This window comes from Convolutriloba macropyga, chromosome 1 (assembly GCF_964194025.1).
Source record: "Convolutriloba macropyga chromosome 1, txConMacr16.3, whole genome shotgun sequence".
Lineage (NCBI taxonomy): Eukaryota > Metazoa > Xenacoelomorpha > Acoela > Convolutidae > Convolutriloba > Convolutriloba macropyga.
In genome coordinates, this window is record NC_134468.1 from 9080106 (window position 1) to 9152194 (window position 72089).

Genomic DNA, 72089 nt, shown 5'->3' on the forward strand with positions numbered 1-72089 from the left:
CACGGGTCTTTCAATTTATAGCCCTTTTCCCTCCCTCTCTCTCCCAGGTTAGAACGAGCACAGAACGTATAGCCTCCCCATTACTGCGAATATATAATTGGCAGCTATTTCGTAGGGAGGCGGGGGGGGGGGGCTATGATAGGAAAGACCCAATTTCTCAACTTAAGTCAATTTCTTGTTCATCTCTAGAATGAGGACAAATTACAAATATTTAAGCACCATACGAGTATGTCCAAGTACCCCGCCCACGCGTATAGTCGAGCGGTTGGCGCCTCGAACCAAGTATAAAATCGCACCACAAGTAATGAGATTTTTATGCATTGTAGCAAAATAAAACACCAAAAATAAATCAGCAAATTAATACAAGCGTTGACAAACTCACGGAGATTTCACATTTGGAAATTCAAACAAATTTGCACATTTAAATCTGTTTTCAAGCACAGGGCATGTTTGCGATAGTTCAGTTTTCAATTTCATTTTTCACACAATCAGTCATTTTCCAGCGTTCATCAGTTTTATAAATTGGAGGATAACAACAAAAATCAGGCATCTATTTTCATATTTTACATACACGTGGAGCGAATGTAATACATAAATTTATAGTGAATTCGTATCGTTTGTAATGTTTTTTTTGTAAAATTTATTTTGTTAGTAGTTTTAAACGAAACAACAATGATAGGTTAAGTTTTAATGGAGAGAATTTTGGATGCGACAAAGTTGTCTGAAACACCCGGTGTAAATAAGGTCATCTGAGTGTTTTGATAACGTTTTTTTTGCCCACATAACGCTTACTACCGCGAGCTTCTGCTGCAGCGACCCGATTCCCGCTAGGTGTCACTTTCGCCCTTGCCAGAATCGAACCTGAGCAGGAAGGCTTTATCGTTTGCTTCCGTCTGACTGTTAGCACCATACTCTGTTTCTGTTTCTTCGTCCACAGATTCGAGCCGTTTGTTGTGATAAAGTAAATCGTACGGGGGTGGCAGGTGGAAAGTTTTTGCAATGTATATGGGTTGTGGTGATACATGTGGGTCGTGGTCCACTATTTGGGGTGGCATTTGAACACTGGCATTGTCACCCGAGTTATGTCGACTGTTTCGACCACTAGAGCTGCCAGTCCCGCTTGCACTCTGGCTCGAATTGCTCAACGCCCCATTTGAGCTGCCGTTACTCTGGGCTGGAACAGACCATCATAATATATTACAATACAAAAATTTAACTTCTCTAAAATGTACCAGCATATTCGAATTATGAGATTATGTTGTTGACAAGACAAAATTACTTTCATCATTTAGGAAAGATTTTCAAGCGAAGATAAATGAAATTTAACCCAGCCTGCTTTATTGCAGACTGCATCGCCCCAAATTACTTCAGCTACTTAAAACTGTAGAATGAGGAACCGAGATTACGGAAGAACTCACAGATGAAAAAGACCATCGAAACGTCCATCGGGAGCAATTAAAAAATCAAAGATTTTCCTAGTTATTAATTTAAGCTTCTCAAATTGGTTTTCGTATATTTCGAAGAATAACAAATCCGATAACACAGGTTTTACGCAAATAAACGCATACGACCAATACTGCAAAAATTACTCCACAGCGATTAAAAATCAGAGTTTCCTTTAGATTGAGTTTTTGAGTTTATGATACTCAAATTTTTCGGGGTTTCTGATGAGCTGATCAAAATTTTCATTACAACCATCAAAAAATATTTTTTTTAAACAGAAATTCGAGAAAAATTGAGTAATTTAACGACACTTTTTCGAAATTAATATAGCGTTCACAAAACAGTTTAAATTTAACGATTATCGAATGATTTTGTTGTTTACTCATTTGCTGTTTATTCCACAAAAGAGAAGAGAACAAAAATCGAGAAAATAAAGGAAGACATGCGCTGTTGTCAACATTGACAAAACGCGCCCTCCACTAAAAGATTAAAATTTAGGAAAAACAATAAAAATTTTCTGTCTTTGCCAATGTATACAGATCAACTCATCAGACGGAGATTCCCAGGACAAAACTCGGCGGAAATTCGATTGAAGTTAGCAACAAAAAAAACGTTTTTCTCATTATTTGCTCAAAAAATAGCAACGCTAGAAAATTCAATAAATTCATACGCTGCCATAATATCATAAAAAGTGCAGCTAAGTCACATTTTCATAAATCTTTCAATTTTGAACTAATTGTTAAATAAAATTCTTTGGTTTGAAACATTCGTTTCAATCTGCAAATCCTTCTGCTTTTGTTCAAGCTTCATCCTTTTCACGGCTCACGGACAAATTCCCTTTCATTCGAGCTTTAATCTCCATTCCCGTTTTCCTTCTCTCAGCTTCATAATCATCAAGTCACAAACAAAGGCTTTCGCGTTTACAAAGCGTGCAGAAACTGTTCAACCGCGAGAAAGACTGCTTATCCTAATTCACAATTCTCTGCTAACAGTTATAAATGACCTATTCGGGTGGTGGCGATCGCTCTTTTCTGACTATGCTCAAGATCATCGGTGGAAAAATAAAGGACAAAAGAGCGCAGGCAAGAGCGTCGTGAGGGGGGGGGGGGGGTCAGTTCGGTTTGATTGCGATGAAGGAAGTAGGTGATATATCTAGGTGTGCTTGATAAAAAAAAGGAGAGAGCGAAAAAGAGGACAAGAACCGGAGACAAAAGAATACATGGGAGCTAATTCCTGCATGGATGTTTATTCCCCTTTCATGCGCAGAGAGAAATGAACACAAATAAAAGACAAAACAAATCACCCACCACCATCACTCTCGCCCCAGAGCCAACACTTCGCATCTACCCCCCCCCCCCCACCCTCCTCTCCCCTCCGCCGAATCTCGCCATTTATTCGCTTCTACCAATTCAGAGTACACACCTCCACAGCGCATGAAAATAGTAATCACATCAAAAAAGAGTTTAAACCGTACTTTGCACATTTCTAGGCCAGCTTTGAAAACTACTTTAAAACGAGGAGAGGGTATACCAAAACAAGTGGATTGGAAAAACGCATTGTCTTAAATTCCTGGATTGAGCTGAATACATGTAAATTTCACTCTCATTGACGTAAGCACATCGCGATCGAGGTCTACTAAAAACAATTTCTTTCTGCAACTGGTGAACTAGAATTTATTAGAAAACAACAACCACTCATTTTTGCACATTTTATCTACAGGTTTCAGTTTAACAAATTGATCACGCTCAACCTTGTTCAAACATAAACTCAGATCAATTGACAAGAGCGTCTATCCAAGCATGAAAATTAAAAGAAAAATACTGCACTGATCAAATAAAGAGCGGCTCAGAGGCTTACAGTTCAAGAGAGAAAATACTGAACAAATAAATTACAAGAGAGCAAAGTGTGTGCATGTTTTGTCACATAGGCGTTTTTATAGTAGAAACAACATCTCTGGTTGAGAACAGTACCAGTGATGCATACCAACATCAAACGAACGTATCCACCGCCAGGAGTAACCGAGTATATTTTATGAATATCAAATTGCCTATTTCTCCCATTTAGGGGGGGGGGGGTGGGGTGGGGTTAAGAACAGTTCAAAATCCAAAAAAAAACAGCGCCAGGTGAACTCCAAAAAATTAAACCAACCACAACATGGTGAGAACTAAAAGTAGTTTTAATTGACAACATTTTTGTGAGGCTATAATTGTGCATTGTTTTCTGTCAATACACACTAAGGCGCCAACAATACTCAGACCAAGAGATCCAACCAAGCAGAAAAGCTACAGCAGGCATCGCCGCTCACTTAAACCGGTCATCTAAACAATGAGAACAAACAAAGGCCTGGTCACATAATACGTTATAACTTATCCCCTTAAAATTGACCAAGTTTTACTCCATTCTTTTGAAAAACAAAACTTTTTGATTAGCAGCATTTAAACTGGCTCCTAAAGTCTGAAAATTTTAAAGGTTTTTGTTCAAGCTTCTGAATGGTAATTTTGAGAGAAGAACACCCCTTTAACTTTTTTTGAACTTATAACTTTTTTTTATTAAATCTAAGAATACCTCTATATCAATACAAGTCCACTCGCTTATCAAACTTCTATTATTCAAAACTTCAAATTCGGATTGATAGTTGGAAAAAACCACCAAATCAAAAACCTCAAGACTCAACTAAATCGCCTCAAAATAAGGCAACTAATCAGGACTGCTGCAATTTGTTCAGAAAAAGATGATTGACTGACGCCGGAAAAACGCTCTCAAACAACTGACGAGTCCTTACCTTAAGCTTAGAGCGCCCATTTTTTATTGAGGTGCAGGCATGAAAGTGGGTGCAGGTGAAAACGAGAGTGCAGGGTGTAATAAATGGGAGGCGTCCAAAAGTTTTGCCCTTCACACCATGAGTCTCCTCAGCAGCTTTTGATAAATTGCTTACTAAGAGACTGGACAGAATCTTAGAGAGCTGCTTAGGAGTTTACTCGTTTATACCTTACAACCTTACAATTACCTCGGTCTTAATCAGTTTTTTCAAGAGAAAAGTCACCAAAATTCAAAGTAACGAAAAAAAATTTTAAAAATCGCAGCAAAAAATGCACAAAAAACCAGCATGACAAAAAAATGCTAAAAACTTTGCATAAAAGCAATTAATTAAATTTTTGATCTGATTTGGCTTGGTGGGAATTTTTCCAGTTACTGCTGCCTCACAATTATGCAACCACCTATTAACTTGAAAAACCTTATATTATTGAATAAATTATTGCTGCTTCTTTTAGCTGCCATCAAATAATCAGTAATTAGAGTGACACACACTCATTTGACGTTATCACCCTGAATTAAAGTAAACAAAAAACATTTTGACAGCAAGAAAAGTCATTTTTGAGAGTCAGCTAAGCGTGTGACCAAAAATTAAATCTTGCAAAAAATCAAGGCAAAACGACGTCACACACACACAGTTCAGTCAAAATGCCACGAATGAAAGGATTGAACAAAAAGATTTGACATCAGATGGTCCTAACAAAAATCTTGACGACGAAAAAATGCGAGAAGATCAATAATAGCCCCAGATATTGCTTTGCGATTCTTATTTAACATAGCTGACTAACGTGAGACGAACTGCATTCAAACGACCAGCGCGCGCTCATTTCTATTGTAGCCTGCTTAAAATCGGTAAAATTGTAAATAAAACTAGATTAGGAAAAAGTCAAATTCTCAAGTGCCAAAATTCAAATCAGTTAACAAAATATTCAGCAAAAAAATAGAAAAAAGACTTCAATAAATTCTACAAACTTCCGGGAGCAAATAAAACTTCATTTGAACAACAATAAAAGGAAAACTCTTTGCGAGCTGCAAAGAGCGGTCTGTGCCACTGATATTAAGTTTAATTACCTTGACAGGCGAATCGCGCTTGAGTAGTTTTGGAAACCTACAGATTTTAGGCGCACTTCTGTCACATTCTTTTATTTCCTCAGTTAAGCTTCAAACAATTATTGGAGAATTCTTTGATTGAATCAAGAAACTTGTGATTTAATTTTTTTTAGTCACACTGAAAAATCAGCATAAATTAGAAGCATAATTCTAATAAGACTAATGCAATTGGAGCTTGTACAATTTTCAATTGGGACTCAAATTAGAGAGCTGCTCACGGAAATTAGGCAAACATATATCTGGACTTTTTCGGTGAGAACAGGTGCTGGTCGCCATTAGCTAGCTGCAGTTAATAAGGGGTGGAGAATTGCGGGACTATGGGTGGATTGAGCTGGATGGTGGATGAGAGGGAGCAATGACGGTGCGGGTGGGGTTAGCGGGGTTGAAGTGGTCTTTTACTGTAAAGCGCAAGGCTAAGAGAACTGCTCAGCCACTTGATGCCCTCCAGGCTTTATCTGTTTATACCCTTTTTGAAAAAAAAACAAATAGACGAAGAAAACGACCAGACAAAAAGTCTATATTACGAAAAATCGCAGACCAGAAGGACTGAAATTATTGCTATTAATGTATTCAAATAGAACATAACTTTTCAGCAAACTGAAAAAAAATTGAATTCCCTCGTACTACAATCGAGACGTCGAAAGCTCTTTATACATCACAGCATGTCATGAGCGTGTAAAGGAGCAATTGCGCGAGAAAACTAACAATAGGTGACTACATGTTGATAACATCTAAATTTGGGTCGGCTCAAACAAAACGGCGCATTCTATGACCAGTCAAATCAAGTTCCCTTATACACTCATGCTACGTGTCTTTGTACGATTATACAAAGAGAGCTTTGTACTGTTCCACGTCTATTTGTTTACTAATAATTCAACTGTTTATCTAAAACAGAAAACATTTTTTGATTGATTGAATGCTACTCAACAGAATCACATTGCATCAAATTAAACAGAAATATGAACAAAACATCAAGTGCCCCCCCCCCCCCCCCCCACAAGAAAAAAACCTAATTCAAAATAAAGCCTTACAAAAAAATTAAAATTGAGCCAAAGTCCATGGGATTTACACGAAAGGGGTCAGAAATGCTAAAAAGCTTCTGTCGTATTTTTTTTAGTTGTGAAAGTTTTATATCAGATCCCCACAAACCGCTGAGACATGGCCATGGTACGAGATTCATGACCAAATGTACCGCTAATAGAGAAGAATTCCAGGAATTCAATTTTTCACTAATACTATCCACTACCGATTCGGAAACAAAATCAGACACAAATAATGAGTACATTTCTAATTCATACTTATTAGAATGCTACTTTTCAATAATCGTTTCACTCTGTGGTCTAAACGCTCCATTCACAACAAAAGAGTTCGAAAAGAATATTTTCATGTATAATTTAGATAATGCTCCTACATTTGAGAATACCTGCCAGAAAATCCTCGATATGATCAGTCAATAAATGACAAAACCGAGAACTCAACCTTGATTTTGTGTTATAAATCAATATATTCAACAACTAACATTTATTTAATACGCTGGTTAACTATGGCACTGCTTGTATATATCATACATTTAACTAAATTCAAGTGTCTCTTCTTTTTCTTCTTAAGAAAGCTTACCTTGTGTGGTGACTGCAGTAGATTGTGAGGCAGGGTTACTAGTTGCAAGCACATTTCCATTACTATCCCGGTGTCTTCCACTGGCTCCACCCACTCTGTTTCCAGCAGAACAGGATACCCCGCTGCCTCTGCGCGAGGAGGCCTTGGCTCTGCGGGACACAAACACGAAAATGAAGAGACCGAGTAGGATGCAGAGCACAACTAGCAGAACAATCAGAGTCACAGTCAGCCCGTCCATTCCTCCCTCTCTGGGCCATGCAGGATCTGTCACTGGTTCTAAAACCAACAGGAAAATTCATTACGAGCGTTGCATTTCGGCGCCATAATAACGAACTTTCCGTTCTTGTATGATCTTTGCATGAGTATTAAAAATACGCCTCATATATTACCTAGTATGATTACACAGAATTTTCTCACAGCTAGCAAAAATTTCTGGTATCCCTGGTATTAACTGACGCATACAAATTATTTCATTTATTGGCATAAGTACAATATTCAAGCGTCGCTTTAACGCGAGGGAAATGGGGTAGTCTACACAATGCGATCTGTTGAAATTAAGATTCAGTTGATCCTGTAATACCACGATTACAGTACAGAACTTATAAAAAGATAAAAAATAGAGTATAAAAAATGGTATACAAATATACTTTCCATTGAGTATGGTATTGGTGAACACTTTCAAAACTCATTTTATGTTGTTGACACCATTTTTTTATGTTGTTTGACACCAGTTCAGCTTAATCATTTTTCTCAATATAATCATTTCTTTTACCTTTTGAAAGACTTCTAAAATTATTATTAGCATATTCGACATGAAGATTGCATTCAAGCAGTTCTGAAAATAAAATGTTTAATACTTTTACAGCGAACAAAAAAAATTCTTCAAAGAATGAACCCCAATATATAACCAAGAGACAGACTTCGGATGAATTGCTATCAACGGAAAATAACGAGATTCGAGAGAGTGCTTAAGACGAGTTGATGTAATAGTCCCTGTAGTTGGTCCCCAGACTGACTAGCATTGCAAGTTAAAAGATCATGATTCAATTACAGTACTTGTCAATTTTGACGCCAGCTGTGCCTGCTTAGACCCCCGAACATTCTTCAAATTTTAAATAATTTTTGCGCAGTTTATAATAACGTTTTTACATTATGTCAACGCATATTTTGATAATCTCCTCATTAATTGGACAAAATAAAGAATGTCTTAGCTGAATTATAGTCACTTTTGGTAGGGTAATAAGTTGCAAAACTAAACGCCTTCGAAGTTTTCAAGTTTTGCTTTCGTTTTTCATTTAGCGTTTATTGCTTAATACGGATCAAATTTTTCTAATTAATCAAAAAGTCGACCAACTGTTCGTAAAAGCTACAAAGTTAACTACCTTGACGATAGTAATCATTTGATATGATCATAGCGATGGATTAGTCCGCTGTTTCTTAATAACATTCAGCTAGGCTCTGCTTTAACAGCATTTACAGTTTAAACTTAGACCTCAGCTTAGACCTCTACATGCAAACACATGACACTTAAACGGCCAGGTGGCTGTTAATAATAATACTGTTTGCATGCTCCTCATTCTGATATGAATCTGCAACAATTTGGGTCAGAATTTGTGTGACCCAATTTTCCACCATAAAGCAATCTGAATCAAGCAGTTATCAAAAGAACTCTTACAGCCGGGTAGTAAAAATAGTTCAAATTTATTGCAAATAACCTCTGCAAAAACAGACTTTTAATTTCATCAGATTCAGCGCCTCATACAATTAAGACATAAAGCATGCTTTTAAATAGCAACAGCGCTAAAAGTAAGAGCTCGAGTTAGTAAGATTGGCTTAATTACTTGGCTGTTTTTTCAGCTGACGCTATCAATCTTTTCTTCACCTTGAGATAAAGCAAATCAAATCAATGACAAACACCACTTCTTAATCATTGAAACGCGAGACAGATGTTTGATCAAAACAAAGCTAGCACTGACATCAGCAGAATCAAATTCCTCAAAAGCCTCTATTTTGCATATTTAGATCTGAACACAGCTGAAGCTAAGTACTTTTCACCAATTAATGATATTCCAACAAAACGCCAATCTAGCATGTGAACAAAATCAAAGTACAAAACTGAGCTCTTTTTTAAACAATATATACCCCGACAATAAAATGCGGTCACGTTTTCTGTTCCAACCCCAATTTTGCTTCTATTTACAGTTAGGCTTACATGTTCCTTCTAAGGAATTTTCACGAGCATCCCGTATCTTTGATCAAAGTTCAAAGACAGGATAACAATGAACTCTGTTTTAACGACCTGATTATTTACTTAGAATGCGAAGTTCAGTCTAAACTATAGAATGCACGTAGCATAACAGATAGTTGGACCACCGTTGCTAAAATGGAGCCCGCTAAAATCATCCGATAACTTGCCCACAAATTAAAATTTATGTTTTAAAACATACCCAGAAAATATATAGTTCCGCTTTCTCTTTTCTATTTCACCCCCTCTACGCAATTATACCTTCCAAAAAATTACGCGATTATTGGAGTGGCTACAACGAGAAAGTGTCAAACTAGCTGGCAAATTGTCAGAAAATAGCCGCAATAGCTTCGTAGATCTGTAGTCTCAAAAAGATAGCAGAAGAAAAAACCCAAAAAAGTAACTTCTTTCTGGTTAAATTGCTGAGATGTTAAATTTTGAATCTGTTTGAATTATTGCTGCTTCTGTTAGCTGCCCTGCATTAACCTTCAATTAGAATGACACGCACTAAGAATAACGCGCTTTAGATTAATTGAAGGTGCAAAAGTGGATTGGGGGACTGATGTGGAGGCGATGGGTGGGCGGGGGTGTGGGATCAATTTAAGAACCGCCATTCACACCATAAGTATAAGCCTCCAAAACAGTTTCCGTTAATCGAATACTTGAAGACCAGTGAGCTGAACGGCTCTAAGAGAACTTATGCAAACTGGGCTCTACATCTTTATCCCGTTTCCGAAGACGAAAGTCAAATGGGTCAGACGAAAAATCGGCCAAGCAAGAGACAAACAGGATTATTATGTTTGCTACAAATTGCTTTTGAGAGCAATTAACAAGGATTTCCTAAAAAACGTCTTAAATCATTTATGATAAAAACATTTCTACTATGACTCATTGTTAATGAGGATCAGCGATTATGACATTACGCCACATAAAAGCAGATGAAGTGAGGCATCAACAAAGATGGGAGAGAGAGAGACAGAGTGAGAGAGGGAGATAAAACGTAAACGAAAGAGAAGGAAAGAAATCCTAACCGACAGAGAGAAATATAAATTCCTCGATGGGATTCGACTCTACAACTTCTAGGTTTTCTTACCTTGTTAGTAAATAAATCATATAGAAAAACCGAAAAGGGTAAAATTAGAAACCAAAACTTTCCAACTTTGCAGTAAAAAAATCAAACACATTTTTGCCTCGAACGTTCTGTCAGGTAACCCATCTGCAAGTTTCGTTGGCCAGTAATGGTCGTTAAACTCAGAAAAGAACAAAAATATTCAAAAATTTTGAAAACAATTGCAAATTTTAACAAAATCTTGCCAGAATTCAGGATAACAATATCCTCAGAGCATTTCCATGTCTCAAGAGACTATCCATTAACGCCATGTCAAGCCTTCAATAGTTTCACTGGCTCATTAAGAACCATAAAATTGGAACATAACAATTTTCCAGAAATTTGAAAATTAGATTTTATCAGATAAAATCTGAAATTGGAGTCATTAAAATATTGATAACCATTCCATTAACTTTAAAAACTATGCAGCAGCTTATTATCAATTCGAGGAGGAAGTTTCCCGGCCCTTGGTAAAAGAATAACAAAAAAGTACAATATTTAAAAGAAGAGTTTCCGGACTTCGCAGTGCAAAAACCGTTTAAAACCATTTTTTGTCTCTGGAGTTCTGTCAAGTAATCCATCTGCAAGACTTGATAGTTTCGTTGGACAGTAAGGGTAGTTAAACTCAGAAACGGACAAAAACTTGCAAAAAATGGAAAAAACTGCAAATTTAAAAAAAAACTTGCTAAAATTCAAAATATTATTGTATTAAGAACCATTTCATTGTCTCATAAGACAATCCAAATTCCCTTCTTCAAGCCTGAAAAAGTTTTACTGGCTTTTAAAAAGCCATACACTTGGAACAAAAATTTTCCCAAAATTTGAAAAAAGATTTCAATTCTATCCAAAAATAACGAAAAACTGGAGCCATAAAAAATATTGATCACCAATTCATTAATTCTAGAAACTATGCAGCAGCCTATTATCAAAACTTGAAGTGTTTGATAATATGTTACTGCATAGTTTATAGATGAAACGTAAAATTTTTCAAGATTTTAATGTCACAAATTTAAGAATTTTTAAAAAAAAATAGTTGCAATTTATTCATGTTTTTGAATTTTTTCAAAAACATGAAAAAATTGCAAATATTTTTTTGAAAATTCTTAAATTTGTGACATTAAAATCTTGAAAAATATTCCGTTGTATCCACAAACTATGCAGTAACAAATTATCAAACACTAGAGGAAGTTCCGTGGCTCTTGAGGCTAGAGAAGCCTAAAAAATGACAAAAAATTTTAAAAAATTGCTAAAATTGTGATATAAAAAAGTTGAAAAACAATCCATGACCAACAAAAATTTTCCAGAAACTTACTATCAAATCCTGACGGAGATTTTCTGACCCTTGAGGCTTAAAAACCTGATTAACGACTATAAATGTCAATAAAATGAAAAAAAAGCTTCAAAAAAATTGCAAAATAGCAAATAAATTTGCGTTTTTTGCAAGCGGTTGTTCGGGTTCGTCCGTAGCTAGCCACGAGGGGGGGTCACACCGGGGGCTGATAGGGGGCAACACTAGGGAGGGGCGCAACAGCGCGGTGGGGGGTGGTGGGCAAAATGGGAGGGGTCAACAGTAGGGATGTCTTCAACCTCTAAGACCCGCCCTTCACTCCATAAGAATAAGTATTAGTCTCCAAAACATTTTGAGCTAAAACAGAGCTGAAAGGCTCTAAGAGCACTTAATGCCCGCTGGGCGCTAACGGTTTATTCCGTTTTTGAGGACGAAAGGTCAAAAGCGTCAGACGAAAAATCGGTCAAGCGAAAAATCGCATAAAAAAAGACCGACAGGACTAATATAATTGCTACAAACTTCGTTTGAGAGCAATTAAACACTCTCCGCTAAGAGTTAAAAATGACGTCAAGCACTCAATTCAGTTGAAATTGATGAACGAATGAACAAGCAGGGTTTGAAGTGATTATGCCGTCATATGGTCGTAACAAAAATCTTGACGACGAAATTAATAAACCAAGAGAAGGCCAATAGTAGCCTGAGCTATCGCTTTGCGGCTATTAAAAAGAAGCAAAAATTGAAACAAACATAACAAAATAATATCGGACGAATTGATCTCAAACGACCAGTGGGAGGTGGGGATCAATTAGAGCTAATTGTATAACAGAAAATTAACAAAACCAATTTTGGCTATCTTTGCATTAGAATTTCCACTCCGAACTTCCATTAACTTTACACTCTGAACCAGAGTAAGTTAACACGAACAAACCAGAGTAAGTTAACAGAAAAGAACAAAAATATTCAAAAATTTTGAAAACAATTGCAAATTTTAACAAAATCTTGCCAGAATTCAGGATAATAATATCCTCAGAGCATTTCCTTGTCTCAAGAGACTATCCATTAACGCCATGTCAAGCCTTCAATAGTTGCACTGGCTCATTAAGAACCATAAAATTGGAACATAACAATTTTCCAGAAATTTGAAAATTAGATTTTATCAGATAAATGCTGAAATTGGAGTCATTAAAATATTGATAACCATTCCATTAACTTTAGAAACTATGCAGCAGCTTATTATCAATTCGAGGAGGAAGTTTCCCGGCCCTTGGTAAAAGAATAACAAAAAAGTACAATATTTAAAAGAAAAGTTTCCAGACTTCGCAGTGCAAAAACCGTTTAAAACCATTTTTTGTCTCTGGAGTTCTGTCAAGTAATCCATCTGCAAGACTTGATAGTTTCGTTGGACAGTAATGGTCGTTAAACTCAGAAACGGACAAAAACTTGCAAAAAATGGAAAAAACTGCAAATTTAAAAAAAAACTTGCTAAAATTTAAAATATTATTGTATTAAGAACCATTTCATTGTCTCATAAGACTATCCAAATTCCCTTCTTTAAGCCTGAAAAAGTTTTACTGGCTTTTAAAAAGCCATACACTTGGAACAAAAATTTTCCCAAAATTTGAAAAAAGATTTCAATTCTATCCAAAAATAACGAAAAACTGGAGCCATAAAAAATATTGATCACCAATTCATTAATTCTAGAAACTATGCAGCAGCCTATTATCAAAACTTGAAGTGTTTGATAATATGTTACTGCATAGTTTATAGATGAAACGTAAAATTTTTCAAGATTTTAATGTCACAAATTTAAGAATTTTTTTAAAAAAATAGTTGCAATTTATTCATGTTTTTGAATTTTTTCAAAAACATAAAAAAATTGCAAATATTTTTTTGAAAATTCTTAAATTTGTGACATTAAAATCTTGAAAAAAATTCCGTTGTATCCACAAACTATGCAGTAACAAATTATCAAACACTAGAGGAAGTTCCGTGGCTCTTGAGGCTAGAGAAGCCTAAAAAATGACAAAAAATTTTAAAAAATTGCTAAAATTGTGATATAAAAAAGTTGAAAAACAATCCATGACCAACAAAAATTTTCCAGAAACTTACTATCCAATCCTGACGGAGATTTTCTGACCCTTGAGGCTTAAAAACCTGATTAACGACTATAAATGTCAATAAAATGAAAAAAAAAGCTTCAAAAAAATTGCAAAATAGCAAATAAATTTGCGTTTTTTGCAAGCGGTTGTTCGGGTTCGTCCGTAGCTAGCCACGAGGGGGGGTCACACCGGGGGCTGATAGGGGGCAACACTAGGGAGGGGCGCAACAGCGCGGTGGGGGGTGGTGGGCAAAATGGGAGGGGTCAACAGTAGGGATGTCTTCAACCTCTAAGAACCGCCCTTCACTCCATAAGAATAAGTATTAGTCTCCAAAACATTTTGAGCTAAAACAGAGCTGAAAGGCTCTAAGAGCACTTAATGCCCGCTGGGCGCTAACGGTTTATTCCGTTTTTGAGGACGAAAAGTCAAAAGCGTCAGACGAAAAATCGGTCAAGCGAAAAATCGCATAAAAAAAGACCGACAGGACTAATATAATTGCTACAAACTTCGTTTGAGAGCAATTAAACACTCTCCGCTAAGAGTTAAAAATGACGTCAAGCACTCAATTCAGTTGAAATTGATGAACGAATGAACAAGCAGGGTTTGAAGTGATTATGCCGTCATATGGTCGTAACAAAAATCTTGACGACGAAATTAATAAACCAAGAGAAGGCCAATAGTAGCCTGAGCTATCGCTTTGCGGCTATTAAAAAGAAGCAAAAATTGAAACAAACATAACAAAATAATATCGGACGAATTGATCTCAAACGACCAGTGGGAGGTGGGGATCAATTAGAGCTAATTGTATAACAGAAAATTAACAAAACCAATTTCGGCTATCTTTGCATTAGAATTTCCACTCCGAACTTCCATTAACTTTACACTCTGAACCAGAGTAAGTTAACACGGAACACTCAAGAACTTAAGCATGAAACAAAAAATTTCGAAAAAAGGTCACACAAAAAGTTGGTATTACGAAAAATCACCTAAAAAGACCGATCGGATAAAATAATCACTACAAACTTCCTTTGAGATCAATTAATGACAAAAAATAAGTGAAACACGAAAACCACTGATATTGAATATCAGTTTTCACAATACACCAGTAACGTAGCAGTCTGTAAACGGCTGAATGTAGTGTAGATTTTAGATAGAAACAGACGTCGTTACTCTCAAGCAACTGGTTTTCTCAGTAGCTAGCTGAGGCTTCGGGGGGCTAGCTTAATTGAGGGGGTGGGTGGTGCGGGGGTGATAATTGGGGTAGGGGCCCAATCTACGGGTGGAATGATTAGGAGGAGCGTGTTCGAGGTGGGGGAGGAGTGTGTGGCGGGGGGGGGGGGTCAGTCAACTGTAAAGAAGCGCCGTTCTTGTCTCCTCAAGAGTTTCCGCGAATCGCATACTTCTGGAGTAATGAGGCGAAGGCTCAAAGAGAACTGTTCAGCAACAGTCAAAAGACAATACGAAAAGTTGGCAGTACGCCAAATTTCATCAAAAGAAGAAAAGGTTCAGGTGATTGCTATCAAATTTTAGATTTTTAGAGTTTAGATTCTTAATTTAGCAGACTAATTTTTCGTGATTTGCGACGATAAACCCTTGCACTGCATGAAATAAATTGAACCCATTGCTTGTTTTCGGACATTAATGGGGCTTTAACACAGATCAAAATAAACTCGGAACTGAGTTGTCTCTGAAGCTAGAAAGACAAACGAGAACACTTCAGTGCATAATTTTTTATGCAGCTGCTTTGGAACCTAATGGCTTAGAAAGTGACTTCAACTTCATTTAGTTCAATTCTAATCTTTTCAATTCAATTAACTTGCAGGAGTCTTGCAAATTTTCAATTCTTGCATTACAAAATTTTACCCTGATCTCTCTAGTATTTGAGTTTCTACAAACAAGGGAAAACTTTGGGAAACAGCAAGACCATGTAATAAAAATGTTAGCTTTCAAATGTTACCTTTCAAATAAATTTTATTGGTTCAAATTAAGGCCCTGGATGGCATGAATATTTCCACAGAAATAAAAGCTATCCAGTTTGTTTATTAAACAGGTAAACAGAGGGGCGGGGGTAATTGTAATACACTTCCAGTTGTCAAATTTGGACCACATTTTGATTTAGTTCATTTAGCCAGAAACAAATTTAAACCACTCATACCTTTTCCTGTATTTTTGAACCAAATTCTAGCTTATATTAAACACAAAGTAATAATATAAAAACTGGATGTTTACAGGAATCTCTTTTGACTGTTGTTCAGAGAGCATGTTTATTTTCAGGTACATGGAAACAGGGAAAGCCAGCCAGATTCCTTCCCGTCTGAACAGTTTGCACGTATGCTGCACTTTTGTAACTGTGCACAGCTTAACAACAAGGAAGGACTGAGTTATTATTTGATAAAAGTAAGTCTAGCTTCAGGACTTGAATGGTCTGGAATGCTGCCCTTGCCTCCTCTCTTTGAGTCTGAGTAATGAACTTATACGGTTGTACTTACATACATTCATACTTTGAGTACATTGAATATTGAGCATTTATTAAGCATATGCTTTTTGTCTGTCTTCATTTAAACCACGACTTCCTTTTACAGCACACGAGGGACTGGATCGACGTACGTGTGTGTTGTAAAGATAGCTAGCGGTCTAGAAAAAATTAATAAACACAGTTAAGTATTATTGCTTTTTTATTCTCATTGCAGTAGCAGTATTCATTTATTCCCAACGCACCTAAATGTGCTGTTATCTACAAGAGAACAATTTCACTATAACGCACACAAAAACGAAAAGAAACAGGGAGGGACTGTGCGCTGAATAGATTTGTCTGGGTAAAATAGAGACATGGTAGGAGGGAGTGGGTGTTTTGGGTGATGGGGGGGGGGGGGTGAGGGAGGGATAAAGGCCATCTGGGCAAGGTAGTAATGGGAAGTTAATAAAATTCAATTCACACACAGTACAATGGGGCATTGAAGGCATGAACAAATATTTTTGGGGTTGAGTCAACTCAAGGGTCCACTTGCTACCCCTCCGACCCCTCCCAGGATTCACGCCCTAATTACATCAGTGCCCTTTCCCCACTATATCGAAGTTCGTTCTTCATAGACCAACTAGCCCATAAAAGCAGTAGATAAACCGTGCAGGCATAAAGAGAGCGCAAGCCCTAATAAAACTCTTTCTGTGGTAATTCATTCTCATTCTGATTCTTTTCTAAAGAAAAAAAAATTAGACCTCACATTACTTTTTTGTGGTTACAATTCCCCACCGTCAAATTAGTTCATGTGAATCTGTGCATAAATTTTGCTTGCATTAATGCAATAACATTCAAATGATTTGACTTAAAACTTAAACTGTTCTTGAATTTTTTTTTAAAAAAAATTTGATGAGTGCTTTCTTAATTCTTTGCGCTCTACGCTGCCTAGTGCAGTGGGCATATATAATTTGTACATAGCAACGTGCTTAATAACAAGTGTGCGTGTGTGTGTGGGGGGGGGGGGGGGGGTGAAAAAACTGGCGGGGGGGGGGGGGTGGTGAGGTGGTTAGGGCCAGAAACACAATAGATTGGGTTTTAGTTACATCACTCAAATAGCTCAATTACCACATTTTATTCTATCAGATGCAAAAACTTCAAAATGTCGAATTTTGATCAAAACTGAACTCCCCCAAATTGTAAAAACGTTTCTTTAATCTGAACCGTTCAAAGAAACAGGAAAGCTGAAAAATAGGTCGCTTATTTTAGAAGCGTCTATTCTCACATTCGATTTTACAAGTTTAATTAAGATACTTTTTCAAAGCACAATGCGCAATTTTATCTATTTTTTTTCAAAAGAATTTGTTCGTTTTTCAGAAATCAAATTTGTTTTTAGTGCAAATTACTTCTCGGCGTTAACCTAACCACACTACCGTTGCCCTAATTAGAACGTTTTTTAACTAAATCCGCAAAACTTCACAAAATGGCGTACAACGAAGTTTGCAACCGTTCACTGTTTCCGCATCATAAAACTGAATCTAAGATCTTCGCAACCCAAATAAGTTCAAAATAGATCTGTCATGCCACAATGGATTTGAACACCAATAATATTGGAGAATAGAGAGGGGGGCAGAGCGAGCGGGGGGGGGGGGGGGGGGGTGGTTAAATTCAAATTTTGGAAAAGATTCAACATCAAATCTTGATATAGAGATCATCAATTCCTACAGGCCATGAATTTATTGAAAAAGAAAAAATGCCCAATAGTGTGGGGTAGACCTTAAATTCAATAAACATATCCAGGCATTCTGTTCTTTGAAATACAAATTGCCGGCTGCGACACAATTGCTGGATATAAATAGTCCTTTCTTTTTCCACCTCATAACAAACAAGAAAGAGGAAGAGAGGGAGCACTGTTTGCCTCATTTTAATAAATTTCAAGGCTGAAAAAATAGTGGCATTAGAAAACTTCACATATCCGCTTAGCGAGCAGATTAAAATATCAAGGCAACTCAGCTATACCAACCAACCAACCACTGAGTGAAAAAAGAACAAAGCAAAACGCTACATGTGTAATTAACTCTACATGTATCTACCAAAAAGTGTTCACCGCACAAAATTTGTGGGTGCAAGTGGTGGTAAAAATGCACCTATCATTAGTTTAGCACGCACAAAAATTGAAAAACAGATCCGACTAATTTCTGCAAGAGAGCATAAATTATTGACAGAATTTGTTGATTTATAGCTTTGAAAGTAAAGTTAGTTTGTTTGATAAAATCACACGCGCACGCCTTTTAGTTTTTGCTTTCTGCAGCGCTTTGCAGTTATCATTTTTGCAAAAAGTTACTGTCGAGTAGCAAGCTCCCAAAAACAGTAGACAATATAAAGCTTGCAAGAAATCCTTTTCGCTTCCCCGCAACCAAATACGCAGCTGGTTTTTTCTGCTCAAAGACAGCAAATAAATTATCAATTTATCAAGCTAGATTTATTATGTGACTTCTGATAGAAACGAAAACTGAACTAGCTCATGGTCAAAAATCAACTTAAGAGCAACAATTACTGAAAAAATTAATCACTTCATAATAATTTACAAATTTTGGACAAAAATCTGCAACACAGTTTCAACGCACGCCATTGAAAACGTGCAGCTCAAAAACCAAAGGAAATCATGGTAAAGAAATCAACACCGAAAATTGAACCATCAAAAAACTTTATGATTAACACAATCAATCAAGGTTACACCTCAATCAGTTATAACACAAAATTAAAAATCAAAATGGAATAACTATTACAACCCATCGACTTTACCAAAAACATAACTACTGCCAAATCATAAACTAAAATGATGTTTGATCTAGAATTCGAGATAGAAAACTTCTGCGCACGTAGGATAGATAAAAAAGTATTTAAGAGAAATTTTACAAAAGCCGGCAGGCTAAACTACAGATAGGGAGAATAAACTATGCAATTAAAGCATCAGCATCACCAGAAAAAATGAGTAACTAATATGAACTAAAGAATCGAACGCTTTCAAACAAAGATTATGTTACGTTACCGGGGTCGAAATGGAACAATTATGGGGCGAGTAAATTTCTTTAGATGAAGTCCTATTCCTTCTTGCAACCTTAATACATGGAGCATTTCGAGCATTCCTTAATACAGAGAGCATTTCGAACTGGATTTCCCTTACGATTCAATGGTAATAATTCCCAAAACGGCAAAACTCTCAAAATGGCATTGCTCCTATGTTTTATGCAATGCAATATGGGGATTAAAGCAATAGATGGATAGTTAATATATAGAGTAATTTGAAAAATAAGTTCTGATATCACTATATATCCCATTTGACCCGGGTAAAATAGCCGCAATAGCTTCGTAGATCTGCAGTTTCAAATAGATAGTAAAAGAAACAGGCCAAATAAAAAACTGAGATGTTATATTTTGATTTATAATCTGTTTAAATTATTGCTGCTTCTATTAGCTGCCCTCAAACACCGTCCAATTAGAGTGATACGCAAACACTTGACCTTATCTCCATGAATTTAAGTAAAGTCATTTTGGAAATGAGGAAGTCATTTTTGCGAGTGAGGTAAGTAAAATGTGACCAAAAACTTTATCACGCGAACGAAAAAAAAAACTCCCACTAACAGTGAAAAATGACGTCACGTTCGCAATTCAGTTGAAATTGCATGAAAGAATGAACAAAAACCAAATTTAAGTGTTTGTGACGTCATATGGTCGTAACAAAAAAAAAACCTGTTAACGACAATAGAAGGCCAAAAAAGCATCAGCTATCAATTTACTGCTATTAATAGCAATGATTAACAATTTAAACAAAGCCAGGTAATTGCAGGAAAAACCTATTTTTTTTCTAAGTGTCAAAAAATAATCTAATGTGGTCCACAGTTTCATACGATTCAATAACTATATCGAGTTCAGGTCCTATTTTGAAGAATAAGCTTATTACTAATACCAATTAGCAGTATAATTTAGGGAGCTTTGATTACTTTATGTACTCAGTCCTCAAACATGAAGTCTTAGTGACCTGGCTATATTGGTTTATCTGGCTATTTTTGATTTGGCCTTTTGATCTTAACGTATTCGCGTAAATTTGCAAAATCAATTCTAAATTTAAAACAGCAGGACAAGTCCTGATCTGCAATTCAAAATTTCATTGGCGACACAAATAAACTCAACCTAAAATGCACTAAAATGTGTTCGGAAAACGATTCAGAAAAACATCCAAATTAGTCAAATTGCTGCATGTGAACAAACCACAACCGAAAAAGCGAACTTTTGTTTATACATCCTTTTCTCATTCTACTTTAACAATAGAGTAACGAAAAATTCGCGCCGCAAAACCATTTGCTTTTTCGCTCCACTTCCAGTTTCGGCGTGGCCAAAACCATTAATCCCAATTGACTACGAAAATAATAAAAAAAAAATTGAGAAAAGATATTCAAAAAACATGCCCAAAAGAATTACGGAACTGCCTCGAAGTAGACAATTGGCCACCCTAACGGAAATAAAGAACCAGCTACTTATTTTTACTACTCGATTTGAAACCAAGTTTAAAAATAACAATGGAAAACAATCTGACAACAAAAACTACTAAAGCATCTGTTAAATTCTTTTATAAGTTGCGACTCCAAACAACAATTGGCAAAATAACTTCTAATGCTATTAGTCTTAATTAATTAAACAAAAACTACATAAGAGAAAACATAGCCGGCAGATTGCTGGAAAATAGCCGCGATAGACGCTTGTGGCCTTCCATGAATTGAAACAACTAAAGAAACAAGATAGGCAGCTTCAGCAAAAGTCCTTTAGTAGATCACTAGATTTTTTTGGGTTAGATGCGATCTGTCATTCTTATGATACACATACGGTCTGTAAGGAAAAATCCTAAAAGCGACTTTTCAAAACTGATTTCCGAAATCAAAAACTCAAGACTAATACTCAAGAATTAGGGCTTATAGGTTTGGCACTACTTAGATGCACATTGTTGATCTTTAACTAGTAAATGTTTATAAAGCTCCATAAGTGAGTTCAGGAGTCCTTTTTAAGTGAGTTAAGTCACGCAATCGACCTACAAGCAGAAATAACGTCACACAGACAAAATTTTAACTGCAAAAGCAGTAGAATTCACTGAAGTCATTGAAAAACTCAGGGTAAGACAAAACAAAAATCTGTTAGACGAAGTAAAAAAAAACATAGCAGGACAACTCCTGAAATACAATTCAAAGAATTGAATGAAAAACTTAGAAGTACTGTACTTGACCAGCAGATCAATTGAACTAGGCCAGCCAAAACACAAACAAAATCATTTCAAAAAATTGAGAAACTAAAAAAATCAAACAAACTAAACAAAAATATACTCATTACTAAAACTGACGCTTTTACCCCTTAGGCAAAATTTCATCCCTTTAAATATACATATTTCAAAAAAATGTTGAAGACCAATTTTTGTTCTTGAAATCGGTCCAGTATTATATTTACATGACCTGAAAAAATTCATTGGCGCTTGAAGATCGATTAAATGACCGAAAAATTTAAATGAAATCAATTGCAATTTTTTACAAAATTTTGCTGAAAATCGTGATAATAATATCTTCAGAATCATTTCTGTGTCTCTAGAGGCTATCCATTAACCCAATTCCAAGCATTAAAAAATTCATTGACTCAAAGATCGATAGGCATTAATTTATCGAAAAAATTTCAAAAAATAAAAATTCGTTCTATTAAAATGTTGAAACCCGTTCAATTGACCCCTAGCCACTATCTAATAACATAATAGCAAACCCTGGATGAGGTGAGCTGACTACTGAGTCAAGAAAAACTGAAAAAAGTCAAAAGTTTTGAAAAATTTGCAGACAATGGAATAGGTTTCCTGGCACTTGAGAATGGACAAATATCAAAAATTGACAAAACCTTTAGAAAACCTTTAAAAATTGCAGATTTTATCAAAAAAATGCTAAAATTCGAGGCATTAAAATGTTGAAAACCAATCCATTATTACTAGAAACTATACAGTTCCCTATTATCAAACCTTAAAGGAGATTCCCTGGCCCCTGAAGCAGGAAAAACTCAAAAAAATGACAAATATTTTTTAAAAAACTTGATTAAAAAATTGCAAAAATTAGTATCATTTTACGTGTTTGTGTTTGTAGTACCAAAACATATACCTCATAAACTGGTCATAACGAGTAATTTTGTCTCGCAAAAGGCCTTCATCGACCTTTAAAAACTTCAACCTAAGACTAATCAAACAAAAAACTTGAAAAAAATCACAAAAAACACGAAAAATTGCACCATTTTGAGCCCAAAAGCTACTAAAAATGACCTTTTAACCTTAAATTGAGGCCATCCCAGCAGCTGCACCACTCTAAGCACTTGAAGGACTACTAACGTCACTTTGGGCCTCTAATGAAACTTAATGCCCGCTGGGCTTAACCTGTTTATCCCGTTTTGAAAGATCAAAGTCATTGAAAAATGAGTGAACACATCTTAAAAATAACACAGCGCCCCAATACAATTCAAATTCTTTTAATTGTAAAAAAATTAGGAGCCGCCTGGAGTTGCTGGCGAGGCTATTAAAAACAACAAATATATTTCAAAGAGAAAACCGAGGAAAGAAGAAAGGGAAGGACAAAGTCAAAAAATAATATTCTATAAAATAGTCTCGAACAAAATTATCCAGAAAAGATGCTAAAATGCTATTTTCCAACCACTATATCGAAAACAAATTCTTATTACTTCTGCGGTTCAACCATTCACACACCCCATTTGAGCTCCCTAAAGGAGTAAAAAAAAAAACTAGTTAATTATAGCAAGATTCACCAAAGTGCTTCGACTACTTCTGATATCTTGCATTTTTCACGATATGGCGGATGCAAGTATTTCCTTTTCTTAAGGCAACCTGGAATTAAGCTTTCACTCAACTGCAGATTGCGAACCACTGTCAACTTTTGCGAAATTGACTTCTTAGTTGAGACTGTACAAAGAAGAAACGATGGGAAAGAAATGTTAAAACTCTACAGAAAGTAGGGAAAAACACGACATGATGTCAGTTATCTACAAATTGTACCACTTGCGCTAAACCAGCCAGAACTAGAGGTACCTCAAACTGAACTATATTCAAAATCGTACCGTTTTCAAAATTGCACCAGCTCAAAGTTTTCAACCTATCATATAATATGGTACCAAGGAGCTAAAAAAAACATTGACACAAACATTTGGAGTTAAAACCAGTCCTCTGGTAACGCTTTAAGAGTAAAAATCGTGCTTTACCTAACTTTTTGGTACCATATGGAATTACTCTTTTAAAAGTTGCAAAATGGCATTTGTGATAACAACAATAAAATTATGCATGTAAAGATGAAAAAATTTAGCACCGAATTTGTTTTCGAACCGAGGTATAATTATGTTTGGCTTTTCAATTATGCAATTAAATTCACTTCAGCAAACAAAATAGGCATTAACATCCTAGGAAGAGAGTTTTCTATTAATCTCTCATACCTTTCTCTCAATTCCTCTTTTTATGGGAAAACGAACGGTTAATTAAGAACTTGAAAGCATTCCACAAACCAATTAAAAGCGTTAAAACCTATTCACTTTCTTCTCAACATCAATTGACCGGCAAACAAACGAAATTAAAAACGACGCAAGAACTGTCGTTCTTCAAATCAGCAAAGAATAGAAATTTGAGCTTTTGAACTTGAACACAATAGCATCTGCTTTCACAAACAATTACAGTTGAGCTAAAAAGACAGCTTTGAATTATTCTCCAATCTAGGAAATCTTCGAAAGGTCGCTCAATTAGATTTCATCAAGTAATTTAACAAAAACGTTCCTAACTCAAACATTTCAAACTATAATTTGATGACGTGAACCAATTGTGAAGCAACCTATTTGAAGAAAACAAAGCAGATTGTGGGCATTAATTGGCATTAAAAGGCAATGTTAAATCACTCTAGTTAAAAATCACTTACTAAAAGCAGGGCTTGCAGGGGAAGAAGTTTCCGTTGCTGAAAAACGAAAACTCACACTTCGAACACTACAGTTTAGTCAAGTCATTTTCAACTATTTCGCACTAGAAAATCATTTGAGTCCTTTTACAGCTCAAGTTATTTTTTGCTCTTGAAATATTCTACTTCAATCACTGCATATAATTCAGGCACCGAGCGTAGATACTGATCAAATGCTTGGTTTGTTTGAAACAGTCATTGAAAAAAATGAACGTCTATTTAATTTAATTTAATTTAATTTAATTTAGAATTGATTACAGTGTTGCTTACGGCAGAGCTGTGAGTACCTTATCGTATACCACTGTTTACTTTGTTTTCTGTCTTTTCCGAGCCTGTGTATCTTAATTTTTTATTGCTTTGTAGTGTATCAAGAATCTCTGCAGAAAATCTGCGCAGCAATTTTTGGGGTCGAAAAATGATTGAGTTTTTATCGTATCACATAGCATCAGATAAATATCTTCCGACAATTCCAACACGAAAAAATATTTACTTAGGCACATTAAAACACAGTAACATACATCATCATAGAAAGAATGCTTTATAGCCTTCCGAAAAATAAATTTTCTTTCTGTCTTTCAAGTATGAAAGAAAGAGAAAGGGTTCCTTGTCTTAATGAAAACCTAGGTCAAGACAGGGTCTGGGACGAAATGGTCAGAAGTCGTTATAATTCTTTGATCCGCTGGCTTCAAACACCAATCATTGATTGAAAGCAACATTCGATACTTGAGCGAACACTCTTTACTGTTTTAGCTTTGAAGAATTTCGTAAATAGAGCGGAATTTTTTTCAAGTCCCATAAAGTTTCGACACAAGCGAATGTCCAGCAACTTCTGATTTGAAAAAAAAACATCGACGAAACCGTTTGGATGTCAGTTTTTACATAACGTTTTCATTAACAATTCTCTTTGTATTTCAACTTTGACCTTTGAACTGCACTATTTACAGTTTTGAACGGTATTTACAGTTGCAATTTATTAGGACAGACTGTACAGTCACTTACCCGTGCATTTCGACATTCCATGCATTTCCTCATCTTCGCCTCGGATGCAGTTCGGGACGTTGTCACATAACAGTTCCCGCCTGATGCAGTAATCTCCCAAATCAAACCTCACAGTATTACCCCCCACGGCTTTGTCCCCTTCCTTCACCCCACCGCACTTGAACTCTTTATAAGAATCACAACTATCAGAGTCAGACCTCAGTTCTCGAATGGCAGCGTAACCAAAACCGATAATGCCAAGTGTCGTGGTTGGGTATGATACATCAATTCTGACTGTGTTGCTTTGAGTGACGTAAAAAGCGGGTCTGTTGCCCGGCTGTATGCTGTCTGTGACAAGGTGTTCTGTTAAAACCCGCGACCGGGAGTAGATGCCGTCAAAGAGCTTCAGTCCAACTGGCTCTTTGAGAGACTTGGACCACTCTTTGCTGTTTGGTGCCGGGAGAATGTCTGTCTCCAACTCCGCCATCGTCTCTAAAACCCAAAAACACTAAGTTGATTGCGGTAGATACGTTGTATACATATTCCGTTAAATAGTTCCGAGAAAACAAATTGCGCAATATGGCTTCGTCCAGCTTACAACAAGAAAAATTCTCCAATTATCTTTAAATCGTTATCTGAGACATTCAGTGAAATTAGTTTCTATCGCATGAAAGCAATCTAGCACTTGCCGTCTAGCATCTCTGATAAGATAGTGATGTCGGCAGTTTACCTTAAATTTGAACTGGATTCTTTTGAAATGCACTGTAAAACAGTGCGGAGATAAAACAGATGTAATTTTTAAAAACCGATAATTATATGAAACAGAGTCATCAAACCCAAGTAACCGTTTTTTCACAAAACAGATCAATGGTAAAATATCATTAAACCGAAGGTCAGGGCATAAGGATCTGGGCATAAGGATCGACAATAAATTAAAATTTGACGTAGAGCTAAACAAAATGTTGACCAAAATGGCGACTGATATTAGATCAATCTACTAAGTATGACATCTAATACCGTTAATAGCAAGAATTGTGCTTTTCAAATCACTAGTCTCGTTACACTTCAACTTTAGTGAAATTTTTCTTTCTAATCTTTGTCAGATTCATCACTCCATAGAATAATTAGACAAATAAATTGAGGTATTAAGGTTTGCCATATGCGTAAAAAAGTTTGATAGCGCAAGGGATCTTCTGAAGATTTGAATTTTTAATTAGAGATGTGACCAAAATACATGAACGCGTCCCAATAGGTAGACAAATACAAGGTTTCAGAACATATTTCTAAAAGTAGTTTAAGGACCAAACGATCATATACTTTCAATGTGATTCTTAAAATCTAAATTTTCATTCAAACTTTTTGTTGTTTATACTCACTGCTAACAACTGAATTTAAAAGTTATAATAACACCAAAGAAGCCCAAAAAATCGGTCGCAAAGAAGCCAGTTTTGATTTGGGTTTCTACTCTGAATTCTACATGTAAACTGCACGTAAACGCTGTAAATGAGTGCAGAACTCATATTTAGAGTGTCATAAGCCACATTTGATCACATAGCTGGCAAATTGCCAGAAAATTGCCGCAAAAGCTTCATAGATCTGCAGTCTCAAAAAGAAGGTAAAAAAGACAGGCGAAAAAAGAAACTTATTCTTTTCATTAAGGGCTGAGATGTTAAATTTTGGTTAAGAATCTGTATAACTTATTGCTGTTTCCATTTTCTGCTCTTAAATAACCTTCAATCAGCGTGACAAGCACTCATTTGACCTTATCTCTTTGAATTAAAGCAAAGAAAAGTCAATTTCAGAGTGAGGATGTCATTTTTAAGAGCGAGGTAAGTCACGTGTGACCAAAAAATTTAATAACGCGAATGAACAAAAAACTAGCTCCACTAAGAGTGAAAAATGACGTCACGCACGCAATTCAGTTGAAATTGCATGAACGAGTGAACAAAAACCAGACTTGGAAGTGGTTGTGACGTCATATGGTCGTAACAAAAATCTTGACCTAGAAATAAATTAAAAAAACCAAGAGAAGGCCAATAATAGCCTCAGCTATCGCTTCGCGGCTATTAAAAATAACTCGCCCAATTGTCAACCATTCGATCAAATACACACGCTAAAATTCAATTTGAAATAATCAAAATTGCCGTTTTAACCCACTAAAACGGTTGTTGTTTTAAATAAAACTATAAAGCGAACTATACAAAGATTGTAAGTAACTTCAGTTATCACTAAAAGCGACAAGTACAGGACGCGAAAGTGAATGGAAAATCAAATTTTCTTGGCAAAAACTCTGTAAAAAAAGACACACCAGACAGCAAGTATTGCTTAAAACTTCGTATGCGAGCAATTAATAATACCAACACGACGTTGACATTGGAGTAACTTACCGCCTGTATTTGATAGAGGGTTGACTGTGAAGTTGGTTATAGTGATTATGAATCGATCATAGACACCTGGAGACACTACTCTCCAGTGGCATCTTAAGTCAGCATTCATCATTCTGGGGGAGTGTGCGGCTGCATGCTGGTCACTTTCTCCGCCATCAACAAGAGCGGTGGATTGTGAGGTGGCCGATTCCACCGGAGCCACCTTCCTCTTGACTTGCATTTGACCTCCGGGTGGTAGCATGAACCCTTGACCGTATGCATTTTCAGAGTTGTTGAACTCTCCACAATCTGCAATACAGCACTGTTAACACTACCAATTCAAGATGATTGATGTAGTAGACTATGCACACGTATATTATCTGGAAAGAGCCTGGATATTTCAGCCAAATTTAGGGAGGGATATTTATTAGTTCACATTTTGCATCTTTTCTTCTTGTGACCAGCTTCTTCTCCACTCTGCTTAGTGGGCACATAATATTCTCAAACCCCCCAGAGCACGTGCCATAGTTATACATAATAAGTTACTATGTAATGACGGATTAATTATGCCCCAACCCCCCCCCCCCCCCACCTAGCTTAGTGGGCATATAACATTTACCCCCCGATACACGTGCTACATAGTAAGCTGCTATATAACAACACATAATTTCTACGTGTGGGCATAAAAACTCTGGAGGAGGGATAGAATAGATCCACAATGATACACATCCCCTTTGTCAAAAAAGATTTACTTTTGCTAAACATTTTGTCAATATCCATCTAGTCTTTCGGCATTTTGAAACCATGAATTAAGATAGCATGGCCTCCAGTTTCTACTAAGAAGCACGTTTCTTTTGTGAATTGTTTTGATTCTTGTCTTGATTTGTTGCTCACCTGTTGAGTTTGAAGCAATGTTTTCTTGTCAAATCAGGTCAATTTTTGTCGCAACTACTACTGATGATGATATTTTGTAATGATATTTTTGAAAAGAACCAAATCCTTACGGTTTATGATCTTCATCTATACGAATTACTCAAGTTTGTACTAAGATCTATCAATAACCTGCATAAACAAGAGTTTTTGAATAATCTGTTTTGTTTTTCGAAAAATTCTAGAATGACAAGATCAACTGAACACGCCCTTCTTGATGAACCTTTGTAAAACAAAAATTGAGCGATATTCAAAAAAGTACCGTGCTAGCAAATTATTCAACCTTCTCAGTTTCAAAGGAATACTGCCTCCAGAAATACATCAATGAGTATATCAAAAATTACAAAATTTTACCACGAAATAAAAAATGTATTTTTGCTCCAAAATGCTGACCTAATGAAACATATATTCAGCTGATAAAATTTTTCCAAAAGTTCACCCCCCTTGGCTGCATGCTACAGGAGGTTCAATTTTGAGCCCTGATTCTGGCCTGAAAGTTTGACACCTCTATCTCTTCTAGTTTGCGAGATAACGCCATTTTTCGATTTCTTTGAAATTTTCCAAAAAAAACTTCAAATTCCAGCCTTCTGCACATGGATCAACGCCTTTATTTAGAGTGCCCTGGCAAGCTGAATTTCCCTCGTCAATATTTTAAAGTTGAAACTTTCTCGACCAGAAACCAATATGTGAAAAAATTTTTTTTTCTTTTTTATTTTGTTTCCCATAAGCTGTTATAACTTAATTCTGCCATCAATAAACAACATGTGTAACCAGGGCGGTTACCTGGAGGGTCACAGGACCCCGTTTTCCGTCCTTTCCGGGTCTCATCCGTAACACTTAATATATTATATTGTTTGTTGTTGATGATATACTGGATAAATAAATTCTTTTTTTCTTTCTTTACTGGTAAATATCCCTCTTTATAACTCAGGGTTATCCAGAAAATGAAATTTACAAAGAAAAGGACGTTTCATTTATTCATACATCATACACTTCAAACTTGAAAACTTCGCAATTCGTGTAGGTACACTTCTTTCCTTAAACGTCTTCCCAAAAATCAAATAGGGTATTTTGCAATTGAATAAACTGACATGCATCCAATTTTAGAATGTAGGCTAATTAAACTGATAATTATTTCAAATTAGCGTAATAATGGAAATTACGTTAGAGAAAAATACACGGGGCTTATAACAGCGGCAATTGACAGGCGGGCATCATTTTGCATTTGACAGTGCCCAAAAAATATTTTATAAAATAGGCCATTTCAGTTCGCGAATTATTGACACTAATAGAGAGTACAACCATTTCAATTAAAGCACATTTGAATCTAATCCATTAAAACTGAAGTGCAAAACAACTTAACCACTGGAAATGCAATTCTGATTTCTTGAATGTTCTTTACGTCAGAAAAAAACTTTACAAAATTGACTATTTTCATCAGTTGTACGCAAATCTAATGCAACATAACATTAAGACGATTGCTCTAACGCATCCTTCAAATCTTCACAATGACAGTCCATTTGTCGCCTGACAACTTATTTTCAATAACCTCCAAGTCGCCAAAAAAGCTGCATAAGCTTAAGTGGCAGAATCCATGGCACGCATGAAAACTCTTCCCCCCCCCCCCCCCCGCTTCAAATCCGTGAACAAAAATGTTCCTTTCTTTGTATATCCTAAAAGAGGTGACAAGCCATTACAATTTATTTATGCCATAAAAATATTTACAATATTAATTATCGAGGGTCCCTACTCAAGGGGGGGGGGAGTAAGCAGATGCCAATCATGGTGCATTTAAAAACAACGTTTTAAGCCACCAAACGACCTTCAATAGCTTTGGAGTGCAATAAAAATTAAATTAATTTTACTCAAATCGATCACTTTCGACAACTTATTGCAGTGCGCAAACAAAAAGAAAATTCCAAATAAATGAACACCATTTTTGTAATTTTTAAATATCTTCATTGAGGCATGAAAGTAGCAAATAATTCAGTTGGTTTTATCGGAGATACTTCACTAAATCACAAAGTAGATTTGGCCCCATTTCCCATTCAGTGAGACTAATCACCGATTCAAAGGGACTTCAAGCATAAAAAGCGGCCTAAGAAGGCAGTCCATATTACCCCCCCCCCCTTCCCTTTGAACAATCGGTTCCTCTCATCCGATATTCTCTCACGCATTCAGCACTAGCCCTCATCAAATATTATCAATTGGAGTCCCGCCCCCAGTAACAGGCAAAAATTGCTTGTTTATTTGAGCGCATTCTATTTGAAAAAGAGGGAAGGAAAGCAAAAGAGGACGAAGGATCTGAGTGGTCTCCAGGCAAGGCTATCCATTGATGTCACATCGAACAGAGAGCGATGAAATATTGACAAGTATTGAGAGAAAGTTTGTTCATCTGTCTATGCAAAGCGGATTGTGTGAAGGAAAAACCACCTTTACCTTTTCTCTCAATAAGTTACTATAAGCCCATATGTATACCTTAAAACTCATTCTTATCCGATGTCTATCAAAGTAGAAACAGACTCAAGATATTTTAACAAAAATTAATTTGCTTTTCAGGAATTCATATTTTGAAAGTTTTTGATTTCTTTATGTTTTGAGACACTGAGTCATGCCTCGAAAACTTTCATTCACAATTTACATTTTTTTCCTGTTCTGGAAAAAACAACTTCCCTCAGAATTGAAATTTTAGTTTTTTAAAAAAATTTTCAGTTCAAATTACTATTATAAAATTGGCAGTAACCAAAAGAAGGGTCCAGTGGACTGCCAGAAACTTCGGCTTAATTTCCAGTTCTTTAAAAACGGCAACCCCTATTATTTACAGCTATCCCATTCTACACAGAGGATGAACTGTTTGTTCGAAAAAGAGACGACTTCCTAATCGCAACCACCCCTCTCCCCTTTTCCACTCAGACACGGTAGTGCAAAAGAAGCACGGAAAACGAATGCGAGATCTACCTCTGTAGATAGCGGATTAAAAGCGCTTTATTTATTAAAGACATCGCATTCAGTTCGAGGAGGATGCGGGAATGGGATTTAAAAAAGGGAGGGAGAAAACAGGTGTCAATAATTCATTCCTAACATCACAGCTCCCGGGGTTTAATTATTCACAACGAGACCCCGCATTAAAGATTGACCTGATAAAGTACCGTCCTTTTAACCTCCATTTCTGAATGCATCACAACACTGTTCAGGTATTGCGAAAAGTGAGCAGTTAAAATAAATGCCAACGATTGAGTGATTTGTTCTTTTTAAATCACAACAGCCATTCAACACGTTGACAGACGGGGTTATGAACAAAATGCTTTTTATCGTAAAACTGAATTGATAATTGGTACAAGAATATACCTGCAGAAACAAGCCTCTGTTCTGCCTGTTCGCTCACTTGAATGACAACTTTATCGGGCAAAATTTAACCCCTTTTCGCTTTTGTGTCGATCTATTCAACTTTTCACTCGAATAGTTCTTGCTAGCATTTAGCACTTATTCAGAAAAAAGTGTCAATCTCAAATATACATTCAAATAGCTTCCCCAAATTAGTTCAAAAAATATCGAAAAAGTTTCGAAACTTTCAATTAGAAGAGCAGTTAAGATGATATTAATTTGGAAGTAGACAGACTCTAATGGTTTCTTTTTCAAGATATTATTTCACAAAAAGCAGGATTGCTCTTTTCCAAGAACAAATACTTTAATTCTGTTAATCGCCAACTTTGTAATTGATCAAAAATCTTAGTCAGTTTTTGATTCAAATGACACCGTTTACTTTTACCTGGTTGAGGGCGAAAAGACAAATTAAAAACAGGTTGAAACATAACCGACTAATCGAGGACCAATCGCTGTAACGATTGGTGGAGGCTCAGTTCTCTTATGACCTGCTTCACCCGCGGGGAGTGGGGGTATAGAATCAGGATTAGGATAGCCTGATATTTTGAACTGAAAAGTGATAATTGATTGCGTCATAAGTTGGCTCTGTGTTGTCAGAGTATTTCGATCTAGCTCGTTTCTAACAGCATTAAATCATGCTACCAAAGTTAAGCTAAAAATTATGAACTAAAGAACGCTCTTTATAGATCAATTCATGAAATAAAGTGACCGCTTCTTATTTATATTTCAAATATCGGACGACAAAGCCAACTTGAAAAACATTCCAAGACTCATCTTTAGAAATAAAGAAACCTGATTAAGCTGGAGTCTCCTGGCCATTTGGTAACCAAAACTTCAAAAAAAAAACACTTAAGCGATTCCAATATACTTTCGTGGAAATGCATTCTTGTCGGCTGACAATTCAATTTCCTCCTCCACTGTCGATTTTAAACAGTTTACCGATCCTTAAGTTTTTAACTATCATGCTCTCCTGAACTCGATTTGCGATTGACATGTTTGCTAAACGTTATACATTAAGTCTTAAAAAGATGCCAAATAACCTCAAATTCTGTTTCCTACATCTGATACAATACAAATTGCATTTCCTTTCTTTGACTTAACCGGGCTAACCAAATGGTAACTGTAATAAACGTCTGCAAAGTCCGTTTATCAGGTTTGAACTTTTCTGACAAACTTAATTAAAATTCTGCTTCGTGTTGAGTGGATACTTGTCCTATAGCTTCATCATATTCGTTCATTCATCAAATTCTAAGTGGCAATCACCGCCAACTTTGATCATAAATTTTAATTGAAAACAATGAAAATCAATTAAAATTTTGAAAAATGTGACGAGTTTAACTATATTTAAACGATTTAGATTCAAGCACCTTGATGGCCACTTACGATTCCTCGTAAGTTCGCCTCGTTTGAGGGCAAAATATTCTGCTAATAAAAGGAGAGATATATAATTAAAAACTACAAAAGAGAAAACTACTATTATAACAAAATAACATTATCAAAGCTCATATTGATTACACGTATATAATGATAACCATCTCAAAAAATGGCTGCAAATTATAACCATTCTTGTCAAGCCAACGATGCTATTCGTTATGAACAGCTGTTAATGCTGTAATTAGTCCACATAAGTAGCAGAAGAGCTCACTTCGTTCCAAGATTATGTTTTCTGTAACGACCTTGTTTTTGAGATCAAGTATCACCGCTCTTTTTGCTTATTAATTCGCCTCAAAAACGCTTTTGGTTAAGCACGTATTAAAGCAAGAATTTGGAAAGCAAACTTCGGAGCAATAGAATAAAATATTTTTCAAAATGGCATCAAATTTTCACTTTTTGTTCAGTCACATTCTTTACACAATTCTTCACTTTTGTTTACGCATCGTAGAGAAAAAACAGAAAAACACCATTTTATAGCCCTCAGGATTAAGTTTTTCATTGATATAAATTATCAGAAATTTGAAAAAAGGGGAACAAATTAAAATTTGAAACTTTGAAAGAAAAATCAATCGCTCGGGAGAGGGGCTTTTTTTCTGTTCACATAAATTATTAAATTTTCCCACTTCTTTAAAAATGCTCTTACCTAAAAGTAAAATGGCTGAAAAACAGAATTTACTGATAACGATAGGTCTTTCACGCTACTAATTAAGAGACTTTAAGAACAGCTTTTAATGATCCTATACATGTCAAGACACAACCAGAGGCAGAATTCAAAAATTGCCGAAAAGTTAAAATAATTTGCTAGATTGCGGTTTTAAATGTATTCAATACCAAAATTTTTCTTACTAAATCTGGCTGTTAACACAGCTGCAAAATTTTTTAGGCTCATGAAATCAAGTATGACAAAATATTTCCAGAAACTTCAAAAGAAGTTCAATTCAGATTTTAGTGGCAATTATACAATTACCGAAACAATTGCCTCAAGAAGACCAAACCTAGTCTTCCAGAGAAAACAAATAGAACATGAATGTACTGTCACGAACTTTGAGTGAAGATCAGATGCCCGAAAAAGAAATTTTTAATATAATTTTTAGGGGGCGTATTTGAGTGCGCGCGCAGTTGTGTGGATGTATATAAAAATTCTTGTGTCTGTAATGTGCGTCGTATATGTGCGTAGGAGAGAGAGAAAGAGAGTTAGTATCCGAGAGTTAGTTCTTTTAAATGTTGCACACAAATAGAGGCAAAAAGCGAAAACTGTCAAAAATCAAGAGGAAATTAGATAATTATCTATTGTTTGCCAAAAATTGCTACAAAATAAGTCCAAAACCAAAACAGTGTGTCGCCAGCTCTCGTTGATGACACAACTGCAAAATGTATTGTCCCATAACGCTCATGAAATATCAAAATAGAAGAAAATTTGTAAAAAGTTCAAAAAGTTACATTTCAAAGTTTAGCGTTAAAATTTACAGTTACCGATACAATAGCATGAAAAAGAACATGCTTTGTTATCAAGAAAAAATAAAAAGGAAGACCTAAGTAAACAGTGGCGAATCTTGAGTATTAACCAATTGCCAAATGCAAACTTTTTTGGTGTTGGGCTTTGTATTTGTGATGATGTTGTTTGTGTAATGTGTGGTGTGTGCGTGTGAGTGTTTGAATGGTTTTTCTGTGTCTGCGGCTTTCATGTTGTACTATAATTACCTTTCTAGAATTTGTTTGAGCTTTTAGTTTTTGTCTGCCGAAAAAAAGACGGCATATTTGTTGGCTTAAACGGTACAAGTAAATTTCTCCAAAGCATATAGGTTGCTTTCGGATACTCCCAACGGTTTCTCGAACAGAATTTAAAAGACTGGCACGACCCATCCTGTTATCTATAATATTCCACGTGCGGTTTTAGCTTGGGTTTGCAAATAGTGTACACCCACTGAGATCAGATGCAAGGTTTAAAGACCTCAAACTCTTTTGTGTCAGTGCCCAAGTGGACTCCCACGAATTGCCCTTCGCGCCATGAATTTGAGTCTCCTCTGACGGGACTGGTCAGTGAAAAGTTACGAAATTTGGTGGTTGGTCAAACAAAAATAAGCGATGTTGATTTCAAGTTGCTTCTTTCACACGTTTGAAATAAGGTAAATCATAACAAACGAAACTATAAAAGTACATAATGCCATGGAAAATTTTTTAACTATGGTATTGCTAGGTTAGCATATAGTACATGCTATGTTTGATCACCAATATCAATTATGGTATCAATGATACAACTTGAGGTTCGGCTGTTCTGGTATTTCTCTCATTTGTATAAAATAATATTTCAATTTAGGAATCTCTCGACATCACAATGAAAGATTTTGTAAAATTACGATCTATTATGTTAACAAACACTAACATTGCATCAATGCTAAAATTAGACCTCATGTAACATTACAATCCCTAGTGCGGGGAAATTTGAATTGTTGTTTAGACCCTTATCCATATTCAGCTCCTCGTTAAATGTATCTATCTCTAGTCATTCATTGATTTACTCATTCTACGCAATGAAAAAGGGGTAACGGGGTCAGAGATAATGGCGCAACTTCAGCTTGGTTCCAGGTAGCGACGTTTTAATTGTAATTTACAGGATAAGAGAGCTTACTATCTGACACTTTTATAGACTAGGCTTAAAAAGGCAGATTTATTCGAACTCGATTTATTAGCTCGTTTCGTTCAAAAGGCTGCTGTATCACAAACGTATCTCAAAATCTCAAATTAGAAAGAAATTAACTTAAAACTATTTTGGAATATACATGCCTATAATAATATAATGAATTCCAACTTCTCTTAAGGAATAACACCTTCAACAACTACAATCTTAGCAAGACATTTTTTTTCTACAATACTTGATGTCAAAATCAATACTAACACCATAGTGGCCATTTATAATTCAACATTTCGAAGTACTTGAATAATTCCATAATTTATCATACACATCGGACTCATTACGGTCTCACATCAATATTCCCCCAACTTTTTCCCAATTTTCCCACTCTCAAGCAAAGGTTAATGTTGCCCAACTTATGAATATGGCGAGGGAAACAAACAATCGCCTGGAGGCATCCATGGAGACGTGGGTAATATTCTGGAATAAAATCAATTTAGTGGCCGGAAAAACTGAGTCACAAATGTTCGGTATTGCCAAATGATATTTGATGGTTTGGCAAAATACAAAAAAGCTCAGTGTCACAAGGAAAGATGGTACGATGTGGTTTCGAGGTAAAAAGCAGGCTTTTAGGACATACAATAATTAAATCTTTTGTGTTTTTACTAAGACTCCTTATGGGAAAGGTACAAAAAATTTATAGTTTTAAATTCCCAGTGGGCCCTGAGTCCACCAAAATCAATCAATTTTTTTTTGTCTTATCTCCTCTAAGACAAAACAAACTTAATTAAAAGATTTAAGACAATACCTAGTTGCCAAAAAAAGAAGGTTTAAACACATTAATTCACCCGACGCGCTTTCTCAAGCGATGCTGAATAGCATATAGTGTGTTGAATGTTTTGAAATAATACCCTTTTTTAAACAGAGCAATCATTCAATTTCCTTCCCACAATTGAGAAAATATGTGAACACAACATGAATGGTTAATATTAATACCGTACGCAAATAAACACAAAAGCAACATATGATTTGTCCTTCAATTTAATTCGCGAATGCGACTAATTCAGCAAACCAAAGAAAAGGATAAAATTCATTGCCACATCAATGGAAGAAAGGACGACACATAAAACAAATCGTTTTACTCTTCAAGAAGTACAAATTTACAGAACATAAAGAGCAGTTCAGAAAACCATAGGCAAAACAGCAATTATAGCAAAAAGCTGCATCCTTTTTGGTTTCACTCGAGGCAATAAAAACATTATCGACTATTGTCGGTCTAATTGCTCTAAAGCGTTGGAAAAAACCGATGATAGTTGCAGGCATAATCTTTGGCTAGCGTCAGGGAGGGCACAGTGAGATGCAGATAGGAGGCAGTATTAGTAGTTTGACTAGGCAGGAGGGAGCAGTAAGGGGTCAAAAATTCTCAAATTTAATAAAAACATAGCCGGCAAATTGCCGGAAAATAGCCGCCGTTGACCCGCTTGAAGCATATTGGAATTGAAACAGAAACCGAAAAATAGAAATTGACAGAAGATAGATTTTTTATTTGGTGTGCAAATTCTGAATATTCGGATAGGTTCTAAAATTACACTATATTAGGCTTCTAAACCGAACACTATTAAGCATAATACTAATGCCAGCTAGCAACCGCTTTAATGAACTTTGATAACCTAATGCACTATGACCTAATTCTAATGACCCAATACACTATGTTATTTTGATCTTTTGATTTTGCTCTTTTGACTTTGAACGTATTCACTACATTGCGTAATTCAATGTGCGAAAGAATTTAAAATCCATACAGTTGAAACAGTGAGTCAGGAAAGCCAGAAGTCAAACGCGAAATTCGTGACTTATGTAAAACGAAAAACGTGATCAAAAGGTAAGCGAATTTTAAAAAAAAGGTTGCACCTAAATAATATCCGTTGAGAGGCTGACACCGGCTATTAAAAATAATATTTTCACCAAAATTAGTATAGATTAAGAACTACTGCACATTAGAAACATAACGAGTATTCTAAATGTTAATGCCAAACGTTCGGAAAGAAAGAAGTCAAAGTTCAAGTCAAACAGATATGATTCAGCTGAAAAAAACGCTAACACCATGACTCCCTTTCAAGTTGATGAAAATGCCAAGGTTCCAAAAACCTACCTTTGATCCGTAAAGAACAAAATACTAGGAAAAATTTAAAAAGTGAAAAAAAAAGTTTTAACTTTTTTACAGTTAACTACTAAATTCGATCATAATGAGCTGCAGTTTAGCTCAAAACATGCGACAAATGAAACTTGGAATAGTTAGCAAGCTTAGCAAAAACAAACATAACCGACTAACATCGCAAGAACCGCTCTCGAACGACTAGCAGCCGATATCTATAGCAGCCTGCTCCAGTGGGGGGGGGGGGGTATCTTACTTTTAATTTGACTTTTAGTAGCGAACTGCCTCCACTACAGTTTAGCTGCTGACACTTGCGAATGAGAGAAATTTAGATCACTTAAAACGAAAAAATCAAGGGCGTAAAACTTACTCGAAAAGTCAAAATGCTCAAGCAAAAATTTTGCATAAAACAACACGTCTACAATAGTTTAATTTTTCAACAAAACTTTCCTACATACTGTCAAATTGCGCAAAGTTTTCTCATCAAGGAGATAAATATGTCCTTTTTCAGTTCATCTGTCTCTTCATTCGACCTTTGTTTTTTTTTCAAAAGCGAACGCTAACATTACTGAAATTAAGAAATCATTCAAAATCATATGCAGCATACATAAATCAACTAATCTTCATCTTATTCGACAGCACAGAAAAAAGACAACGGTGGGTGGGCTTAAACACCCACTGAGGTCAAGCTGAAATTCGTTTTACACAAAAACAAAAGTCATTGCAAAATAAACTAAAAATGCCAATTATCAAAAATTTATGAAAATTTGCACGTCGCACATTGCTCGTGATAATCTGACGGGCATTTAATTTCGGAAACAAATTGCACCATGCTTTTTTGTCTTTCATATAAAAAGAAAAATTAAACTCTCTAAAACTTGAAAAACTTGACATATGCTTCTAAATTAAATCTAAGGAGAAGTGGAAGCAAGACGTGAACAAAAAGGAAGACACCCCCACTTGGCGCCGATTCTTTAAAGCCATCAACATCTGGTCCAATTATTTATTGATTTTCCAGTTGCATCATTTGAATGACAGTGAAAACATAAACAAAAGCAAACGCACTATCTTTTCAACAATTGAAATTTATGAAAAATTGTTTGCTTCTTTTTATTACTCTCAGCTAACTGCAAATTCAAGTCCCGACAGACTTAAGCAAGAAAAAGCAAGTATCACCGCAGACATATTCAAGCTATTTTGCAGATTAAGAAGGCCATTTGCAGTTCAATTTAACATTTTGCAGAAACTTTACCATGATTTAGAGAACATTTCTCTGCAAGCTAGCAGAATCAAAATAAAAGTGTTTACAAAAGTCAAACTGTTCACTGCTTTTGAGTGTTAGAGCATAATTCAAACTTGGCCAGATTTTTGCTATATATAGATTTAAACACTTTCTCATTTGATCTTTTCAAACGAAAACGCAAATTTGCAAACGAAGTTTTCATTTATATACAGGTTAGCTAAATTTGCAAAAATAGGAAACTTTAGTTTTAGGAAGCAAACAGCATTAAAATACAAGGCAACAAAAACAGTTACACTTAAACAGAAAGAAAAACGAAAACAATAACCAAAACAAGTTCACGGTATTGTAAAATGCTTCCTAGCATAAAGCTGAAAAGGCAAATAGATATAATAATAATTTTGTTTCTGAGTATTTGCAGAGCAGCGTTAGGCTTTCAGTCTGCAGTGCATTAACAGTAGCCTTGTTCTATATTATTCCCCAGATCTCAGACAGTTCGTTTTGGGAGCATGAATGCTCTTTTTTGGTGACTATGGCCATTTTTGGGTAAAACTTTACTATAAGAATATTTGGAAATGTTTGTTGAAAAAGTTTGCTTGTGACAAGTCTATTGGATCAGAGATCTTCGAGAACAGGTTTCACGAAAAGCATTTTGAACGAAAAAATACACACAAAATTGGTACTACTATTACTACCCTTAAGAACCTGTACATTAATTGAGCTTCTATTCCGCGATTTTGATAACTGCTCCACCCCCCCCCCCCCCCCCACAATCCATCGTTTTTGCTCAGAACTCCAAAATGTAAAAACCACCTTAGAGGGAAGATGGGTGGGGGCGTAAAAGTCGTATACCCACTATGCAAGGGTCAATTATCAAGAGCTCTGCAAGAAGACACCTTGAAACAGCTTATCAACTTACCTAGATGCTTATGTCCGGTTACATTTCGGTTGAAGAATGTATAGCTGAAGTTGAAACCATTAGCATAGTCGTCGGTAGACCCGAAGTTTGTGGGTGCAAAAACAACTGACACCACCTCACTTGAGAAGTAGAGATCCTCTGGGAAGTTGCGGTCACAGAGCATAGAATGCCACGTGTCCGAGACTTGTGGAGGTCCGTGGAAGATCTGAAATTAAGATAAGGAATAATATCCGAGATACATGTTACAAGACTTAGACGAAGTCATCGCAAACTCCTGACATTAGTAGACAGCTGATGCACTTAGCGCCGCATACAACAATTCTAGCACGTGAGTGTTTCGAGTAATGGGTACGTGACTTTTCTTGAAGTCACTGAGAACTTCTTCTTGTGTTTATCAAGAACTTCAAAGTGGTTCGAGATATTAAGTCAGAATTTCGAAGTGACAGCAGAGTCGCGTAAACATGCTTGAAACACGAAACGCGCACCTTTTAAAATGACAAAAGTCAACTTCTGGCTAAGTAGGAACTTCTTGCATTTTAAATTTTGGCACTGCATACTTTCGGCATTTTAAAATGCGCGCGTGAGTGTTTTAATCAAGGTTACGTGATTCTGCAGAAGTCACTTTGAAATTCAGACTCAATATCTCGAACCGCGTCCGGGTTCTCCATAAACGCCCGAAAGTCTCAGTGGCTTCAAGCAGAGTCACGTAACCTGCACTTCCATTGTTTTAGCAATTGGCTTTGAGCAAGTTGCCAAATTTCAGAATCCATGGATTGAAGCGGTTCAAAATCGAGGCTTTAAAATAGGATGTCACAGATTTGACCTTAAGGTCGAGTATGTAAAAAGGCCTTCAATTGTACAATATGTTTCTCAACGTCTGGTATTTCAATTATAGCATTCTAAGGGACTGACAAATTGAGCACCATATGTTATTCACAACTGAGTAAACACTGGATGAAAAAATTCAGTACTCTATCCTTTAAGCAAAACCATGACGAACACTTCGACTATCATAACAGACTGGGATCTATCCCCCCAGGCGCACGTGCTGTATTTTACATAGTACTGTTCGATATAACAACACAAAAATTGTAGCTGGGGGGCATAAAAAACGTGGGGGAACAGCATACATTCACAAAATTCTCTTCACTATTTTCGGGTCAAAATAACTTTGTGTCCCCAAAATCTGAACCAAAATATTCTCTACTGGTGTAATGAGCCGGATGTTAAACCAATTTCATTTCATTTGAACAGTGCTTTGATTTCTCCACTTCAAAGCACAGATTATTAAAAAACAATTCGGCTTTTTATATAATATTGCCTGCTCAAAATAACTCCAAATAAAAAACAAATCCCATCATTAACAGATAAGCACCCGATTATGTCAAAAAACAATTCCTGTCAAAGAAATTTTGAACAAATGTTGTCGCTTTGAAAGAGCAAATAATTCTGCAGCCTGTCTAAGTAGCAGCTAGTTTTGCTAGGCCAAATTTAGTTCAAATAGAGCTATTCAATTATTCAATGATGTCACGTCTCGCTGTTTTTTTTAAGAAAAAAACATGAAAGTGCACGCGAAGTCAAAAATAACAAAGAGAACAGCAGTACTAATTTAAGGCTATATGGATTAAGGTTTGGATTTTTCGCTTGGGCTCTCAGCGTTATGGGCGCAACACAACACTATCGAGCAAGAGCTACAGTAACGCAATTTTTTTCCAAAAAAAATTTAAAACGGTGGAATATTTACTACTTTTCGGAGTTTTTTTCTAGACTACGTTGGAGATCTTCTTGCGCATTATAGAAAGATTAAAAGGAGCACTATATTTAACCTCTTGAAACAAACATTTTTTTAAACAAGCTGAGTTTCAATTTTCTAGAGACTTGCCTGCCTCATTTTAAAAATTTTCTGATGTTTCTATTTAACACACTAGACTGATGTTATTTTACTGCAGAACATCAGGGTATTCAAGCACAAATCTACTTTATCAAACGCAAGAAAATGCTCAAAAGCATTCGCCATGTCTTGATGCGTCTTCAGTTTCACGAAGCAATTTGGTACCCTGATGCTAAGTTTCAAAATAACACCAACAAAGTTGAGCTTTTGGAAAAAAAAAACGATCTATTCTGTCACCACCACCCCCCCCCCCCACACACACACATACAAATTTTGTGTTCTTATACAGCACGTTACTATAAAACAAAAGAGCACGTGCAGCTCGGGGTGTAAAAAATATGCCCATCAAGCTGGGGGCCAGAAACAATAGATACGAATACTCAGTTATTGAGTTTTAGATGGTAGCTTACATTTATGAAGTCGTTGTTGCAGAAGCCAACGAGCTGAGGAGGTTGGAGAAATATATCATTGAACTTTAGTCTGAGGGTAGTGTTTGGCCTCCTGTTTACAAACATCCAAATTTGCAGACCATCAGGCGATGGAAAGTACGCGCTGCCCGGAAACCCTTGTGTGAACAAAGACCCAGATACTATGCCCGTCTCGGATGGGTCCACTTCTATTATTTTGGTCCTGCTTACTAGAAACATAAATATTCCATATTTGTACACCCACTCAACTGCGATTTTGTGTAGAAAATACAGGACAATTTAAAAAAATTTAGATTTATGCAATTCAATCATGCGATGAATCGAAAAAGAGCTTTACAGGTTAAAATGTGAATTATGGATAAAAATTACGGATAAATGGATAAATATTCACAACCAGCTTGTTACACGAGTGCCTCATTTTCGCGTCATGCCATTTTTTTTAAAAAAAATGGACAGCACTACAAAAATAACGAAAAATAACGCGAAACTCAACCAACCCCCACCCCCAAAAACAATCAATGGTTCATGGGGCTTCTAATGATATTCTAAATTATAATGATACCGTTACAATTTTCAACAAAAAATATAACCAGCAGCCAAAAATGAGTAAAGTAGTCCCCCCCCCCTCTCCCCACAAGTAAGTCGGAAAAATAATGGTTGACATTTACAATCCGATATTATAATAAAACCCTGAGTGAACTAAAACAGACATCCAAAACTAAATGAGACAATTTGAACTGTTCAAAAAAGAGTATTCAGCACGTGATCATAGGCTAGTTAATATCTTGACAAATTTCAGAATTTTGTTTTGGTAATACATTTTCCACGCCACCGTGTCCTCATCCCCTAATAGCTAACAAGGTCAATTAATTTGTTTAAAGAGCTATTCAATTAAAGATTTCAATAGATTATTCAATTTAAGATTTCAATGTCTCAAGTTATTAGATTAAGAGTTAATCAGCTGAGTTAAAAATTATTTCAATAAGAGATTGGTCTAAATATATTTTGATCTAAATCAACATTTGAGTGACTTCAAAGATAGCAGATTGGTTTGAAAACAGGACAAAATATTCCGAAGGCCATTTTTCATCGCCATACAAACGGAAAACTCAAAAGCGTTTTCATGAAAAATAAATCAATCTGTTGGCCTTTAAATTTTGCAAATTTGCCTGCAACAGCGGAGATAATTAAAAATTAAAATGAAATCCTCAAACAAGCATCGATTAACTTTGATTTTTAATCGGATTCGAAGATGAAAGCAAGAGCTCCTACACAACAAAGCACATCCGTGTTCGATATTCAAATTCAATTCATCAAAATATACTCAAATGCTGTTCTTTGAGGTTTATTCCTTAGCCAAACAATGGTCACAATGGAAAGCCGCACTTGTTCGGAGAGCGAAGGAAAATACTTCCAAGTATATCAACTTTCAGCTGCACCAAGGGAGATTTTGTTTGAATTAATCCAAGTTCAGTTAGTTCGCTTGTTGCTTTCACACAGAAATCACTCAATCACTGGAAAAATCTCTTAATTGAAGAATACTAACACAACTTTAATGCTCCATATACAAAAATGCCCTCACCCAGTCAAACTGGAATTTATTTTAAAGTTAACTTCGGGTTAATTTCGCGTTCGAGTCGCTCAAGACCATTGCACGTTTAACAAATCTAAGACAATCAAAAATGATGAAGTAGCATTCATTTCCGGTAAATTTTATAGTCACAGTAAAATGACAATAAAATCATGGAAAACTTTTATGAAACTTATTTTAAATTTTTTTTTGCCAGCATACAAAAATTTCTTAAAGTAACAATCCCTTCCTTACCTTTAACGTCAATTTCCAAACTTACACCAGTCTTATACCAGTTAAAAGTATAGTTTAAAATACAAATCTATGAAAATCAGTCGGACATATCATGATCGAACATGTTATACAAAACATTTGTGTGTTCTTATATCTAATTGGCTAATTCAACCTGGATAAATTACATTTTTGACCTACAATCCCAATTTCTGGCTAAAGATTTATTGGCTTTACTGGGTGACGTACAATTATGTCGACGTATAACTGTGCCGATTATAAACTGCCGAAAATAAATTTCATTTTTTTACTCGATAAACTAATCAAATCATTTTTAAGCGAATGAGAGCAAAAATACTAAATGCATTGGTGTACAGAGATAACAAACTTTATTATTTACCTAAGGGCGATATAATACTTAAACAAATTATAATTATTTCAAAAGATGGCCTTGCCTCAGCGGTCCGTGGGACTTGAGATAAATCTATCACAAACAAACTAAGGATCAGTTTGCCCTGGCACTTTGAAATCATTTCCACTACCATTAAATTTAAAATTGCCCTTTGCGATTTTGGCGCTTTCAAAATTATTTCCAGTTTCGACACTTTTATACGTAGGCATAGTATTACGTCGTCTTAGTTGCACGTAATGTTTTATTTAGCTTTTGGTAATAGCAACGTCTCGGCAAAAAAATCCTATCGGTGACGTCTCATCAAATACCTTTTTAGGTATGACTGGTCGAGAAATTGAGCACTTTAGCGAGCATGGTAATTTTAGTGCTCAATTAACCTACATTAAGTTTAATTTTTAAAGAAAAATTGACGTATTCTATTAAATTTTGCAGTATATTTTCAAGCCTGTGGCCCGTGGGATTTTAAATAAATTGGCCAGAATGGAACGACTACAACTGCGTAAAAATATCTGACTAATTCATCCTCTACTTTCATAAGCAACGATTTACAATAAGAACTGCCAAAAACATGGTTCCATCTGCAGAATCTATGAAGAAATTCAACAAATTGTGAAAAGCCTCGAAATCGCGATCAATAACATGGAAATAATATTACAGCTCAAACCAGCGTCCATTTTCAGAATCACAACAAAGCTGTGCTTTGCAGTGATTCCAATGCCAAGGACGTTTACAATGCCAACTTTCTATTTTTCCGATGGACTAGAACTATTTAGTGAGATAGAAAAATAACCAAATTCGCTCAAAATGATTCTCACTACAAGCCAACATGTTTTATGAAAGTCAATTTTCCATTGCACATGCGTTTGATTAATAAATGAAAGCAGAACCAACCAAATTTGACAAAAAACTTATTTTGGCTGTAATGGAAGTTAAAAAAACACTCACGTGTACATTTTAAAATGCCGAAAGTCTGCAGTACCAGAAGTCAAAATGCCAGAAGTTGCTACTTAGCCAGAAGTCGATTTTTTTTACTTTCGTCATTTTAAAACGCGCGCGTTTCAAGCATGGTTAAGTGACTATGCAGAAGTCACTTCAAAATTCTGACTTAATATCTCAAACCGCTTCGCGGTTTTCGATAAACGCCAGAAGTTCTCAGTGACTTCAAGCAGAGTTACGCAACCATGACTTGAATAACATGCAACGGAATAAATGAAGCAGCTTATAAGAACAAAATTTCTTTGAGAAAAATGGACTTCATGGTGTCGGAAAACAAATCGCAAAAATGAAAAGAAAAAATCGAGCGTCATTTCAGTAAGCTAAAAATTTAAAAATAAAGCATCAATCAATTACGTGCATCGCATTCATGAATGCGGTTCTATCTCATACTTTCTGAACCTAACATAATTGATTGATGCGGTAAATTATTCGTCAACAAAGCTGGCAGAAATTTGTTCACACTGACGCAAGTTTTAAAAAAACTTTTCACGTGAACATTAAGTCCAAAATGCTGAGACAGGAATTAGAAGTTCATTTTTTGACCTCCTTATCAAATGTCAGCTGATACCTGTGTTATGTGCCTTGTGTTCTTGCTTTCTTCTTTCTGCTTTACGATTGGAACGCGTTGGCTTGAATGCTTCTTGTGTAATTAGCTGAGAGCGTCAAAGAAAATTTACATGAACACTGGTAGTCTTAATTTGTTGCACGGTCATTAACCCTCTAATACAACACCTAAGTTGAACAGATAATCAAAACAGAAAACAGCTTCCCAGCTGAACATGGAATCTAAATTAAGCTCATAAAAATGCATTCAAGCCGAAAAAGAAGAACAGATGGTCCCAAATTACAGCCCAAGTAATGGGTCAAAAGCATGCCAGCATTCTCCGGGTTGTTTACAGTGGAAAATTTACGACCAAATTGATTTCCTTTTAATCGAGGCACTTAACGCTTCCTTAGTGCTATAACTCAACTGATTTATTACTTTGCCAGCCGAATAAATTCTAAATTCTACCACTACAAATTCCTTTCTTTTTATAGAACCATGTACAAAATAATAGCCCCAATCGCCCAGTCCAATTTATAAGTCGAATTTACCCCCTTAGGGACCTGGGGCATTTTGGCGAGAGGCTTTTAAACCAAGGTTACTTGAGTCTTAATTCGGAAATAGGAAGCGGCGAACCCAGTTATAAATGTCTGAACCCCCCCCCCCCAAACACTTGAGGGGATAGCTACGTGCGTAATACATGAACCAAGGAAACAAGCAAGGAAGGAAGCCTTCCTATTTGCTAGCTAGTACCTATTTATCAAGCATTCTGTTGTCTCGCTCCTTGGGAACATATTCTGGGGAGGTATGGGAACAAATGTTAGGCAGGGATAACTAAAGGAGAATTTCTAGCGCAACAGCCTCACAGCAGAGCACAGTAGAACGTATACAAGGGGTGGGAGGAGGAGGAACAAAATTGACCGCTTTTCGAACAGACTAGAATAATGCTTGGAGCGGGGACGAAAATAGGGAAGTTAGGGAAACTTGATCCCAAAATGGCATTAGCGAGCTCAACTCGGCTACAAAACTTGATAGATAAAATATATGTTTGATCTCTTTTTCAGACGGATACCTAAACCACTTAATTACAACATCAAGATCAGAAAGTTTTCATGCCTGTGGTAATTAAGTTTTCATGCCTAGAGCTTTGAGAACTTAGCAAATCAAAAACTGAAAAGAACCAAATCAATCGACCAAATCAACTTCTTTTAGACCACAATCTTGAAACTGGTCACGAAACGTAATCTAACATGTAAAAAATTTGAATTTAGTCCAAGAACAATAGTACTCCAAAACAGAACACAACCTAAAAAGAGGCGTCATTTAAATCACAAACGACTGACGAGTCTCGATTCTATTATTGCAAGCTTTGGTCTTCAAGGGGGGGGGGGGGGGGGGGGGGGTTGAAACGTACTTCAAATGACTCATCTTAAGTTTCATATTATAGCCAATTATTGTTCCGACTAGTCTTGAGGGGGGGGGGGGGCGAGGAACTATATAATCAAATGGGTTTTTTACATTTAAAATGAAAAAATGAAACCAGTTTTGGCACATATTTATATGATTTTTTTAAAGCAGTAGACTGCCGCTGATTGTGTTAAGTTCTGATAATTGGCAATGAGAAGAAAGTGAAAAAACGCTCAAGCAAAAAATTTCATAAAATCCACGACTATAAAAATTGCTTCTAATATCGCTCGAGAGCAATTAACAAATTTTATATTGAAATTCAAAATAACACGGGATTGATTTTGAAAATACTTACTTGAGATCAATTATTCAAATTTGGCCTCCACTATATAATTTCTCACTGTAACCATACCGACCTTTGACGAAAAAATACTTAAAATAGTCCACTGCACGTAATCAGAGTCATTTTAATTTACCGAAAAGAGATGAAATATTTCAGCTTCTACTCATCGAGGAAAGCATGAAGGTATTTCAGAGTGGAAGAACGCCGTGAAAAAAAAAAGAATTACAGATTTGTGATGGAGAAACAGTCCAATTCATCAGGGGTAAAACGAAACTGGTGACCTTGCCTTTAAAACCATAAAAAAATTTGGATCCAAAAATCACTGTTATTTCGCAAAACAAACAAATAAATTTCTCGGTATATAACCAATGAACGTTTTTTGATCTCATCAAGTAACTGACATCCTATGCTCTCTAAACTCCAGAGAAAAAATCTGATTTCTCAGGATTTCCGAAAAAGTTTAAAAATATCGGGCTGTATATTCCGTATTTTTTTAAAAAAGAAACCTTATATTCTGTCAAAAAGCCATAAAAGTTTCAAAATAAGGTATTAGTTGAAAAACTTGCTTACTCTTACAAAGCGCAAATGACAAAAATAATGGTATTCACTTTCAGATGGCATATGAGCCTGAATGTTAGGAAATTAACAGAATGATAATGGTAATAAAATATCATCATTCAAAATTCAGTCAACATCTCATCCGCAACCAGTTTTTTCGATCACTACTGCTAAAAATCAGAATCAGTGCTGGCAATGACTATGAAAATTTCTAGAGATTCGAGAGAACAATCAAACAAAAATGGCGCATAAGCTTCAGGGAACTGCCATCAAGCTTCGAGGAACAGGAGAGAAAAGACTCGGTTATCAGAAATGTAATAATTTGACATCTTCAGAACAGTTGGTGTTATGGAACTAACATAGTACGCCTTTACGTGGTGCTGTTGAACAATTATGCGTCATTTAATTCAAATAAATTGCTTCATCTGCCAAGTCAGGCTTTTAAAAAACAGAACACAGTTTTCTAACGTACAAAATGAAAAATTGCGTCAAATATTTTCGCCCAATTCGCAAATAAAACATTAACTGACTAAAGTAGGACGAATTCTTTCGCAAGCGAGGTATTTAACGACTAGTAAGGCAATCAATATAGAAGGGGCATAGGCTAGAGAAATTATATGATGCAAAAACTGTCTACAAAATTAAAAAATAAAACCAGTTTTGGCACATAATTATATGATTTTTTTAAAGCAATAAACTGCCGCTGATTGTGTTAAGTTCTGATAATTGGCAATGAGAAGGAATTAAAAAAAACGCTCAAGCAAAAAATTTCATAAAATCCACGACTATAAAAATTGCTTCTAATATCGCTCGAGAGCAATTAACAAATTTTATATTGAAATTCAAAATAACACGGGATTGATTTTGAAAATACTTACTTGAGATCAATTATTCAAATTTGGCCTCCACTATATAATTTCTCACTGTAACCTTACCGATCTTTGACGAAAAAATACCTAAAATAGTCCAATGTACGTTATCAGAGTCATTTTAATTTACCGAAAAGAGATGATATATTTCAGCTTCTACTCATCGATGAAAGCATGAAGGTATTTCAGAGTGGAAATAACGCCGTGAAAAAAAAGAATTACAGATTTGTGATGGAGAGACATTCCAATTCATCAGGGGTAAAAGGAAATTGGTGACCTTGCCTTTAAAACCATAAAAAAATTTGGATCCAAAAATCACTGTTATTTCGCAAAACAAACAAATAATTTTCTCGGTATATAACCAATGAACGTTTTTGGATCTCATCAAGTAACTGACATCCTATGCTCTCTAAACTCCAGAGAAAAAGTCTGATTTCTCAGGATTTCCGAAAAAGTTTAAAAATATCGGGCTGTATATTCCGTATTTTTTTTAAAAAGAAACCTTATATTCTGTCAAAAAGCCATAAAAGTTTCAAAATAAGGTACCAGTTGAAAAACTTGCTTACTCCTACACAGCGCAAATGACAAAAATAATGGTATTCACTTTCAGAGGGCATAAGAGCCTGAATGTTAGGAAATTAACAGAATGATAATGGTAATAAAATATCATCATTCAAAATTCAGTCAACATCTCATCCGCAACCAGTTTTTTCGATCACTACTGCTAAAAATCAGAATCAGTGCTCGCAATGACTATGAAAATTTCTAGAGATTCGAGAGAACAATCAAACAAAAATGGCGCATAAGCTTCAGGGAACTGCCATCAAGCTTCGAGGAACAGGAGAGAAAAGACTCGGTTATCAGAAATGTAATAATTTGACATCTTCAGAACAGTTGGTGTTATGGAACTAACATAGTACGCCTTTACGTGGTGCTGTTGAACAATTATGCGTCATTTAATTCAAATAAATTGCTTCATCTGCCAAGTCAGGCTTTTAAAAAACAGAACACAGTTTTCTAACGTACAAAATGAAAAATTGCGTCAAATATTTTCGCCCAATTCGCAAATAAAACCTTAACTGACTAAAGTAGGACGAATTCTTTCGCAAGCGCGGTATTTGACGACTGGTAAGGCAATCAATATAGAAGGGGCATAGGCTAGAGAAATTATATGATGCAAAAACTGTCCACAAAATTAAAAAATGAAACCAGTTTTGGCACATATTTATATGATTTTTTTAAAGCAATAAACTGCCGCTGATTGTGTTAAGTTCTGATAATTGGCAATGAGAAGGAAGTAAAAAAAACGCTCTAGCAAAAAATTTCATAAAATCCACGACTATAAGAATTGCTTCTAATATCGCTCGAGAGCAATTAACAAATTTTATATTGAAATTCAAAATAACACGGGATTGATTTTGAAAATACTTACTTGAGATCAATTATTCAAATTTGGCCTCCACTATATAATTTCTCACTGTAACCTTACCGATCTTTGACGAAAAAATACTTAAAATAGTCCAATGCACGTAATCAGAGTCATTTTAATTTACCGAAAAGAGATGAAATATTTCAGCTTCTACTCATCGAGGAAAGCATGAAGGTATTTCAGAGTGGAAATAACGCCGTGAAAAAAAAGAATTACAGATTTGTGATGGAGAGACAGTCCAATTCATCAGGGGTAAAAGGAAACTGGTGACCTTGCCTTTAAAACCATAAAAAAATTTGGATCCAAAAATCACTGTTATTTCGCAAAACAAACAAATAATTTTCTCGGTATATAACCAATGAACGTTTTTGGATCTCATCAAGTAACTGACATCCTATGCTCTCTAAACTCCAGAGAAAAAATCTGATTTCTCAGGATTTCCGAAAAAGTTTAAAAATATCGGGCTGTATATTCCGTATTTTTTTTAAAAAAGAAACCTTATATTCTGTCAAAAAGCCATAAAAGTTTCAAAATAAGGTACCAGTTGAAAAACTTGCTTACTCTTACAAAGCGCAAATGACAAAAATAATGGTATTCACTTTCAGAGGGCATATGAGCCTGAATGTTAGGAAATTAACAGAATGACAATGGTAATAAAATATCATCATTCAAAATTCTGTCAACATCTCATCCGCAACCAGTTTTTTCGATCACTACTGCTAAAAATCAGAATCAGTGCTCGCAATGACTATGATAATTTCTAGAGATTCGAGAGAACAATCAAACAAAAATGGCGCATAAGCTTCAGGGAACTGCCATCAAGCTTCGAGGAACAGGAGAGAAGAAAAGACTCGGTTATCAGAAATGTAATAATTTGACATCTTCAGAACAGTTGGTGTTATGGTACTAACATAGTACGCCTTTACGTGGTGCTGTTGAACAATTATGCGTCATTTAATTCAAATAAATTGCTTCATCTGCCAAGTCAGGCTTTTAAAAAACAGAACACAGTTTTCTAACGTACAAAATGAAAAACTGCGTCAAATATTTTCGCGCAATTCGCAAATAAAACATTAACTGAGTAAAGTAGGACGAATTCTTTCGCAAGCGAGGTATTTAACGACTGGTAAGGCAATCAATATAGAAGGGGCATAGGCTAGAGAAATTATATGATGCAAAAACTGTCTATAAAGGTATTCCAAGACGCGACCTCTCGGATGAGAGTCCCGGACAGTAACCACTAAGCTACCCGACTTATGGACGTTTACAGACTTACTTCGTGAATACTCACAAACACTCAGAAAATAACAAAAAGTGTGGAAAAGTAACCACAGTAAAATTTTCTAGAAAACGGTCAAGCAAAAATTTTGCAAAAAGAACACACACACGTTTACAATAATTGCTTAAAACTTTGTTCGAGAGCAATTGAAAACTGAAAAAAAATTAGATTTGAGTAATATCGTTTTAGAGATAAAGCAATTTTGCGTAAAATTAATTGAAAAATTCATTTACAATTCAAAATAGTTTTCACCTCTGTTATTAATGAAAACCTGTTTTCACCTGTTATTAATTAAAACGGAAGAATAATCTTCTCTTTTCTCCATGAGTTACACTTGCTAGCTGCAAATTAAAGCCCGTAAAAAATCTCCCAAATCATCGTCCCGACTCTTATCGCATCGATTTATTTGCTACATGTTTGCATTATCGAAAAAAATAGCATGCAATACATGGCCATGCATAACTGATGCCTCGCCTTTCAAAACTGCCGCGTGCATATGCAGTTCATAAAAAACTGAATTTTCGAAATTTCCAAATGATTACTAATTGCTTGCAACTTCTGTTTTGAGCAACCCTTAAGGAGTCCTTAAATTATGATTAATTCAGCATTTTTCTATGTAACCGCATTCAAAAGAGAAGGAGCATTATGGCTTCATTTGGCGTTTATTTAATTTTCACACATCCTGTTTTCAGTGGTATTCACGTGGTGCAATTATGAAGAACGCGAAATTTAATCAAAACAAGAGGTCACGAAGCTAGAGCTATAGGAATTGGAATCAATGGTTAATATACCTACAACAGGGGAAGGGTTATTAAAAAGATTGGAAAGGCAGAGAAAGAAGGTCTTGGCATAATCTAAAGACCTCATCAGTTAATTTCATTGCCCGTTCCCATTTTATTGATTGGATAAATGCAAGCAGTGTCATTATTTCCGTCTTAACAGCACAATAGGCCCCTGATACCCTAATACTAACACGCGACGGGCAGGGTAGAAGCATCGCGTTAAAATCAATCTCTATCGCCAGTATTCAGGCCCACATTTGATTGCGGCATAACAGGGAGGTTTATTGGGGGGGGGGGGGGGGGGGGGGGTGGTTTAGAACACTGCCGATAGCGATATGAAATCAATTACATATGCCCCTGCTTTACAATTCCATTTAATGATTGACTTTTAGCCTCAATTTATCACTGATATCTTGGTGAAAAGCGCCTTTCGTGTGCGCACGATAAGGCCGCAATTTGAATAAGTTAGCCCCTTTCCTAACTCATTTTTCCATGGGGGTAAAATCTAGTTAACCTATATTCTTTATCGCGGGTGGTGGAGGTGTTGGGGGCGAGGGGGGATTGGGGAGGCATTTGGTTCGCTCACCTCAAAACAACACACAACTGAGAACTGTGGTGCCTGATTGGGTTAATTCCAGTTAATTCCGGAGTACTTTACAACCGGATAAGACGGCTCAACTTTCGAGAAAAGCCAGATTCATACCGCGATCATGACAACAATTTTGATCTATTTAGTGCTTCAAACAACCGTGTAAAACTCTCTAGTTAGCGGTCAATGAACTACTTCATAAAACTCAATAGGTGACATGCTATTTGACTTGACAAGCCACCGAGACCGCTCTGGTTTAGATAACAAACAATTTAGCCAATTCATAACGAAAACAAAATTGTCTTGATTTTCATTAAACACAAATATTGAAGGAGCAATGCGAACACCGCTAAAGGTTGTTAAAACAAACACAAAAGCACTCCGAAAGCTACCGAATTGTTCTAAAAGATAAAAAAATTATCTCAAAGAGCACGAAACTATTAAAGACCATATTATCTCAAATAGCACAAAACGCATTCAATAATTAAAGGACAGCAAATAATTTTTTTTCCATTTTGCTCGAAAAGGCATCAATTTTGGGAAAATTTTGCTTTGATGTTGCTCTCTGACGTCATCAAATTTGCCGTCAAGTATCCTTCGAATTACAATTTCATTAACATTTACAATTCTTCAATGCAGCAATCGAAACGATTTGAATTTCAGATAGAAAAATTGAGTCAAGAGGTTTTTGAGACAATTGTAATGCGTCACTATGCTTTGCTTGCTAAATTCTAAATTCTAAATTTCATATATCAATATTTGATCTAATAAAAAGCCAATAAATTTTGAACCATACAGCATTTTGATACTTTGAGTGTCTGAATGACCGAAACTTCAATTCAAGTAATATGTTGTGAACAATAAAAACTGGATATAACTTATTGGCCAAAATTATGTTCTAATGAGATAACTGTAATAAAAAATTCTCGTAGAACTGTTAATAAAGTAAGAAAACTTCAGATCCAGACAGCGTGGAGCAAACATCTAAAAGCACCGCACAAACCAAACTGGTATACAGGATAACTCAATTACAGACCACCAGACAGACCACCAAAACAACCAGACAGATTTCAAATGCCAAGAGTCATGAATATTACCACAAGCTTGTTATCGCCATCGAGGAGCTACCAAATTCTGGGATAAGCCTAATTGTATAATTTCGAGAGGGCAATAACAACCTAGAGGTAACTTTTTAAATCAACTCTCGTTGCCATCACTACAGTTGCATAACTTAAGCCACGCAGCAGCTGATTGGACTATCTGTCTCCGCCATCTAGCGGAAAAAATCATTCTGATCCCACAGCAGAGGAATTTATTCGTTCCAGATATAATAGCACGCTTACAAGTTATAATCAGAGACAAAGAACGGGAAACAGCACAACATAGCCATTAGCAGCCTGAACTAGTTCCAACTTGAACCGGAGTTTCAAGCATTTTTAAAACCCGTTAAAAGGAAGCAAATGGCCTCCGGACTGCGAATGAGTTGAACTTTGAAACTTTAAAAAACAAAAGTAAAAATCGCAAATCACTGTTTCTCCGAAGAAGTTATGGACCTTTTATCCTCGCGTTAGGGAACTAAGACTCTCAGGCTGCTATGATTAAAGATCAAACAACTTAACTGATCGTTCTTTACGCAGTATATAAAAATCAGACCTCCACTCGAGTATCCCAGAAATCTGGTGTTAGGGGGTCTATGGAGGTGCAACTACTAAAAAAAACGGACCAGTACTGGAATCGAACCAGCATCTCTTACTTGCAAGCCTAATGTGCTACCTATTTACACCAACTGGTCTTAAGCTTTGGAACTTGGGCATCTCTTATAACCCGTTCTCACGTCCTTTCTTGTTCCTCAAAGCTTCATTTCTCTAGCCAAGTATACGTTGAGCGAAAAGAGCTTCTTGTCAAGCTAATCTTATGCACAGTTTACATTAAGTTGCTCTCTCTCAACCTTCTAACATCTGGGGAAATCGACCAACCTCATAAATGCAAAAAAAATCATGGTCTCAAAGAAATCATAAATGAAATTCTCTGTCACTTGATATCGAAATTGCGATGTTTATCTGAAACCTTAACAAACTTTACAAAATTGCAAACAACAAGCGGATTTTCCCATGGCACAGAAAATTTTAATACAGTACGTGATAGTCAGAGAAGAGAATTCAGACTGCTGATTCAATTAGAAAAATTAATTGATATTTGATAGAAAACGACTAAATCAAACAAAACTTTGAAAGTATTTTCTCTAGAAATGCATAAAAGGACACTATTTCACTCCTTGTTTAATGTCACTTCTGTGTTCTAACAAAAATCAAGTAGAGTAGAAATCGCGCAGAATATAAGTCGGTTCTTTGTTCAAATCAATTTATCTCCAGCACCTGAAAAATAAAAAGCGATGTATCTTTTTTCAATACTCTGACTTCTACAAATGAATTAAAATAAGGAGGCGAAACTATGAATTTGCACGCTTGCAAAATCTGACGAACTCTGATTTTATATTTGCCCAAACTGCAGAAATCATCAATTTCATGTTCATTTCAATAAGCATCAAAAGCCGTACGTAGATCGGAAAAAATTAAATTTTATCCCTGAACCAAACAGAGAAAAGGAAAGTTTTGATGAAATAAAAGCTTTACATAGCCTTATCTCACAATCAAACCTTTAAATTCACATGTTTTTCAGTTTAGCATATTCAAAATCTACAACCAGTCTGGACATAATTAGCGATTGTGTGACAAAAAAGTCACATTCTTCGCAGCTTTTTCATAAGAGGTCTGAAATATAGTTCATATTAATTCTTCGCAAAAATTACATGAAGACTACAAAAGTCTAATATTTGCACAAAATAAACCTTAAACCCTAACCTTAAAAACGTAACCTAAAACATTAAAATGGTTCCAAGAAAATTACATACTCCCAAACATCTTGATCCTAAAAATGACACTTTAAAAATTAACACGACATTCAGCAATATAATTGAAGACCAAATTCCAGCAGAAATCATCCATGGTAAAAACATTCTTATCAGATTTATTTGTTCATTTCGCGAAGAATCACAACGAAAATTTAAAGCAATTTAAAAAATTCCTTATATCAGGTAAAAGCATTTTTCTCTTGAAGAGACATGATTACAAAGAAGCAAACATTTTCTAGATGTACGAAAATTTGATACTGCAAAAAGAGAACGAGGGATAAAACATCAGCAACATTAGTATTCGAAGGAATAACGTGCACCAAGTACTCTTTAAAAGTGAATTTAATTTGGCTAAACTCACAAGTTTCATTTTTAAAATAATGATTTGCAAACATGAAAATTTAAAATAACATACTATTTGGGTTTGATGCTGAAACGGTTGCGAGTAATGAATTCCAAGACCTGATAATTTCCTAGCCGTATAATTTGTTCCAGGACAATTAGAACGATGTACAAAGATGAAGACAAAATGGGTGAAACTGAACGAATGAACAGATCCTTAACATGCAAAATTATCATATCTAGAGAATAATGATTCATGGAAAGAAAAGGGTCACCTTTGACCGAATTTAATGATTATTTCGTTTTCCTTTCCGAATTTGTTTGTTTTTAGATATAATCAGCAAAATATCCACTAATTGAAGCTAAAACTGTATGCGAACTATTTACAATATTTTATTGCATCAAATGTTCTAAAACAATAAAAATTTAAAAACTATCTCATAATAAACCTAATACCTTGAATTTTGAAGAGTAGCAGCAAACTGAAAAATTAACCCCCCCCCCCCCGCAATCGTAATAATTGTCCATTTTAGAAAATATTGACATAAAATTTTTATGTCTTATGGTATGGGCGTTAATCACAATGGAAAAAATTTGGGAACGAGAACAAAAATACCTCAAAATATTTTTTTATAGAAAGTACCGAGCGTGACTCCATTTTTGATTTAAACTGAATTGATATTAATATCTATGATCGGCTGTGAACTAAGATTTCGTTAATTTAAATTTTGAAAGCCAAAAAACTGAAAGCAATGAGAAAGTGCACTAACTTGGCACGGGCTTCACGATCAAGTGAAATGTCGCATTCGGCTTCTCATAATCTCTCTCTGTCTTGTAGACGAATGAGAGACTGCGACTGTTTGATGTCAAAAACTTGCTAGTCAGTCTTCCATAGCACCATTCTCCAATCAAGAACTCGCCGTCGTAGATGGACAGAACCCCACAGAGACACGTGTGACATCTAAACTGTTCGACCGAACTTGTTTTCTGAATCACAATTGTTTTGAACTCAACCGAGAGAAAATGACTGGCTTCGTGGGCTGTTACCCTTGTCACGCACTTTTCACAGCCAGCATTGACGCCGGGTCTGTCAATCATGATTTCCTCTGTTTGGTCTATGAATTTTGTCTTGGCACAGGTTCCCGTCCGTCGGTGACCATCAAAGTAGGGTTCACATTTAAGCTCGCTTGAATCATCCCCTCCTTTGCTGCTTAACGCACTGTTGTGTTTTTTAGAATTGTTCGTCCCATCCGATGGCTGAGACGACGCTTGAGCACCAAATGTACTGGAGAGTATCAAAAATAGAGTAAACAAAAAGAAGTTTGAAGTTGTAACAGTTCTGCTGTTCCTTTTATCCTTATAACTCGTTGCCGGGCAACCGCTGCAAAAGTTGCGATCAAACTTGAGAAAACTTAGAGCACCATTCATTGAGATAAAATTGACCAGCGGGCTGTTTAGGCCAGCGTTTGAGTCACTGTCGGTTAGCTGAGCGGGCGAGGAGGTCGAAGACTCCGCCTGTACCTCCCGAAGGCAAGTCCCACTGCTCGATGTGAGCGGAGGACTCAGTTGGGAGGGTTCGGCGAAATGTTGCGAGTTGAAGCACCCTTTGCTAGTAATACCACATGCAGATTTAGCGACTGCATGGTTTGCTGTGTTTAATGCCACTGAGGAGGTTAAAGATACGTGGTTTAGGAGGCTATTGTAACTCTGAGAATGTTGGCTTTTCATTTTGGGAAGATAAGTAACCTCTAGCTCTACACGCTACGAGGTTTCCCAAATGATCAACAGTTTCTGAAATAAACAAACACCAAATTGCACCACAAATAGAAACCAAGTTACAAACAAAACGAATAATAACGATTAAATAGTCGAACTCAATTCTGTCTATAAATAGTAACTGTTCGCTCAGTAACAAAATTGTCGCCAGGAAAAAATCCGACTTATGTAATTATAAAATGTTGCAAGAGTTTGCAATAACTAAATTTAGAAAGAAATAATAGAAAATTGCAAATAAAGAAAGTGAAAAAATAGCTCAAAAATAATGCTTCAAACCACACTTATACCAACGCACTGCGAACGCCGCCACACGGTATAAATATCACATATAAAATATCTGAAAGATTTATTTAAAAATTTAGCCAATCAGAAGAGAGGACAAAATTTTCTTCACTACAATAGTCGAGTGGCTTTGAGCGGAATATCTATTAAATTGCAAAGTTGCTGAAAAAACAAGAAGTAATTTATCGTATGAAGATTGAATTTTGTCACAAATGCGTAATAAAGTCATTTGATAAGAAAGAGCTTTAATTCATGAGTTACTTTTATCAAAGAAATGACTTATTGTCAAGAAAAGATCTTGCTGAAAGTGTTACAGTTAATAGCAACTTTTTGACAAAATGTGGCAAATTAGTTAATCAAAGATAAATCTGTCTTGCTAGGTCATTTGAGCTGCTAGTATTAAACTCATAACTCTGCAGTCTTTATTTGATGGCAACATGATCAAAACCTCTCTCGTACACCCACACAAATAAATTCTGAGACATTAAATACACAAGAAGTTAGTCTCTGATTCATTGAACACACGACGAGCATATCGCTCTTCAATTTTCTGTAATAAGATTCGGATTGAATAAAATTTAAACATAATTCAAAATTCATTCATTCCATACCAGTAATTCTATCAATCTTATGTCTACCAAGGTCTCTAATCTTAGACCAAATGCCATCGAATTATTAAATGAAACAGAATACGTGAACAAGAAGACATATCAACACAAATCCAACTTTGCATGATCTATCACTATTATTAGCACCAAGAAATCGTAAATAAATGAACTGGTTGACTACTTAGAATTTTCAATGCAGATAACAGTTCAATCTAACGTTAAGCAAATCTGCGCTCATGACAGTAAAACAAAAAAAACACGGGTATTTCCCATTACAGACCCCCCCCCCCACCTAAAATTAGTGGGTCAGATAGCGTATATCCCCCAAGCATGGTAATTATACTATAATGAGGATCATAATTTCGTGAGGGTTTGGCTTTAATGGGAGGACTAACAAACATAGCCGGCAGATTGCCGGGATAGCTGGGAAATAGATTTGCGTTCAGTAGAATACAGACAGAAACAGATATGAGTTGCACAGCTAATCCAACCGCTTCAAAGAATGTTAAAACTTTCAGCGATAAATAATAATATTTATTAAAATTCATTGAGCAGATGCCGAATATATTAGGGGCTTTCATCACACTTGAGTTTCTCTGACATTCAACTAATTCAAATCAAACTTAAGTCTTAGTGCAGAAATCATTTCGTTAAGTCACGATTAATCAAAATCTAATCGTTTAAATGGCCTAGCACCTTTGCTAGAGAGAGAGAGAGAGAGAGAGAGAGAAATGATGTCACACGTTTAACGCCGTTAGTGGGAGGAATTAATTCAGAAAGTAGCAGGAAGAAATCTGGAAGCGCCAGACCTGCCTGAAACAGCCGAAACAAATCTTTTTTCTGGAAACAGATTTGCCTCGACAGATTTAACTTAGACATTGAGTAAAATTTCAACTCCCGTCGTAAAGACAAAAAGTTTATTCAGCATTGACATCAAAGCAAAAAAGCATGAAAAAAATTATCTTCCTTCAGAAATAAGGCAAAACAATCTACACAGATTTGAATCCTACGCCAGAATTATGATTCCTAAGCCAAAATCATGAAAACCCAAAATGTGTATCACTTGAACATCTGGTAACCATTAAATTTGAAAAGAAGCAAAGAAATTTTAAGATGGATAAATCCAGCTACGCTCAAAATTGACCCGGCTATTAAAATTAATACTTGGTCTCAGAAACCCAGAACCTGAAAAACTTACGACTGAAAACAATAAATTTTTTGTCGCGTCACAGAAATTCAAAAAATTGAACATTTTATCTCTTGTCGGCCAATATTTTCACGAATAGAAATCAACTTACTGCAACAAAAATATCAGGAAAAAATCCGAACAAAAAACTGAAAGTCAAAAAACCACCTTTTATACTCAAAATATAGCCACACGGAATTTCACAGGAAAAATATCAGTCATTAGGGCCAAAACAGTCACTCAAAAATATAAAAAGATACTTCCAACAAATGGAACAAAGGAAGAGCTGCATACTGTTTAATGAAATTAATTGCAACCAAGAAACTTAAAATACAACGGAAAATACTGATATCATTAAATAAAAATTTTAACAACTCACAAAGGCAGATCAAAGACACTAGAGGATATGGCAAACTCATCAAAGATATTGGCGAGAAAAAATAAGAAAACAAAGGCTAGAATGTGAGGGTCACAGACACCCTATAAAAAACTGAAAGGCAAAACATCCTTTATACTTAAAATATAGCAACACGAAATTGCAAAAAAAAATAAAAGTAGAAAACAAAATTCATAAATTTTAAGTAGAAAAACATTTTAAGTAGAAAAACAAGTACATTTCATTGTTTAGCACAGTTTAAAAACTAATCAAAATGACCTTTTGACCCTGAATAGTAGGAACAGTTCCTTAATAGTTTATACCAGAAACTTATCTACTGTTAAAGGCCAATGTTCGAAAACAAAATCAATGTTCGGAAAAAATCAAGGCAAAGTATCAGTCATGAACAAACTTGCTTTCGCTAAAAAAAAAGCTGTAGAGTCGTAACGTATACTTCTTTTAGAGTCGTAAAAACCTCAAGAAAAAACACAAAACTCCTTTTCGAGTCGTATAAAAAACCAGAAACTGCAATATAGCTACACTCAACATACAGCTTTGCAGTTATAATTTGGAAAAGAGCCACATAAATGTATTAACTGTGACAAAATTTCAACCTCGCGTAAATGAACTCACATCTTCCGTTGGAGAATCAACTAAAATCAAACCATTTGGCACTTGTATTAACCCTGATTCCTTAATCAAACAATGGTTTCATGCTGTGAGGTAAAAGCCTGATTTAAACCGATTCAACTTGTTTAAAATGTTTCTTAAAGCTGCCACCGGTTACTCTTCAGCCAGAGTCAGATATGATGACAGTTGACCTTAACTCCGACTAGTATTAGCAGACTTATTTTGAGAGTGAGGGAACTCATAACGCAAAATATTTATTCAGCAGGATGAAAGAATTACTCCGATAAGAGAAAAATGTCGTTACACAAAAGCTTTAAATGAAACGGGGAATGAATTAAGAAAAAACGATTGAGCTAATTTAAAAAATTGAAGGAAAGAGTGATCTATCACCATCATCGGCACAAGAAATCGTCAATAACTGACCTCGACGATTAGTTCATTTTGAATGCAGATAACAGTTCAACCTAATGTTAAGGAAATCTGCGCTGATGACTGTAATCAAAAAAATCGGGTATTTTCCATTATAACCCCCCCCCAAAAAAAATTAGTGGGTCAGATAACGTATACCCCCCCCAAGCATGTTAAATATACTATAACGAGGACTATAATTTCGTCGGGGCTTTAATGGGAAGAACAAAAAACATAGCCGGCAGATTGCCGGGATAGCTGGGAAATAGACTTGCGTTCCGTAGAATACAGGCAGAAACAGATATGAGTTGCACAGCTAATCCAACCGCTTCAAAGAATGTTAAAAAAACTTTCAGCGATAAATAATAATATTTATTAAAATTCATTCAGCAGATGCCGAATATATTAGGGGCTTTCATCACACTTGAGTTTCTCTGATATTCAACTAATTCAAATGAAACTTAAGTCTTAGTGCAGAAATCATTTTGTTAAGTCACGATTAATCAAAATCTAATCGTTTAAATGACCTAGCACCTTGTTAGAGAGAGAGAGAGAGAGAGAGAGAGAAATGATGTCACACGTTCAACGACGTTAGTGGGAGGAATTCATTCAGAAAGTAGCAGGAAGAATTCTGGAAGCTCCAGACCAGATTTGAATCCTACGCCAGAATTATGATTCCTAAGCCAAAATCATGAAAACCCAAAATGAGTATCACTTGAACATCTGGTAACCATTAAATTTGAAAAGAAGCAAAGAAATTTTAAGATTGATAAATCCAGCTGCGCTCAAAATTGACCCGGCTATTAGATTTAATATCTGGTCTCAGAAACTCAAAATCTGAAAAATCTAGGTCTGAAAACAAAAAATTTTTGTCGCGTCCCAGAAAGTCAAAAAACTCAACATTTTCTCTCTTTTCTCCCAATATTTTCACGAATAGAAATCAGCCTACTGCAACAAAATTATCAAGAAAAAAATCCGAATAAAAAACTGAAAGGCAAAAAAACATCCTTTATACTTAAAATATAGCCACACGGTATTTCACAAAAAATATCAGGCATTAGGGCCCAAACAGTCAGTCAAAAATATAAAAAGATACTTCCGACAAATGGAGCAAAGGCAGAGCTGCATACTGTTTAATGAAATTAATTGCAACCAAGAAACTTAAAATACGACGGAAAATACTGATATCATTAAATAAAAATTTTAACAACTCACAAAGGCAGATCAAAGACACTAGAGGATATGGCAAACTCATCATAGATATTGGCGAGAAAAAAATAAGAAAACAAAGGCTAGAATGTCAAGGTTACGGACACCCTATAATAAACTGAAAGGCAAAACATCCTTTTTACTTAAAATATAGCAATACGAAATTGCAAAAAAAAAATTGAAAGTAGAAAACAAAATTCATAAATTTTAAGTAGAAAAACAAGTACATTTCATTGTTTAGCACAGTTTAAAAAACTAATCAAAATGACCTTTTGACCGTGAATAGTAGGAACAGTTCCTAAATAGTTTATACCAGAAACTTATCTATTGTTAAAGGCCAATGTTCGAAAACAAAATCAATGTTCGGAAAAAATCAAGGCAAAGTATCAGTCATGAACGAACTTGCTTTCGCTAAAAAAAAAGCTGTAGAGTCGTAACGTATACTTCTTTTAGAGTCGTAAAAACCTCAAGAAAAAACACAAAACTCCTTTTCGAGTCGTATAAAAAACCAGAAACTGCAATATAGCTACACGCAACATACAGCTTCGCAGTTATAATTTGGATAACAGACCCACATAAATGTATTAAACTGTGACAAAATTTCGACCTCGCGTAAATGAACACACATCTTCCGTTGGAGAATCAATTAAAATCAAACCATTTGGCACTTCTATTAACCCTATTTCTTAATCAAACAATGGTTTCATGCTGTGAGGTAAAAGCCTGATTTAAACCAATTCAACTTGTTTAAGATGTTTCTAAAAGCTGCCAGCGGTTACTCTTCAGCCAGAGTCAGATATCATGACAGTTGACCTTAACTCCGACTAAATTTAGCAAACTTATTTTGAGAGTGATGGAACTCATAACACAAAAATTTATTCAACAGGTGTAGAGAAGAAGTAATTGTCAATTAAAACTTACATTGATTACAAAACGAACTTTTTCGAACATTGCCTTCATCGTCAGGTTTAAAAATTAAATGAAAGACTTATTCTTAGCACATTCTTTCAAAAAAAACCTTCCTATATAATTCTTTTTAGGATGCCCTTCACAATTATTTCTAATCAACTAATGGCCACCCACACGACCCACCGCAACAACAAAAAAACAAACTTCAATAAACATGCAATAACAAAAACAAAAATAAAGCAAATTGTTGCATATACATCAAAAACGCTTGTCTTCAGCAGCTCTTTCGAAAACAGGTGTTAACAACACCACAACACTCTCGTCACGCTCCTCAATAATAATCACCTTTAAAGGATTTTTTTTCACGAGGGTAATTGACATTCACTTTCAGTTTCAGAACCACTTGGCCGATTTTCAATACATTTCACAATTTCTGAGTCGAAAAAGTACAGCGCCCCATAAAAATTCAAAACCCATGCACTGTAAAAGCATGCGTCCTCAATAAAGGTGTAAAAAATAGTAGAGAAAACCAGAAACTAGACAATGAAATAATCCAGGAATAATCGACTTTGAAAACCATTTAAAAAGAAGGGAATAAGTGTAATTGCCGCGCGTAAACAAAGACGCACTAGTAAAGCTTTCAAATGTTTAAAAATTACGTGTTAAGCCGACTCCTTTTTCCGCACCATTATTTGTTTCCGTGTGAAGTAAAGAAACGACAAGAAGGGTATTGATAGCTAGCTCAGCTATTGCTTCACAGCTATCTGAAAAGATGTAGAGGAAACTAATTTGTGAAATTAAAGTTAAATCTGATATTTAAAACAATCGCCACTCCATTTCGACACCAAAGATTATCAAAATATGTCTACAGATCTTAAGAAATACAATGGAAAAACTCCCGCATTGTCGATCATCAATGGGAATCAGGTTCCCATTCACTTTGAAGCAAAAAAGGAAAGAAGCATACAAAGTGGGAAAAGCAAAATTCGGTGACATTTTCTGGAAAACTTAGCACATGCTTTCAAAAACACCTTCCAATATAATTCTTTTAAGGATGCCTTTCAAAACCATTTCTGATCAACTAATGCCCCCTCACACGACCCACCGCAACAACAAAAAAAAAACAAACTTCAAAAAACATGCACAAACAAAAACAAAAATAAAGCAAATTGTTGCTTATACATCAAAAACGCTTGTCTTCAGCAGCTCTTTCGAAAATAGGTGTTAACAACACCATAACACTCTCGTCACGCTCCTCAATATTAATCACCTTTAAAGGATTTTTTTCACGAGGGTAATTGACATTCACTTTCAGTTTCAGAACCACTTGGCCGATTTTCAATAAATTTCACAATTTCTTTGAGTCGAAAAAGTACAGCGCCCCATAAAATTCAAAACCCTTGCATTGTAAAAGCATGCGTCCTCAATAAAGGTGTAAAAAATAGTAGAGAAAACCAGAAACTAGACCATGAAATAATCCAGGAAAAATCGACTTTGAAAACCATTTAAAAAGAAGGGAATAAGTGTAATTGCCGCGCGTAAACAAAGACGCACTAGTAAAGGTTTCAAATGTTTAAAAATTACGCGTTAAGCCTACTCCTTTTTCCGCACCATTTTTTTTCCGTGTGAAGTAAAGAAACGACAACAAGGGTATTGATAGCTAGCTCAGCTATTGCTTCACAGCTATCTGAAAATATGCAGAAGAAACTAATTCGTGGAATGAAAGTTAAATCTGGTATTTAAAACAAACGTTTTCGAACTTAACGATCATCGTCAAGCTGAAACTGTTTCAAAAATTGTTAAGGTATAAAATGAATGTATTTACATTTGTCTAAGACCACAATTTAAACAATTCTGGGAATTATCTCAAATAAATTTAATCGACAATTTCCATTTGCACAAAGTAGTGAAAAACGTAGAGAAAACCATTTATACAAAGTATAGAATATTATTTATACCATTTATACAAAGTTGAAAAAAGTAGAGAAAACCAGAAACTAGACCATGCAAAAATCTAGGAATAATTGACTCTGAAAACCACTTCAGAAAAGAATAAATTTTATTTGCCGCGCGTAAACAAAGACGCACTTGTAAAGGTTTCAAATGTTTAAAAGTTACGTGTTAAGCCTACTCTTTTTACCGCACCATTATTTGTTTCCATGTGAAGTAGAGAAACGACAACAAGGGTATTGCTAGCTAGCTCAGCTATTGCTTCACAGCTATCTGAAAAGATGTAGAAGAAACTAATTTGTGAAATTAAAGTTAAATCTGATATTTAAAACAATCGCCGCTCCATTTCGACCCCAAAGATTATCAAAATATGTCTACAGATCTTAAGAAACGCAATGGAAAAACTCCCGCATTGTCGATCATCAACGGGAATCAGGTTCTCATTCACTTTGAAGCAAAAAAGGAAAGAAGCATACAAAGTGGGAAAACCGAAATTCGGTGACTTTTTCTTGAAAACTTAGCACATGCTTTCAAAAAAACCTTCCTATACAATTCTTTTAAAGATGCTTTTCACAACCATTTCTGATCAACTAATGGCCCCCCACACGACCCACCGCAACAACAAAAAAACAAATTTCAATAAACATGCACAAACAAAAACAAAAATAAAGCAAATTGTTGCATATACATCAAAAACGCTTGTCTTCTGCAGCTCTTTCGAAAATAGGTGTTATCAACACCACAACACTCTTGTCACGCTCCTAAATAATAATCACTTTTAAAAGATTTTTTTCACGAGGGTAATTGACATTCACTTTCAGTTTCAGAACCACTTGGCCGATTTTCAATACATTTCATAATTTCTTTTTGAGTCGGAAAAGTACAGCGCCCCATAAAAATCAAACCCTTGCACTGTAAAAACATGCGTCCTCAAAAAAGGTATAGAAAAACCTAGAGAAAACCAGACACTAGACATTGAAATAATCCAAGAATAATCGACTTTGAAAACCATTTAAAAAGAAGGGAATAAGTGTAATTGCCGCGCGTAAACAAAGTTGCCGCGCGTAAACAAAAACGCACCAGTAAAGGTTTCAAATGTTTAAATATTTTGTGTTAAGCCTACTCCTTTTTCCGCACCTTTATTTATTTCCGTGTGAAGTAAAGAAACAACATTAAGGGTATTGATAGCTAGCTCAGCTATTGCTTCACAGCTATCTGAAAAGATGTAGAAGAAACTAATTTGTGAAATTAAAGATAAATCTGACATTTAAAACAAACGTTTTCGAAATTAACGTTTATCGTCAGGCTAAAACTGTTTCAAAAATTGTTAAGGGATAAAATGGATGTATTTACATTTGTCTAAGACCACAATTTAAACAATTCTAGTAATTATCTTAAAAAACTTAATCGACAATTTCTATTCACACAAAGTAGTGAAAAACGTAGAGAAAACCATTTATACAAAGTATAGAAAACCATTTATACCATTTATACAAAGTTGAAAAAAGTAGAGAAAACCAGAAACTAGACCATGCAAAAATCTAGGAATAATTGACTTTGAAAACCATTTCAGAAAAGAATAAATGTAATTGCCGCGCTTAAACAAAGACGCACTAGTAAAGGTTTCAAATGTTTAAAAATTACGTGTTAATCCTACTCCTTTTTCCGCACTATTATTTGTTTCCGTGTGAAGTAAAGAAATGACAATAAGGGTATTGATAGCTAGCTCAGCTATTGCTTCACAGCAATCTGAAAAGATGTAGAAGAAATTAATTTGTGAAATTGAAGTTAAATCTGATATTTAAAACAGTCGCCGCTCCATTTCGACACCAAAGATTATCGAAATATGTCTACAGATCTTAAAAAATACAACGGAAAAACTCCCGCATTGTCGATCATCAATGGGAGTCAGTTTCCCATTTACTTTGAAGCAAAAAAGGAAAGAAGCATACAAAGTGGGAAAAGCAAAATTCGGTGACATTTTCTGGAAAACTTAGCACATGCTTTCAAAAAAACCTTCCTATACAATTCTTTTTGAGATGCCTTTCAAAACCATTTCTGATCAACTAATGGCCACCCACACGACCCGCCGCAACAACAAAAAAACAAACTTCAAAAAACATGCAAAAACACACACAAAAATGGAGCAAACTGTTGCATATACATCAAAAACGCTTGTCTTCAGCAGCTCTTTCGAAATTAGGTTTTATCAACACCACAACACTCTAGTCACGCTCCTCAATATTAATCACCTTTAAAGAATTTTTATTCACGAGGGTAATTGACATTCACTTTCAGTTTCAAAACCACTTGGCCGATTTTCAATACATTTCACAATTTCTTTTTGAGTGGAAAAAGTACAGCGCCAAATAAAAATCATAACCCTTGCACTGTAAAAGCATGCGTCCTCAATAAAGGTGTAAAAAACGTAGAGAAAACCAGAAACTAGACCATGGAATAATCCCGGATAAATCGACTTTGAAAACCATTTAAAAAGAAGGGAATAAGTGTAATTGCCGCGCGTAAACAAAGACGCACTAGTAAACGTTTCAAATATTTGAAAATTACGTGTTAGGCATACTCCTTTTTCCGCAGCCTTATTTGTTTTAGTGTTAAGTAAAGAAACGACAACAAGAGTATTGATAGCTAGCTCAGCTATTGCTTCACAGCTATCTGAAAAGATCTGAAAGAAAATAATTTGTTAAATTAAAGTTAAATCTGGTATTTATAACAAACGTTTTCGAATTTAACGTTCATCGTCAGGCTAAAACTTTTTCAAAAATTGTTAAGGTATAAAATGAATGTACTTACATTTGTCTAAGACCACAATTTAAACAATTCTAGGAATTATCTTAAAAAACTTAACCCACAATTTCCATTTACACAAAGTAGTGAAAAACGTAGAGAAAACCACTTATACAAAGTATAGAAAACCATTTATACCATTTAAACAAAGTTGAAAAAAGTAGAGAGAACCAGAAACTAGACCATGCAAAATTCTAGGATAAATTGAATTTGATAACCATTTCAGAAAAGAATTAATATAATTGCCGCGCGTTTTTGTGTGAAGTAAAGAAACGACAACAAGGTTATTGATAGCTAGCTCAGCTATTGCTTCACAGCAATCTAAAAAGATGTAGAAGAAACTAATTTGTGAAATTAAAGTTAAATCTGTTATTTAAAACAATCGCCGCTCCAGTTCGACACCAAAGATTATCGAAATATGTCTACAGATCTTAAAAAATACAACGGAAAAACTCCCGCATTGTCGATCATCAATGGGAGTCAGTTTCCCATTCACTTTGAAGCAAAAAAGGAAAGAAGCATACAAAGTGGGAAAAGCAAAATTCGGTGACATTTTCTGGAAAACTTAGCACATGCTTTCAAAAAAACCTTCCTATACAATTCTTTTTAAGATGCCTTTCAAAACCATTTCTGATCAACTAATGGCCACCCACACGACCCGCCGCAACAACAAAAAAAAACAAACTTCAAAAAACATGCAAAAACACACACAAAAATGGAGCTAATTGTTGCATAAATTCTACCATGCAAAATTCTAGGATAAAATGAATTTGATAACCATTTCATAAAAGAATTAATATAATTGCCGCGCGTAAACAAAAACGCACTGGTAAAGGTTTCAAATGTTTAAAAGTTACGTGTTAAGCCTACCCCCTTTTCTGAACCCTTATTTATTTTCGTGTTAAGTAAAGAAACGACAACAAGAGTATTGATAGCTAGCTCAGCTATTGCTTCACAGCTATCTGAAAAGATGTAGAAGAAAATAATTTGTTAATTTAAAGTTAAATCTGATATTTAAAACAAACGTTTTCGAACTTAACGTTCATCGTCAGGCTAAAACTGTTTCAAAAATTGTTACGGGATAAAATGGATGTATTTACATTTGTCTAAGACCACAATTTAAAAAATTCTAGTAATTATCTTAAAGAACTTAATCGACGATTTCCATTTACACAAAGTAGAGAAAAACGTAGAGAAAGCCATTTATACAAAGTATAGAAAACCATTTATACCATTTATACAAAGTTGACAAAAGTAGAGAAAACCAGAAACTAGACCATGCAAAGATCTAGGAATAATTGACTTTGAAAACCATTTCAGAAAAGAATAAATGTAAATGCCGCGCGTAAACAAAAACGCACTGGTAAAGGTTTCAAATGTTTAAGAGTTACGTGTTAAGCCTACTCCCTTTTCCGCACAACTATTTGTTTTTGTGTGAAGTAAAGAAACGACAACAAGGTTATTGATAGCTAGCTCAGCTATTGCTTCACAGCTATCTGAAAAGATGTAGAAGAAACTAATTTGTGAAGTTAAAGTTAAATCTGATATTTAAAACAATCGCCGCTCAATTTCGACACCAAAGATTATCAAAATATGTCTACAGATCTTAAAAAATACAATGAGAAAACTCCGCATTGTCGATCATCAATGGGAATTAGGTTCTCATTCACTTTGAAGCAAAAAATGAAATAAGCATACAAAATGGGAAAATCAAAATTCGGTGACATTTTCTTGAAAACTTAGCACATGCTTTCAAAAAAACCTTGCTATACAATTCTTTTTAGGATGCTTTTCACAACCATTTCTGATCAACTAATGGCCACCCACACGAACCACCGCAACAATAAAAAAACAAACTTCAAAAAACATGCAAAAACACAAACAAAAATAAAGCAAATTGTTGCATATACATCAAAAACGCTTGTCTTCAGCAGCTCTTTCGAAAATATGTTTTATCAACACCACAACACTCTCGTAACGCTCCTCAATATTAATCACCTTAAAAGGACTTTTTTTTACGAGGGTAATTGACATTCACTTTCAGTTTCAGAACCACTTAGCCGATTTTCAAAACTTTTCACAATTTCATTTGAGTCGAAAAAGTACAGCGCCCCATAAAAATCAAAACCCTTGCACTGTAAAAGCATGCATCCTTAAAAAAAGTGTAAAAAACGTAGAGAAAACCAGAAACTAGACCATGAAATAATCCAGGAATAATCGACTTTGAAAACCATTCAAAAAGAAGGGAATAAGTGTAATTGCCGCGCGTAAACAAAGACGCACTAGTAAATGTTTCAAACATTTAAAAATTACGTGTTAAGCCTACTCCTTTTTCCGCACCCTTATTTTTTTTTCGTGTTAAGTAAAAGAAACGACAACAAGAGTATCGATAGCTAGCTCAGCTATTGCTTCACAGCTATCTGAAAAGATGTAGAAGAAACTAATTTGTGAAATGAAAGTTAAATCTGTTATTTAAAACAAACGTTTTCGAACTTAACGTTCATCGTCAGCCTAAAACTGTTTTAAAAATTGTTAAGGGATAAAATGAACGTATTTACATTTGTCTAAGACCACAATTTAAAAAGTTCTAATAATTATCTTAAAGAACTTAATCGACGATTTCCATTTACACAAAGTAGAGAAAAACGTAGAGAAAACCATTTATACAAAGTATAGAAAACCATTTATACCATTTATACAAAGTTGACAAAAGTAGAGAAAACCAGAAACTAGACCATGCAAAGATCTAGGAATAATTGACTTTGAAAACCATTTCAGAAAAGAATAAATGTAAATGCCGCGCGTAAACAAAAACGCACTGGTAAAGGTTTCAAATGTTTAAGAGTTACGTGTTAAGCCTACTCCCTTTTCCGCACAACTATTTGTTTTTGTGTGAAGTAAAGAAACGACAACAAGGTTATTGATAGCTAGCTCAGCTATTGCTTCACAGCTATCTGAAAAGATGTAGAAGAAACTAATTTGTGAAGTTAAAGTTAAATCTGATATTTAAAACAATCGCCGCTCAATTTCGACACCAAAGATTATCAAAATATGTCTACAGATCTTAAAAAATACAATGGGAAAACTCCGCATTGTCGATCATCAATGGGAATTAGGTTCTCATTCAC

General features: G+C 35.4%; 1 protein-coding gene across 3 annotated transcripts; it reads right to left on the reverse strand.

Moving 5' to 3' along the window:
• Window positions 1–402: 402 nt before the first annotated feature.
• LOC142334786 (uncharacterized) lies at window positions 403–58945 on the reverse strand. 3 transcript variants are annotated; one of them, XM_075383083.1, is made up of 8 exons: window positions 57593–58945; window positions 42543–42769; window positions 40242–40446; window positions 27569–27856; window positions 25203–25673; window positions 24168–24203; window positions 6985–7260; window positions 403–1174 (listed from the first exon to the last, which is right to left on the reverse strand). In XM_075383083.1, exons 1-8 carry the CDS (start codon window positions 58548–58550, stop codon window positions 828–830), a joined length of 2808 nt encoding a protein of 935 aa, XP_075239198.1. In that variant the 5' UTR covers window positions 58551–58945; the 3' UTR covers window positions 403–827. The 3 variants fall into 3 exon arrangements, with proteins under 3 accessions (XP_075239198.1, XP_075239217.1, XP_075239208.1); XM_075383102.1 differs by lacking the exon at window positions 57593–58945 and adding an exon at window positions 56896–57122; XM_075383093.1 differs by lacking the exon at window positions 24168–24203 and having other exon boundaries at window positions 57593–58938.
• Window positions 58946–72089: the final 13144 nt, after the last annotated feature.

What these genes read in the sequence shown, in the direction of transcription:
- LOC142334786 (XM_075383083.1), bottom strand. Translation starts at nt 58,550, where the DNA reads ATGAAAAGCCAACATTCTCAGAGTTACAATAGCCTCCTAAACCACGTA. An exon ending in GCAACAACGACTTCATAAAT is followed by an intron (nt 40,447 to 42,542) that starts GTAAGCTACCAT and finishes TCTTAATTTCAG; the next exon opens with ATCTTCCACGGACCTCCACA. An exon ending in CCCTGCAAGCCCTGCTTTTA is followed by an intron (nt 7,261 to 24,167) that starts GTAAGTGATTTT and finishes TGTTGGTTTTAG; the next exon opens with AACCAGTGACAGATCCTGCA.